The 55,706-nt window shown below is 36.4% G+C and overlaps 1 protein-coding gene and 1 non-coding gene across 2 annotated transcripts; both read left to right on the top strand.

Moving 5' to 3' along the window:
* The first annotated feature begins 19,604 nt into the window (after positions 1–19,604).
* On the top strand, positions 19,605–19,711 carry LOC141709276 (small nucleolar RNA R71). The gene has a single exon (XR_012569862.1). It is a non-coding gene; the product is annotated as a small nucleolar RNA R71 (small nucleolar RNA).
* An 8,708-nt stretch (positions 19,712–28,419) lies between these two features.
* On the top strand, positions 28,420–31,451 carry LOC141706129 (gibberellin 2-beta-dioxygenase 2-like). Its single transcript, XM_074508949.1, has 3 exons — positions 28,420–28,987; positions 30,287–30,686; positions 30,788–31,451. Exons 1-3 carry the CDS (start codon positions 28,602–28,604, stop codon positions 31,061–31,063), a joined length of 1,062 nt encoding a protein of 353 aa, XP_074365050.1. The 5' UTR covers positions 28,420–28,601; the 3' UTR covers positions 31,064–31,451.
* Positions 31,452–55,706: the final 24,255 nt, after the last annotated feature.

The raw sequence follows: 55,706 nt of genomic DNA, 5'->3' as shown, positions 1-55,706 counted from the left end.
TATATTGTATAAGAAATATTCTAAGGCAAGAAAATCACCTTGTGGTCGCCAGTCACAAGTCATAAAAGTTTCTATGGCAAGAAACTTACCTTGTGGTCGCCATTCACAAGTTAGAAAAGTTTCTAAGGCAAGAAACTGACCTTGTGGTCGTCAGTCACAAGTCAGGAAAGTTTCTAAGGCAAGTGATTTCCCTAGTGGTCGTCACTCTTGATTCAAGAAATATTCTAAGGCAAGTAATTTTCCTAGTGGTCGCCAGTCACAAGTCAGAAAAGTTTCTAAGGCAAGAAACTTACCTTGTGGTCGCCATTCACAAGTCAGAAAAGTTTACTAAGGCAAGAAACTTACCTTGTGGTCGCCAGTCACAAGTTAGAAAAGTTTCTAAGGCAATAAACTTACCTTGTGGTCGCCAGTCACAAGTTAGAAAAGTTTCTAAGGCAAGAAACTTACCTTGTGCTTTCCAGTCACAAGTCATGAAGGTTTCTAAGGCAAGTGATTTCCCTAGTGGTCGCCACTCATGATTCAAGAAAGTTTCTAAGGCATGACTAGTGGTCACAAATCATGAACTTAGAATTAATTCTAAGTGCCAAAAGCTCCCTGTGGTCACCAGTCACTCCTCAACAACAATTTACTGTACAATCAATTAATTATGTGGTTCATTCTAAGCCACATATTTAAATTGAATATAAGTCTACACTACAGAAGCAGATCAATTAATCACTAGAGTTGTATTGTTCTGAGTTTTATCTTCTTCTCCGACGAGAGGAGATAAAACAAGCAGCAAAGAAAATATAGAGAAGCTCCGGGCATATTGTAAATCCATTATTCTTCTCACCGGAGTAGCGTTATAATGCCCGATTTAATTCTTGTATATTCATAGGGGCATTATAATCGTTACCTGGTAATTAAATACTTGGACAAACTCAAAGCTAGATCATTGTATAGGATTTAATTTGTTGATCTTTGTAGAAGCTAGGAACTTTGTTGTTCTTAGATTGCAGCCGATTAATTTATTTACCGGATTGTAGCAACACCCCTCACGGATTTATATATGAATATATATTTCCCCGAATATCTTGTGTTCCTCGTTTTACTATTTCAAACACTATTCACCTCAAGAACATGGAACCACTAACCGAGCACTAAATTATTTATCCGCAAAAGATTCGAAAGAATTTTTTAATTTAGTGAGTATCGTACTCAACCGCCCCTTCTTCGATACTTCGGGACCTAACAATTGGAATCAAAGCTTGTTGATCGATATACAGATCAGATCTGATGTGTCAGCCCAAATAGTCAAGTTCTCATATTTTTAAATTTTTTAATTTTCAAGAATTATCAACAATTGAGATTTTTGAATTTTAAATAATTTGGACTTAATCCTGAAATATTTCTAACTCTCAAAAAGTTCAAAATTTATGGAGTTTAAAATATTTCAAGCCAAAGGTTTCGAAAGGATTGGTAGACTCAAGATTCCTCCGAGCGTTAAAGATGATTTTAATCTTTTGAAGAAAACGAAGACCATGTGCTATTCAGACGAAAAATTCCCGAATAAGGAAATTGAAGATAATGGTTTTCTTATTCCAATGAAGCTGATTTCAAGACCTATAGAAGAAAATTATGGAATTTCCTCAAAGGATTACTCCATAGGATACCACTGGATTTTCAGATGCAGGAAATGAATGAAATTTCTACAAGTATAATTTTTCTCGAAGATTTTAAGACAACTCTAACGATTCTGAATTACACAGTCACACGGTGATTTGTATTTATGCAACATTTATCTGGGAATCAATGAGATCATAAAGAAAGGAATCGAGGAGGTTTGAGAATAACAGGGACATACAAATATCTCAGTTACATGTAGTAAAGTTGGAACCTCGGGACAAAATGTAAGCGTTATTGATAGTTGAATCAAAGGAAGCTCAGGTAGAAGTACTTGAGGGACTGGACGTCAGGGCAGTGTTTCACATGTCAGGGAAGCTTGGTCACATTGGATTCAGATAGAATACAGAAGCTATATCCAAGGATCAAGCCTATCTATTCTGAAGCAGAGACTTTTACAGATTCAGTTTAAGAGGTGATTACAAGACTGAGATTGGGACAGATTCAAGATTTGATAGTTACATTTCTGACAAGAAATATATTTCAAGTAACTATCAGGGGTTTTGCTACAACAGAACAAGAAGCTTGACAAACAGGGATGAGTAGGGATTCAGTTGAAGAGTTGTGACAAAGGTGGAATGTTTTCTTAGGGAAGCAGCCAATCAAAACTTATATTGCACGGGAAAGAGTTGGGATGGATCAGATAACGAGAAGAAAGATCATGAATATCCTGCTTTCATAGCAATCTCAGAAGATGGTCCAACTCACATATCTCAGGTTTCAAATTCTTGAACCACTGTAATATTTTGCTCTCAATATTCAATGCATGATAAGATCATAGTGTTTAAATGTTTAATACCCACACAAGCATAATAGCATAATACATAGATAATGTTGAACTAGTACACTAGATTATTATTATGGTAACTAGGATTGATGTTTAACTTGTGCATGTTACTTTAGATGATCTTAAATATGTGTTTGAATATTTGTTGAACATGATTAATTGCTTTAGTGAGATATATGTTTTCCAGCACTTAAGACCTTTGTTTATGCTTATCTCCTGGATCCTATTACATTGTAATTTATTCATTTAATATGAATTGTTTGTTAAGATGTATTAGTTTATTATTGGATTGAGATAGCTAGATGAGATTCTACAACGGGATTGGACTAGATAGAATTAGTGATTTATGTGTTAATTCCGTTTGTTCCATATCATGCCTATATTGCTTAATTATTATGTGTAATGTTTCTGAATGAATGCCATTTATTCTTAATACAATGCTTGCTTATTTTTATGCCATGAATGCATCTATTAGTACTTGCATTAATTGTAAAAAAAGCTTGATTAGGATTACAATAGGGCAAAGACTGCTAGTCCTCCTTATGTAAGGTTGGAACCATTTTTCCCCTAGCCTAGAGACAAATATGTCAAGGGTATTATTATGGAGAAATTGGTCAGTCAAAGACAAGAATTAGCATGATAAGGTTGCAGCTGTTGTGAACTCTGTTTATAGTAATATCTCTAATCCATCTGGACCCAAACTGATAAGTTGGGTACCAAGAACTGTTAATCCATTTGTGAGTGCAGGACATAACAGGTCAACTGATTCATACGTATTCTTGGTAATTGATACTCAAGGCATATGATCAAAGAAAGAGCCTCACAATCAAATGTGATCAACAAAAGCTATTCCGTCAATAATCTTTGGAGATGACAGCAAAGGTATTCATCACGGGATAAGCTATACAGAAAAAGAAATGTCATCATGGATTCAACAAATGCTATAACTGATAACAACTAATCATTAGAGTCACTGATAACAATTGAAGCATCTTTCTTGCTGGAGTATTAAGACACAAATCCTCTTATCAGACGGTTCTGCATCAAAGGACAAAATATCAATTCAATGAAGATTAACGTCTCATCTGTAGCAGGAAGGTTGAGAAGCTTACTCTTCTTAGAGTAAGGAAAAGAAATGCTCGTGGCTAGACTGGAATCTCAGGAAATGTGAAGTCAATGGTTTCTACTGTAAAGCTTCATCTAATAAAAGTTTAGCTATGACATTAGAAGTTCTCACCCTTGAACATCAACACAAGGAACTCTATTGTAAAAAAGGATTAGTGAGAGGACTGCCTCATCTGGAATTCAGAAGGATGATAAATATGAGGCATGTCAAAAAGAGAAGTCAAAGACAACATCACATCAAAGCAAAGATATGCATTAGTGATGATTGATGGCTACTCTTAACACAAAGTTGTTGTTTGTGGATTCTCAAGACAAGACATCATAGATGGTGATTAAACATATCAAAAGATCAAGCTGGAAGCAACTGTAAAAGAAATGATCTTGTTGTCAGATAATGGGATTAAATTCAAGAAGCAGTTCTGATTAATATCTATAGCAGAATATTTTGAGACATATTTAGCACTGAAAGCTTCGTGTCAAGATGGAGTGGTACAAGGGAAGAACTGAAACTTGATTAAAGCAACAAGGACAATGTCAATCTAATCAAGACTTTCCAAATACCAAAGGGCTGGAGCAGTCAAAATAGTTTGCAACAAGTAAGATCAAGCCTTGATCAGGATGTATACATGAAGACCACTAATGAGTTAATGGCCAACAGAAGCAAACACTGGATAACCTCAAAGTGTTTGGAGAGAATGTTCTACAGAAGCAAACAATGAAATGTTTTAAGTTGTTTGAAGATCTTGGCATTTACAGCTAAGACTAGTTATGATATTTTCCATGACTACTCAGTGGAGTATACAATCTACAGGGCATTCCTGGTTGATCAACAAAAGATGATTGAAAGTCTAAATGCATAATTTAACAACTTCATGATCCAAGCTGTTACAGGAGAAATTAATGGTATTGATGATTCATATCCAAGCAGTGGAATGACAGTGTATAACACAACTCATTATTTCAATGAAGCTAGTCAGCAAGGGTAAAGATTTTCAGGAAATCCCAGCAACAGCTTAGGGGGAGAAAAAAGAAGGATCAACTAGTCAAACACAACACCACATTATAAATTAAGAGGACACTAAAGAACATATTTTCTGAGACAAAGGGTTTGATGTCAAAACCATTCCCAGAGTATAGTTCTTAAGTGATTCATACGGTGGAGTAATGATTAGCAGGGCTTATGAGTATGAATGATTACTTCTCTAGTTTTCTATCTAAAGAAGAAACTAAGAAAGTTACAGAAGCTCTGATAGATTCAGATTGGTTGGGTGATTGCAAAGTAAGATGAGCTCAATCAGTCAGCAAGCAGATTGTAGAGAAGCTGGTATCCAAACCAAATGACATTATTGTAATTGGTACAAGGATAACCAGAAGTAAAACTGGATGACAATGGCATTCTTACGAGGGGCAAGACCAAACTGGATGCTAGGTTATTATCTGGAAGCAGTATCTAACAGAAAGCACCAGTGATGAGACTTGGGGATATTATGACATATCAGGCACCTGTTGCACATTCTACCTGGAATTGGACTCTAGTAAATGTGAACAAGTGTACCCCTGGTTGGTGAGTGAAAGGAAGTAGTCAATGCACAACAGTTCATGGACTTTGCAGTTGCAGATCTATTGGACTTTGTCTATCTCTTCTTCACAAGCTCACGTCAGGGTGGTATGAACTAGTATACTACTCAAGTAATCGTCAAGGACATGGTATGGCACTCTAACTGAAGTTACAGTTAAATATGAACTAGTAGAGTCGTCATATTAATAACTCTCTTAACACTAGGCACAAATATAGTGTTATATATGTATAGTGATATGATGTTCTCAAGATGCCAAATTGCAAAGGTTCCAAGTGGATCCTAGAGAATCCAATCTTATAGCTATTAACTAGATCATTAGATATCTTAAGGGACTATCAACTCTTGGAGCAGATTACCCTAAAGATATTGTGCTTAACATGTTTGGCTATATAGATATAGATTACGCAGGTTGTAAGAAAGACAGGAGAAGCATCTCTGAAGCTGTCAACTTAAGTGACAGGAGAAGCATCTCGAGAAGCTATCAACTTCATGGAAGAAGATTGATTTCTTGTTATGATGAGAAACAACCTCAAATCCAACAACACTGTGGAACACTCTATGACAAAACACCTTGACACCAGGTATCATTTATTTCGAGAGCATGTCTTTTAGTCAATGAGTCATTTGCAGAAACACTTATTAAATCACTTATTAAAGTTATTTTTTCAAGAATGGTTTGTAAGTGTGGGATACCATTCATTGCATATTAGTTGGAAATTCCATTTGTAAGGAATTCTTAATATAAGTTCACAAGTATTAAATCTTCAATATTGAAAGGACTTGTGAATTTATCAGTAATCCAGTACCTCATACTTAGTGCTACTATCTTGATTATCATGATTACAATGTCAATAAACATTTGTTGTAGTTAAGTATTATAGCATTAAGTTTGAATTTTATTTTAATTGATTTAAATTATGACTGTAGACAATTTGATTCAATATCAGTCTCATAATTTAAATTATATTAAAATAATGTGCATCATAGTTATTTGTATCTTGTATGAATAATTATGATACTTTTAGTATTAGTGATATTATTTAGAATTTTTGTTCTAAGTAATCGATGCTTATTTCTAAAATCACTAATATTGAAAGTTGAAGTATTTTTTAAGTTATGTGTATAAAACTCTCAATATTTTATATGCTTAGAAAGTATTTCTAAAATCACTAATTATCCAGAGAGTGATTGCCATGTATATAAGTCATATATCCTATTGGTGATTATTCAAGGATAATTATAAAAATATTTAAGTGCTAGTATCTAACTCATAGATATTTAGTATTTATTTTGAGTAGTTTGGATTATGAAAATTGAAGCAATTCAATGATTTTATTTGCTCCATAATTCAAACTAACTTGAAATAAATAAGCAGCATGATTGATTATAACTAAATCTGTCAACAATTGATATCTAATATATTGATTGTAACTTATGTGTTATAAGTTAATTGCGAGATTTTTATTTTAGTGAATTTAGCAATGTTTACATCTCAAGAATTCACTGAAATCAGAATCATGATTGTAGCATGATTAGTTGTATGCTAATTCCTGACTTATACCAGTTAATGATATTTAGTTAAGAGTTTAACTATGAACTAATTGTGAAATATTTGTATTTGTGACATTACTTAGAACTCCTCTAAGTAATCAATGTTTATCCTCAGTCACTTATACTAATATATAAAGCGTAAAATCTTTCTTAAGTACAACTATGGTCAATGTGGATAATGCTTTATTAAAAGTAACCATATGTTGTCCACTTTGAATAATTTTTATACTTACATGCAAATTCCTAAATGCTTTGATATATATGCAATACTCAATGGATCAAAGTATATGGAACTTAGAATATCTTTCTAAAATTACAAACAAGACAGTGTTGGTTAATGTTGCCTTATTTATCGAACCAATATTGTCTTTGTTGGGAGTTAACAATTGTATAATATATGAAATTGAATGCTAATATCTATTTAATAGATAGTTGGTATTTAATTCACTGATATCTTATTATAATATATATGAATTGTGATGTTAGACAATTCCCTGTCAAATCAGTTTCATGATTTAAATTATATTAAAGTAGGGTGCAACATAATTATTAGTATCTCAAATACTTGACAAGTATCAGTCAATGATATATTGTTAATATTTTGTTGCAGATAATTGTGAGATTTTAAGTTCTAGTGAATTTATATGCTTTGCTATATCTGACAGATTCACTACAATTTGAAATCAGTAGCATAGTCATTCTTATTAAGATTATTTATCAATACACATTGTTGTTGATTATAATTTTATTATGATAGATTATGGAGCTTTTGACATGAATGAGAATTGCTTAGACTTTACCCTAAGTGATCAATGCTTTTACAAAAACTCATTCATATTAAAAGACAAAATCATTCTTTCTCTTCTTAATACTGTTAGGTCATGAGTCTGTGTCTTTTTTATATTAAAAGACATGATTATTTATCTTTTTATGCATAAAAACAGACTTGTGCACTCAAACAATTTTAAGAGAAAAATCAAACTTCTTTTGACAGCGGTGATTGCTTATTTCATTAAAATCTTTTGAAATCACTATTGTACATCATTTCTCTCAAAGATTAAATGCATGATTTTTCATTCTATATAGATCTTAAGTGCATTTTATCTCTATATTGCCATATGTTCAGTGATGCAGGTTAAGCCTCCAATGACCTTCTTTCATTGATAGTCATGAGGTTGAAAACCCACAACTTCTATCTCAGACTGTAAAGACAAACATAGAAACAGAACCAACCAACACTCTCTTCCCATTAAAATGAAGTATGAATATGCGTGAGGGAGAAAGTGCCTTAGTACACCACATAAGGAAGGTTCTGAAGTCAACCCAGCAGCTCTGTCTCCTATAAAGTTGAGATATATCAAAACTGAGATAACATCTAGCTTCCATACATCTTCTCAAAAAGATATAATGGCTGAAAAGGCACAAAAATAGTTACTAGATTCATCCTCTCAACATGGTGCGTCTATTGAAATTAACCTGTCGGCCAGGGTATCCGATGTAGTGTCACCACCTCAAACATAAACAATTTTTGATGCACAAGGATAGGTTACACATACAAAGGAAGAGTTGACGGAAACAAGAGTTTTGACCATTTTATAGTCAAATTTGATTGTTCAAGGTTCTTTAATGGTTCAATTGACTTTACAGGTGTTAGGAGAGGATACTGATCCAATAGCCATATGTCAGTGGTCAGTGTCTACCTCCCCAGGATTAAATCCCTTGGATGCATCTGCGGATAATGGATCTGATATAGGTGCAGATCGAAAACTTGTTGACAATGATTCAGATATTACCTGATGAGTCACAAGGAAATGTCTTCACAGACATTAGAAGGGAACTTTGATCTTTATGCTAAATTCTTTGGATCATTGCTTATCTTCCCATAGTTCAAATCTGGAACCCTAAAAGGGAAACTAGCAACTTGTAGATTATGACGCAGATTCATCTGACAAGTCTAACAAGGATGGGGATTTGTGAACTCCCATTGCACCACCTATGACCTCCTTCAGGATGGCTAAGATGATTTTCCTTGCAGGTACAGCTGGGTTTTGGAGCTATGAGAGGAGTGATACACTTGTGCAAATGAGTGTAAACATGAGTGGAGAGAAGAGTGAAACACTTGTGAGTTGCACAAAACAGAATCACACACTCATAGTGAGGAAGAAAGAGAAACACCATATCCCATTCCCTATCCCTAAACATGGTTCTTGATACTTCGGGTCTCAAATCTGTTTATGATTGGAACCTAACTCTTAGGGACCTACATTTACAGATTGGATTAGAATACTTCGGGACCTAACAATTTTGGAGCTAACAATTGGTAACAATTGGTGATCTCACATTTGGAAGGTATAAGGAGTTGGGAAGTTTGGTGAACATGATGATCAACAGTGAAGTCATTCTTGCAGCATTTAAAGGGACATGGTTGATCAAACTATGACTTGTTATTTATTTTCCAACCAAGACAAATATGAGAACTCCTTCAGACAACAACATACATTCCTTCTCTAAGGGGGAGATAAAAGCTTAAATAATAGTTTGAGGATTCCTCAACTAAGGGGGAGAAATAGCAAGCAGGTGGAAAAAGGTAAAACATATAACCACAACACCATTGTTGTTTGTAATTACATATCCTGCTGTACGGGAGAGGTGGTAAACACGAAGGTGATTTTTTAGTGATCAGAAGAAGTGGTTTGGTTCATCACTAGTCTCCATAAGGGGATTAGCTATTTTCCAAAAGGGGAGTACCATTGGTTTTTATCTGCGGATCCTATTGTATGGGAGAGGTGGTAAACGAAGGTGATCTCCTTTAAGCATTCGACTCTCATAGGGAGAGAAAAAAGAGAGATATGCGCTTCTCAACAAGAAATGTGGTTGTACAAAAGAAGCTACTGATGATTACTTTAAGACTGAGAAGTATTATCTGGCATAGATTTAAGAAACAAGGAAAAGAAGATAAAACTAGTTGCAGATCAGTTCAGTGCTAGAGGAACAAGCATCTTTCATTTCAGTTACTCAAGAAATCTGGAAATGTAGAATTTTAATCCAGAAAACCAGTATCATTATTTACAAATCCCGATACTTTACTATTTCAAGTTGTTAGTTGAGTTATCCTCTATATTTATTTTGTTTGTTAGGTTTAACAATCAACTAGGGGGAGATTATTGGTGAGACTGCGTAGCTGTATGAACAGTTACGTGATAAATCAACACGATAACAACACTTGAACATGACAGGTTAATAATACTACGACTACATAAGAAATCAGAAGAATGAAGATAAGGCAAATATAATGAATCAAAAGATTAGAAGAAAGCTTGAAGTCTGTTTACAAATCACTGAAATAAGTTCATTAATATGATCATGCCTCATTGAAGAATAAAGGTTAAAGACTTAGAGGGTTTCAAAAATGATGAAGATTCAGTGTATAAGTGCTACCAAAAGATTTTAGTGTATCGGCATTGATTGAAGACAGAAAGTGTTCGAAGCATAGGAATTTGAAGAATTGAAGACATGGTATAGAAAGAGGTTAAAGAAGACAACTGCAGTCTCGAAGCTATACTTACAGACAGGAGTTCATTTATAAATTCAAGCGTCGGTGAAGAACAATGAATGAAGTATTCAAGATTGTAGTAGCAATGAAGACGTTGTCTACAGTACCAGAAATGATTCCAGTGAAAGTACATTTATTTATTGATAGTCACTGTTCAAAGCGATAAAGTTGTTGCAAGCTTAACAATGTAATCAAGGCTATAATACGAAGACATGAATCGGAGTTAGTCGTTCGTCAACCAGACCAGTTGCATTAGGCGTTAGTGTTTCATGAAAGGAATATGATTATTATCATTAAGAAGATTGTTAAGTGTTAGGGCGGAAACACGCGCTAATAATACACGCAAGTATACGCGTTCACAAGTAATAAAGTATACTTTCTAGTTCGTTCCCATAGACTCAGACTAATTATGTTCAATTAAGCTCACTCGCCAATGTATGATTATTTCTCAATGTTAAGACAATAACACTTAGATTTGAGTAACTAATTATTAACTACAATTAACTACTAAAATTAACCACTTAATTAACACTTCAAATTAATAATATTAAAACACTCATAAGATCACAACTTCATTACTACTTCCTTAAATAGTCATTGTTATTACCCTTAGCATGCAACAGTGATGATATTAATCGAATAACACGAAACTGATAAAAGCCAACTTTCATTGTACTAATATCATTCTACCAAACATCCAGAATTAAGATAGAAGTTGAATAGGCATCAATTATGTTGAGTCCCTATATTTCTACAGAAATTGATAACATAATGATTTAAGAACAAGTTATTCCTTTTGATTACACAGGGCGAATAAAACGGTTAGAGTTACCCACTAATCATGCAACATGGTACATGAACCTATGCTAGCATGGCAAGTTCTAAATCTCAAGATCCACCGTCGCTTCACAAGAGATTAACACCCTATTTATATGTTCGCGATGCACATAAGACGAATACGCACAACCAATACTAGATATCATACAATCATCACATACTAAGGTATTAAACAACTAACTAAAGAATTCAATAGTAAATCCGTCACGACCCCATGATCACGATTAACCCATGTTAGCACTCATCGTCATCATGGGTTCATATGAAAACATTATAAATAAACAAAAAAGAATAATAAATAAACTAAATATATTAAACCAGAGTATGTCACAAGAGTAAATAGGTTCAAAGCAAAGAAAACTAGCATCCAACGTTACAACGAAACAAAGAATCACAAGAAAATATGCTTCCTCTTCGTTGCGGTGTGCTAAAACGGTCTTCTTCCTTATCTCCTTCGCTCCTTGCTTAATACAACGATCCAACACACGTGAAACGTCTCTGAAATCTACTTATATAGGAGTCCCATAAAACTCAGATTACATAGAAGTTGGAAGCCAAACGGAATTAGAAGTCTAAAATAAATATTTTCAATTCTCGACCCTGCGCGGCCGCTCAGCTAGGGCGCTCAGCTTCCTACGCGGCCGCTCAGCATAGCTGAGTGGGCGCTCAGACCCTTTCTGGAATTTTTGTCTGTTTGCTCCGTTTCTTCGCTATAATCAGCTCCTCTCTTCCCACTTGCAATGCTGAACACATGCCAAGGCTTATTATTGATGATTTCTCCCTCGAAATGCAACTAATACCCTAAAATGCATAAACACTAGAAAAACGCATCAAATACACAAAATACTTGATTTCAAGACACCAATTTAAGCTATTATAAGACGTTCTAAGTGGTATAAAATACAACTTAACACACCCCCAAACTTAAATCGATGCTTATCCTTAAGCGTCACAGACTAAAAAAAAAATAAAAACATGCATGAATGCAATCTATATGAAATGCAGCGATCCCCCTTACTACGACCAAACCAACCAACTTACAACATCTCAACAAATGAAATTAGGCGACTAAAGATCAATTACAGCATGCAAACTAACATACAGCCAGAAACGTGGTGTGTGTAGATGCTTAACAGATATGCTTCGGAACTAGATCAATTATCATGACTCAACTATCATCAAGGCAATCACATGATTATACAAAGAATAAAAATTCTAGGCACAAAGTGACTTATAACACTACAAGAATCATGGAGCTTATTACAGAATCATGCTTTTTATTCATAACAATAATGCTTATTTGACCGTGCAATGAGTAAGGTCCACAAAAGACTTATACAATGGTATCCATGTAGCGAGCGTTAGGTTAGCGAATCCCAGACTCTAAAAGTCTTAGGTCACTAGGCACAAAGTCCCCTAAGAACTTAATAACTTGAATACCAAAGAGCCCACTCGTGATTAATTATGCATTAACTCATACTTTTTTTTCTTTCTGTTTTTTTTCTTATTTTCTTTTTTTTTCAAAATTTCTGAGCAAGTGCGTTTCGCTCCATCTTGCTCAACCCTAGACTACTCGCATAAACATATGAGCCGGCTACTAGCCATTTGACGCCTAGCCACAATTAGCAACGAATTCTATTTTTTTCTTTTCATGCCTTTTATCACTAAGAACCTATTATAAAATTCTAAGCATAATAAATAGATTAACCTCGAAAACAATCAGACCATAACAACCACCTAGCCCTTAAGCATTCTCTAAGACATAGTGAAAATATAAGTGTTTCTAGCATGCATATCAACCTACACGACTCAACATCACTTTAATGTCATCACTACACTCGCATCGACATCACAAATTAGTTGGCAAATCGTCGCAAAAGGGATCATGGTATATGCATGAGCTACATGACATGATAAACAAATAAAGCTATAAATAAATAGAAAAAACTATATGGAAAAAATTATGCAATTATATGAACTAAACTATCATGAATATGCAACTATATGACACACACACAAAATATTCCTTAACTACCACCCCCGAACTTAAAATCTTCACTTGTCCCCAGTGAAGGTAGTAGAAAGGAACACAGGGTACCTACTCGGAGTCATCATCATCATCACCCTCAGTGGGTGGTGTATCAGGAGGCGGATATGCAGAGTCCTCACCAAAAATTGGCCACTGGATGTCAGCTCCAAGGCCTCGAAAAGCGGTTCCTAGCGCAAGGGTGAGCTCCTGAGCAAACCTGCTCTGCGTCTCGTACATAGCATCCATCCTCCGTGACAGCCTCCTATACTGGGTATCAGCCATCCCAGCACCCTCCTGAGCTCTAGAAGAACCAGCCTCATCACGCCTCGGCCTCGCCATAGTAGCACCTCGTGCTGGACGCCCTCCTGGAAGACGATAACCCAGCCCATGCTCCTCGGGCTCACCACCGGTCCACTCCTACATCGCATTCAGAGTCCCGGAATCAATAGGAGCGACTGGCAACTGCAACTGCTCATGAGACGGCCACTGAACTCCCACCGCTCGGCAAAGCTTAGTAACTGTGGATGCATAGGGGATGTTCATGTGCTTAGCTCCCCTAAAAAACTTCAGAATTCCTTGGTAGATGAACTCACCATGATCCACATAGTACTCCTCATTCAAAATTCCCCACAACAACTGTGCTCTCTTAACTGTGATCTCATGTGCATGCGAAGAAGGCAGAATATTAGCACAAATAAACGAATTCCATGCACGGGCATACCTGTTCATCGCGATCTCCGGAAAGTGACGATACTCATTAGTTCCAGTCTTGAAAGTCCATACTGTGCCCGGCCTACAGAGAGTAGCACAAATCAAATCCTAGTCAAAATCCTCAGCAGTCTTCTCGTTCCAGTTCTCCTCCGTGGGCTTCCTCTGTCTCTGCCCAATCACACGGCGAATCGCCGCTGGGTGATAATCAACCGTCATCCCCCGGACCACAGAAAACCCATTCTTCTCGGCCTTCGCGTCCGCATAGAACTCGCGAACCACGCTCATAGGCACTACTTCAGGTGACTCACAAAAAGCTATCCACCCCTTCTCAGCAATCATAGGCAGCAACTCACCATCCCTCTCCGATGGTAAAATTCCCCTCTCCTTCATAATCGGCTTCCCCAGAAGCCTAGTGTACTCCTCCTCAGCAGCCCTATCATTCAAACGAGGCCTCGCAGCAATACCCCTCGAAGAATCAGCAGTAGGGACTGTGCTGCTGCTATCAATAGTCCTTGCTCTCTTGGGTGCCATCGAATCTGAATAAAAGTGCTTAAGAATTGTGATTTTGTGTTTGGGAGAGAGTTGAAGTGTAGAAAGTGTATGGGAGATATATGGGATAGGTGTATGTATATATAGGGTATAGATTAGGGTAGAATTTGATTAGGAGTGGGTTTAAGGTGTAAAATCATGGGATAATGGGGAATAGGTCGTGGGTTTTATGGGCTGTAATTTGTTTTTTTATTTTCTGATTTTTTTTGGATTTTTTATGGACTAAATTTTTTTTCTCCCAGCCGACCCCTGAGCGGTCGCTCAGCAAAGCTGAGCGGGCGCTCAGCTTGCTAAGCGGTCGCTCAACAGAGCTGAGCGGGCGCTCAGGGGGCTACTGGAAAAAATTTATTCTGGTCCCGTTTTTCTGATTTTTTTTTGGTTTTGGATAAGTTATTAACTTCTAAGGGTTCCTGTAATAACAAATCATGGGTTGCCTCCCACGCAGCGCTTCTTTTTCGTCATTAGCTTGACATTGCGTACCTTCCTCAAGTTGACAATAAAACGGCACTAACCACTTCTCGGTTTGCCGTGTCTCCATAGTAGTGCTTCAAACACTGACCATTAACCTTGAATGCTTGGTCCGGATCATTCTCAAAAGTCTCCACCGCTCCGTGTGGAAACACATTTTTGACAATAAAAGGTCCAGACCACCTTGATTTCAACTTCCCAGGAAAAAGTCGGAGACGAGAGTTGAATAAGAGAACTTGTTGCCCCGACACGAATAACTTAGGATGTAGCTTCCTATCGTGCCACCTTTTCACCCTTTCCTAGTACATTTTGTTGTTCCCATACGCTTGGAGTCAAAATTCATCAAGTTCATTAAGTTGAAGCATTCGCTTCTTACCAGCTGCATCTAGATCCAGGTTCAACTTTTTCAACGCCCAATAGGCCTTATGCTCAAGCTTCGCCGGTAAATGACATCCCTTATCATACACCTGTTGAAACGGGGACATACCAAGTGGAGTTTTGTATGCTGTTCTGTAAGCCCAAACAGCTTCATCGAGCTTTAAAGACCAATCCTTCCTTGACGGACAAACAACCTTCTCTAGAATGCGCTTGATCTCTCTGTTAGACACTTCTGCTTGACCATTTGTTTGCGGATGATAGGCAGTAGCAACTCGATGATTCACATTATAACGCTGCATCATAGAAGTGAACTTACGGTTGCAGAAATGCGACCCTTCATCACTTATGATTACTCGTGGCGTTCCAAACCTTGTGAAAATCTGCTTATGGAGAAAATTCAACACTTCCTTTGCATCATTTCTCGGTAGAGCTTTGACTTCTACCCATTTTGAGACATAATCGACTGCCAGCAAGATGTACTGATTGTTGCAGGATGAGACAAAAGGCCCCATGAAATCGATTCCCCAAACATCAAAGACCTCGACTTTAAGCATCACGTTTAACGGAATCTCATCCTTTTTCGTCAAATTTCCCACTCTTTGGCAATGATCACACCTTAAAACAAACTGATGAGCATCCTTAAACAAAGTAGGCCAGAAAAAACTTGCTTGCAGGATACGAGCTACCGTCTTCTCACCACCATAGTGTCCACCATAAACTGTGGAGTGGCAGTCTCGTAATATCCCCTCCGTCTCACAGAATGGGATACATCTCCTGATGATCTGGTCAGCTCCCTGTCTAATCAAATACGGCTCATCCCACATATACCACTTCACCTCATGCAGAAACTTCTTCTTTTGAGCTGTGGTAAAATTAGGAGGCATTATATTGCTGACAAGATAATTCACAATATCTGCGAACCATGGCTCTTCCTCCTGTACTGCGAACAACTGCTCATCCGGAAAAGATTCGTTGATCAATGTCTCATCATGTGAAGTAGACTCGGGATTCTCCAATCTAGAGAGATGGTCAGCTACTTGATTCTCAGTACCTTTTCGATCCTTGATCTCTAACTCAAATTCCTGTAGTAAGAGCACCCAACGTATGAGTCTCGGCTTCGAATCCTTCTTGGAAACCAAATAGCGAATGGCCGCATGATCAGTGAATACTGTAACTTTTGTCCCAAGCAGATAAGATCGAAATTTCTCGAAACCAAAGACTATAGCTAAGAGCTCCTTCTCAGTAGTGGTGTAGTTCATTTGGGCCCCATTTAAGGTCTTACTAGCATAGTAGACCACATGAAAGAGATTATTCTTGCACTTCCCAAGAACTGCGCCTACCGCATAATCACTTGCATCACACATCATCTCAAAAGGCTCTGTCCAATCCGGTGCTATAATAACAGGTGCAGTGATCAAACTTTTCTTAAGAGTCTCGAATTCCGTCAAACATTCAGCATCAAATTTGAAAGGCACATCCTTCTCAAGCAAGTTGCACAGTGGTTTAGATATCTTCGAAAAGTCCTTGATGAAATGCCGATAAAAACCCGCATGACCAAGAAAACTACGGATTCCTTTCACAGAAATAGGTGGTGGAAGATTTTCAATGACTCCCACCTTGGCTTTGTCCACCTCAAGACCCTTGCTAGAGACCTTATGCCCAAGAATAATGCCTTCATGCACCATAAAATGACATTTTTCCCAATTAAGCACCAAATTAGTTTCCACACACCTTTTGAGCACGGCACGAAGATTATTCAAACATTCATCATACGAATGTCCAAAGACGGAGAAGTCGTCCATGAACACCTCGACATTATTTCCAATCATGTCAGAGAATATAGCCATCATACATCTCTGAAAAGTGGCCAGTGCGCCACATAACCCAAACGAAACTCTGCGAAAAGCAAACGTGCCAAATGGACAAGTGAAGGTAGTCTTTTCTTGATCCTCTGGTGCAATACAAATCTGATTATACCCCGGGCAGCCATCCAGAAGATAATAATACTCATGATCAGCCAACCTGTCAAGCATCTGATCAATAAATGGAAGAGGGAAGGGATCCTTCCTCGTGGCCTTGTTCAACTTTCGGTAATCCATGCATACTCTCCATCATGTGACTGTTCGAGTGGGGATGAGCTCGTTCTTCTCATTCGCTACCACAGTGATACCTCCTTTCTTAGGAACATATTGCACGGGGCTCACCCAAGAACTGTCAGAAATAGGATAAATGATGCCTGCATCCAGCCATTTCAGAATTTCTTTCTTCACCACCTCCTTCATGATAAGATTAAGTCTGCGTTGTTGCTCAACAGTTGGCTTACTACCCTCCTCTAGCAGAATCTTATGCATGCAATATGAAGGGCTGATCCCCTTGATGTTTGCTACGGTCCATCAAATAGCTGATTTGAATTCTCTCAAAATCTTTAAGAGTTTGTCCTCCTCACTACCTGAAAGGTCAGATGCAATAATAACAGGTAATGTAGATGCATCACCTAAAAAAGCATACCTCAAGTGTTCAGGCAATAGCTTAAGCTCCAAGGTGGGTGCTTTCTCAATTGATGGTTTGAGCTTTCCTTCAGCATTTTTGAGGTCAGAAGTACCAAGAGATTCAAACGGCATGTCCAGCTTTCGCCTCCAGGGAGAAGCATTAAGATATTGTAATTGCTCGTTGCCATCTTCATCGTCACTGTCAAAATCCCCCATTAAGGCCTTTTCTAATGCATCTGAAATTAGCATATGATCGAGTTCTGAAGTAACCGCAGAATCAATCACATCCACTTTTAAGCACTCCTCATCTTCTGTAGGGAATTTCATTGCTTTGAATACATTGAAGGTCACATCCTGATCCTGCACCCGCATTGTAAGTTCATATTTCGGCACATCTATCAAGGTACGGCCAGTGGCCAAGAAAGGTCTTCCCAAGATTATGGGAATCTTCTTATCTTCCTCGAAATCCATAATAACAAAGTCTGCGAGAAAGAAGAGCTTATCCACCTTGACAGGCACATCCTCCACTATGCCTCTTGGGTAAGTAATAGAACGATCAGCCAATTGTAGAGACATGTAGGTGGGCTTTGGATCAAGTAAATCCAACTTTTTAAAGATCGACAACGGCATCAGATTGATGCTTGCTCCCAAATCACAAAGGCACTTGTCAAAAGACAACTTGCCAATGGTGCAAGGAATGGTGAAGCTACCTGGATCTTTAAGCTTTGGAGGTAACTTTTGTTGCAGCACAGCACTGCATTCTTCCATTAGAGCAACAGTCTCAAGGTCATCCAATTTCACCTTCCTTGAAAGAATACTCTTCATAAACTTCGCATAACTAGGCATTTGCTCCAGAGCCTCATCGAAAGGTATATTGATGTGAAGTTTCTTGAACACCTCCAGAAACTTACCGAACTGCTTATCCAGCTTTTGTTGTTGCAATCTCTTAGGGAAATGTGGTGGAGGATAGAGTTGTTTCTCCCCTGTATTACCCTCAGGCAGAATGTGTTCAACAGTAGTCTTCCTTGGTTCCGCCGCTTTCTCCTTTTGCTTAGCTTCTTCATCTCCAACTTCAGCTTCTCCTTCTTTTGCCTTTTCAGCATGAGCAACTTTCCCAGACCTTAAGGTAATAGCCTTGACCTGCTCTTTAGCTTCCTTCCTGCCTGGCACTTCCGTGTCACTGGGAAGCGTGCCAGGTTGAATATTGAGCACTGCATTGGCTATTTGACCGATTTGATTTTCCAAGGTCTTGATCGACACCGCCTGACTCTTGCACAACAACTTAAGTTCCTCAAAATCAGCACTAGTGGGTACAGCTGCACCTCCTTGTTGAGGATATGATTGCCTTTGAGCATACTGCTATGGTTGCTGGAATCCCGGTGGGTTGAACTGTTTACTCACACCTTGCTGATATGGTGGCTGAATAGCATTCTGATTATTACCCCAGCTGAAATTTGGATGACGTTTGTTGTTAGGATGATAAGTAGCTAGCACAGGCTATTTTTGTCGCTGATAATTGTTCACATACTGAACAGATTTGTTAACAAGAGAACACTGATCCGTAGTATGAGAACCTGCACAAAGCTCACAGACCATAGCTATTTTATTGAATCCATAGGTAGCTAGAGAATCGACCTTCACAAACAGCGCTTGGAGCTGCGCTGCAATAGCGGTGGCTGCAACGACTTCCAGAATACCTGCTACCTTCCCATGCATCATCCTTTGAGTTGGGTTTTGATGCTAATTTGCAGCCATAGTCTCAATAAGATTATAAGCCTCAGTATAGCTTTTGGCCCACAAGGCACCTCTAGCTGCTGCATCGAGCATGGGCCGAGATTGGGCCCCCAAACCATTATAGAAACCAGTGATCACCATCCAATTGGGCATTCCATGATGTGGACACTTTCTCAACATTTCCTTGTAGCGCTCCCAAGCTTCGCACATAGATTCTGTAGGTTGCTGCGCAAACTGAGTAAGAGCACTCCTCATAGCAGCAGTCTTTGCCATTGGATAAAACTTCACCAGAAACTTTTGTGCAAGATCTTGCCAAGTAGTGATGGACCCAACTGGTTCAGAATGTAACCAGTCCTTAGCTTTATCCCTCAGTGAGAATGGGAAAAACCTCAGCTTGATAGCCTCATCAGTTACACCATTATATTTGAAAGTACTGCAGATCTCGACAAAATTCCTTATGTGTATGTTGGGGTCTTCAGTCGCAGCTCCTCCGAAAGAGACAGAGTTCTGTACCATCTGAATAGTGCCCGGCTTGATCTCAAAGGTGTTAGCTTGAATAGCCGGATGAAAAATGCTTGACTGAATATCATCAATTTTAGGCCGAGAAAAGTCCATAAGAGCTGGATCTGCCGGAACAATACGATCACCCATGATTACTGGCTCTTTCTGCTCACTTCCAGAATCCGAATCTTCAAAATCTATCTTTTCCGGAATATCAAGAACTTCGTCTGTCTCCTCAGCTGTATCTAAAGTCCTCTTGCGAGTACGAGAATGAGTTTTCATAAACGCTCGCTAAAGTACCTGAAACACAACCGAAAACAATAAGTAACACGTCTTAATCACTGAGTCCTAACGACCAATGATACATAAACTAAACAAATACGCCGAGTCCCTGGCAGCGGCCCCAAAAACTTGTTAGGGCGGAAATATGAGCTAATAATATACGTAAGTATACGGGTTCACAAGTAATATAGAATACTTTCTAGTTCGTTCCCACAGAGACTCAGACTAATTATGTTCAATTAAGCTCACTCACCAATGTATGATTATTTCTCAATGTTAAGACAATAACACTTAGATTTGAGTAACTAATTATTAACTACAATTAACTACTAAAATTAACCACTTAATTTACACTTCGAATTAACAATATTAAAACACTCATGAGATCACAACTTCATTACTACTTCCTTCAATAGTCATTGTTATCACCCTTAGCATGCAACAGTGATGATATTAATCGAATAACACGAAACTGATAAAAGCCAACTTTCATTGTACTAATACCATTCTACCAAACATCCACAATTAAGATAGAAGTTGAATAGGCATCAATTATGTTGAGTCCCTATATGTCTACAGAAATTGACAATATAATGATTTAAGAACAAGTTATTCCTTTTGATTACACATGGCGAATAAAACAGTTAGAGTTACCCACTAATCATGCAACATCATACATGAACCTATGCTGGCATGGCAAGTTCTAAATCTCAAGATCCACCGTCACTTCACAAGAGATTAACACCCTATCTTATATGATCGCGACGCACATAAGACAAATACGCACAACCAATACTAGATATCATACAATCATCACATACTAAGGTATTAAACAACTAACTAAAGAATTCCATAGTAAATCCATCACGACCCCATGATCACGATTAGCCCATGTTAGCATTCATCGTCATCATGGGTTCATATGAAAATATGATAAATAAACACAAAAGAATAATAAATAAACTAATTATATTAAACCAGAGTATGTCACAAGAGTAAATAGGTTCAAAGCAAAGAAAACTAGCATCCAACGTTACAACGAAACAAAGAATCACAAGAAAATATGCTTCCTCTTTGTTGCGGTGTGCTAAAACGGTCTTCTTCCTTATCTCCTTCGCTCCTTGCTTAATACAACGATCCAACACACGTGAAACGTCTCTGAAATCTACTTATATAGGAGTCCCATAAAACTCAGATTACATAGAAGTTGGAAGCCAAACGGAATTAGAAGTCTAAAATAAATATTTTTAATTCTCGAATTTTTGTCTGTTTGCTCCGTTTCTTCGCTGTAATCTGCTCCTCTCTTCCCACTTGCAATGCTGAACACATGCCAAGGCTTATTATTGATGATTTCTCCCCCGAAATGCAACTAATACCCTGAAATGCACAAACACTAGAAAAACGCATCAAATACACAAATCATTTGATTTCAAGACACCAATTTAAGCTATTATAAGACGTTCTAAGTGGTACAAAATGCCACTTATCATTAAGTGAGGATTCGTATTCAGGATTGCAAGTTATATGGTATAAGAAATATTCTAAGGCAAGAAACTCACCTTGTGGTCACCATTCACAAGTCATAAAAGTTTCTAAGGAAAGAAACTTACCTTGTGGTCGCCAGTCACAAGTTAGAAAAGTTTCTAAGGCAAGAAACTTACCTTGTGGTCGCTAGACACAAGTCAAGAAAGTTTCTAAGGCAAGTGATTTCCCTAGTGGTCGCCACTCATGATTCAAGAAATATTCTAAGGCAAGTAATTTGCCTAGTGGTCGCCAGTCATAAGTCAGAAAAGTTTCTAAGGAAAGAAACTCACCTTCTAGTCGCCAGTCACAGTTCGAAAAGTTTTTAAGGCAATAAACTTACCTTGTGGTCGCCAGTCACAAGTTAGAAAAGTTTCTAAGGCAAGAAACTTACCTTGTGGTCTCCAGTCACAAGTCAGGAAAGTTTCTAAGGCAAGTGATTTCCCTAGTGGTCGCCACTCATGATTCAAGAAAGTTTCTAAGGCATGGAAATTCAGTAGTGGTCACCAGTCATGAACTTAGAATTAATTCTAAGTGCCAAAAGCTCCCTGTGGTCGCCAGTCACTCATTGGCAACAATGTATTGTACAATAAATTAATTATGTGGTTCGTTCTAAGCCACACATTTGAATTGAATATAAGTCTACACTACAGAAGCAGATCAATTAATCAATAGAGTTGTATTGTTCTGAGTTTTATCTTCTTGTCCGATGAGAGGAGATAAAACAAGCAGCAAAGAAAATACAGAGAAGCTCCGAGCACATTGTAAATCCGTTATTCTTCTCACCGGAGTAACGTTATAACGCCCGATTTAATTCTTGTATATTCATAGGGGCATTATAATCGTTATCCGGTAATTAAATACTTGGACAAACTCAAAGCTAGATCATTGTATAGGATTTAATTTGTTGATCTTTATAGAAGCTAGGAACTTTATTGTTCTTAGATTGTGGCGATTAATTTATTTACCAGGGTGTAGCAACACCTCGTCAAAATATTTTTTGAATATATATTTTCCCGAATATCTTGTGTTCCTCGTTTTACTGTTCCAAATACTATTCACCTCAAGAACACATAACCACTAACCGAGCACTAAATTATTAATCCGCAAAAGATTCGAAAGAATTTTTTAATTTACTGAGTATCGTATTCAACCGCCCCTTCCTTCTACTATACTTCGGGACCTAACACATATCCTTAACATCTTCACTGTTGTCTGAAACCAAAGGTAATTTCTTCCTTGGCACTTTGTATGCTAGCTTGTCAACATGTTTCTCAAGTGCCTTTTCTGCAGGTCTAGGCCTCCTAAACATCAACTTCTATCTCCTTAATTTTTTTTATCCTATTTTGAGATTCCCCAACAATATTACTAGGCTTCCTTGACACTGAAGTTGATGATTGTTGTGTCTCTTCAATGAGATGTGCCTCCTTTCTTAAAGCTTCATCTCTAACAGGTGGTTCCATGACTGGTTCTTCCCTCAAAGGGGGTTCCACGACTGGCTCTTCAAAAACATGGTCTGTTTCTTCACTCAAAGGAGGTTCCATAACAAGTGGTTGAGATTTAGTGGGACATTTGTTCTTTCTATGCCCTTCACTACCACATATACTACAATGCATTACCCTCTTGTTACTAAATCTCTGAACGCCCCCCTATATTTTGACTTGCTTGACTTCTGGAACCCCCTTCCCAAGATTCTCTCCTCCTTATTTTTTTGGGCCTTCCTCTGAGCTTCTTGGGAATGTTTGGAGGAAGTACCTCCTCACATGATTGCATTTTCCAGAATTCTTCCCCTTTCATTGCTTGCATGGAGTAATTGTAACTAGCAAGGTATTTTTCTCTTTCGTAATAATCAAAGACATAATCAGGATTATATCTTCTATCATGTATGCTAGCAATTGCATGTGCACATGGAATACCTGTGAGGTCATATACTCTGCAATCGCAAGACCTCTTATCCAAATCCACAGTCACTACTCTGGTCCCCTGTTTGACTTGGTATTTCTTATATCCATCACATGATGCTGTCCACCCTCTTGACTCAATGACTAGTTTATCCAATTTTCTTTTAATAACTGGGCATACCTGGACATCACTATTTCTCATATCATCCCTCTTAACTCTAAGTCATGTCATTAGCTTGAAATGCAATTCTTGCAGCATAGTAAGAACTGGTTGATACCTAGATGTAGTATGACAGTAATGTGTTATAATGGATAATATCAAGTGCATAAAAGAATAAGAAATTTATGATAAAGAGTACCTCTCATTAATGATCCAAGCATTAAAGCATTCACTCATATTATTGTCAACATTATCAGCTTGTGAATGTGTCGAGAAGAAAGCCTTTGTCCAGACTTTTGAATCCAATTTGCTAATAAATTCATGAGCATATTTTGAAAGTCTCTCAATAGACTTCACTGCCCTCATATGCGCCACAGGGTGGGTAGCACATGCTGCAGTCCAAAATAGCCTCTTCAACATATCAGTACTGTGCCTACACAAGTAAGACATGACACTAGTGATTCACCAAGTACACAAACATAAATATATATACTATTAGAAAAGAAATATAGAGTAATCTACCTCTTTCTGAAATTACTGTAAAGATGGAGAAAATAAAATCTATGTTCCACTCTCGAAAACAGCAATTTTAGTGCATTTTCCAAACCATTATGGTCACTTATGATTGTGATTTCATAGCCATTTCCAAGATCAAGGTCATCCTTTAATAATTATGTGAACCATGTCCACCTCTCCGTGTTTTCACTCTCCACTATGGCATATGCAATTGGGAACATTTGATTGTTCCCATCACGGCCAACAGCTGATAAAAGTTGGCCTCCACAGACTGTTTTCAAGAAACAACCATATAGCCCTATGACTGGTCTGCATCCTGCTTTCCATCATGCCTTGAGTGCATGGTAGCATATATAAATCCTTCTGAATTTAGGTGGATCTGTTTCATTTAGCCTTGTAGTTGAGATCTTTATTGTATTCCTAGGATTATTTTGTAACAATTCATGTCCAAAGTCCCTCAACCCAGAATACTATGCTTTCAAAGCATCATGAACTCCTTCTAATGCCATTCTCCTCACTCTGATTATTTTAATTCTGGATACATCTATTTCCAAATCCTTTTTTATGGTCTTAACCATCTCTTTTATCCTCCACTGTGGGTTCTGCCTCACTCTATCTTCATATATTTCATAGGGCTTCTTGACTGAAGCTAATTTGTTAGTGTAATATTTAGTACAAAGGTGCAGGGGATTAAGGGTCTTCAAGGTGCAATTCTCAGAATCTTTGTCCTTACTACACCACATGTAGAAAGGATATTCATCCTAACACGAAATTTGACACCTGAGTTTATCACTTGTTACAAATTATATACCCCTCCTCTGTGTCAGCCCATACTGCCTAACCAAGTCCCTGAACTCTTGAACGTTCACAAATTTCTGTCCAACTTCCCAGTGGAATCCCTCTTCAGAAATGTTATGTGTGGTTTTAGGTCTTTTTTTATTTTCTTGGGAATAGGAGGGCCAACATAGCCACTCCTACAGTTTACATTCTCACTACTAGAATCTTCAGACCTAAGTGAATCAGAATTAAAATCTGATTCATCACTGTTAATTATTGGAAGTTTAACCAGATTATTCAAGTTCTTCTTAAAGACCTTCTTCTTAACCCTCATGATTTTCAGTTCTTCATCTTCATCACTATCAAGATTTGAACTTCAATTATCTGACTCATCGTTATAAGATTCACTTTCAGTTTCAACATCATATTCAGGATCATCCTCATCCTCACTAGATCCATTACCCTCATTTTCCAAATTACTCTCAGCTTGTTTGTTATTAAATTGTGTAGGGGTTGTAGGCATGTCAACCAGATTATCAAGCTCAAAATGGTCTACAAACAATGAGATTTTACCATATGGTTTGTGTAAATCTACCATTTCCTCACAGTATCATCATCTTATAATAGACTAACACCATTCCTAAAACTAGACCCATCAGACTTAAAATAAAATAATGCGGAAGGATTGTAATCATATTTCACGACAAAATCATCCAAATCACGAAACGAAAATACATCAGTATCAACATTATTGAGGGTTTCTACTTTTCACCATATATATCTAACATTAGGAGGAGATGTCAAATCTCCATGGTGATACAGATAAATAGTCAAGAAAGAAGACATACTGAAAACACAAATCACAACAAAACAAGTATACCAAATTCAATTAAATAGCACAAAACATTTATGTTGAATCAAAATGAAATTAAAGTTCAATTAAACGTATTCATGTACAATATCATCGAAATGAAATTAGGGTTTCATACCTCACAGTCGTTAATGCTTCGTTTACATCATTCGATGTCCAGATTAAACCTTCAAGAACCTACTCAGTCGATAGCCGATTCAAGAAATTAGGGTTTTTCGCCCCTTCACCTCTTCTCTCCTCAGTCGTGTACAAATGAGGGCTTTGACCCATTATTTTCATATATATTGTATACATCTATTCAACAAATACAGCTTCTGTACATGTAGATCCATGTGTGTCCACATGTGTCCACGTCTGTCCACGTATGCTTCCACGACACAAATGTTACATTTTCCGTTAAGTCAACAGGTCAACTCTGACGGTGTGTCATTACTCTCCACTCTAGTGGTACAAGTGATACCCCGATTTCTAGAGTGAACCTTTTGATACATGCCTCTCAGTTTAGTGACCAAAGTGATACTTAACCCATATGTTTCTATCATCAAGCACATACTACCTATTGGGTTTAACCCCAAAAATCCTCCCCTACAACCCAATACGATTTCATGCACAACTGAATTAACAGTAACCATCAAGCCATCGACGTTGATCCGCCAATACCTCCCCTCGAACAATAACCCCTCATTCTAGTACAAAAAGATTTCTCTTATCTTTTCGACCTTTGAGTATCTCTAAATCTCCTTTAGTGACTTCCAACATACTGTTCTTCATCATAACAGTATATGCCATATCAACTAATTTACCCAATGAAAATAGATTTCGATTTAACTCCGGTATGTATCTTACTTGAGTTAACTTCTGAACACGACCATTCTGACGTTTCATTGTTACCTCACCAATGCCAGCAACCTTTACCATTTTACCGTTCGGTAACATTACCATCGTTCCCTCACACTTTTTGTAGGGCGAGAACCACTTCCTCCTACCACATATGTGATGAGAACATCCCGAGTCAAGCTCCCATTCTTCTTTTGATCCCTTTCCTTCTTCAACCAAAAGAACATATTCATCAGCTTCTAAAGGCGAAACACTACTCCCTCCTCGATTTTTCTTCGACTTTCTCAAGTCTTCTCTTGCCTTTGGACACATAAATTGTATATGACCCAATTTCTCACAATAAAAACACCTGAAATTAGGGTTATGTTTCTTAACATACTTCTTTTCCGTGTCACGCGCACGTACCACGAATGCACTTCCATCAGATGTATCACTTGATTCTTGTTTCATCAATCTTTTGGCCTCCAAAAGAACAACAATAGTCTCATCCAAATCTAACTCCATTTTCCCGACCAATAAAGAAGTCATCACAGTATTATACTTCTTTAGTAGAGGCACTAGTAGTAGAACAACTTTTTTCTCATCCTTCAATTTTTCATCCAAATTATTCAGCTGGTTGATTAAGCCATTAAAACGATTCAGATGATCTCTTAAATCTCCGTCTTCGTCCATCTTGATCCCGAACAAATCTTTCTTGAGAAACAGCTTGTTGGCCAAAGAATTTGAGTGATATGTCTTCGTTAACTTCTCCCACAAATTTTTGGGATTGTCCTCTTCAAGAACATCATACTTGATTTCCGGTGCAAGGGTCAATCAAATCGTTGATGGTAAACGTAACTTCATGTCTCCCCACTTTATATCATCAACTTCAGTAGGCTTTTTCACTCCGAGAATCACATATAACCCTCGTTGAATTAACAGATGTTTCACCGTGTTTTGCCACAAGGTAAAATATTTCTTCCATTAAACAATTCAATCTCAAATCCCCCAACTTTCTCCATCATGAATCTTGGTTCTTGATACCACTTGTTAGGGGGAATACACATAAATATACAACCAAACAAACAATGCAAAATACACACAATATATGACGCGGGAAAACCCACATCCCAACTTGTATTATTAATCCAGACAATTGTCAATAATACAATCAATCTCTCCAAACGGTACTCACTCGATATTTAAATCAAACAATACTCAAGCATACATCAAAATAATAACATGACTATGTATACATAGTAATCACAAACTTGACCACCAAACCTAATAACCTAATCCCGTTATAATAATAATTGTATATCCAATATATATATAATTATTATTCAACTCAATTATGATAATAATTATTTACCCATATAATTATTACTCAATTCAAATATATTTTCTATCACCAAGCCAATACTACATACTGGATACTGGGTTTAACCCTAAGATGATATTGCCTTTCTACATGTTTGGATAATAACCGAAGCCGGTATCAGGGACCATGGTGTGTATATAATTGGTGGCCGGTACTTAAAAGTCTTCCACACCATAAACCTTATTTTACTAGTTAAAATAACTAAATATTCTCTCTCTTCTCTCTGCAGTCTGCCCCCTGTATAAATAGCTGACCACCACAAGCAACTTTCCCTCAAATTATTTTCCTCCAAAAGTCTTAAACCTTTTTCTTCTGCTAAGTAGCAACTTCGGTTCGCTTTCACCCAGCCTAGTGATAGAAGCGTGTCTCGAAATCGAAAAAAATTACATCAGTTTGATTTTAGGAAACAAAAATCAATAAACATGGGTGTGCAATCTCCAAACCTTATGCGCAACAAGAAGACATGTAGAGCTGTAGGAATCCCAACCATTGATCTTTCAATGGACAGAAGTTTAGTTTCCCAACTTATTATCAGAGCTTGTGAAGAACATGGTTTCTTCAAGCTCACTAACCATGGTGTTTCTACTGAAATCATTTCAAGAATTGAACAAAAAAGTTGCGATTTTTTCGCCAAGCCAGCTTCTGTAAAACAACAAGCTGGACCTCTTACTCCCTTTGGTTATGGTTGCAAAAGTATTGGATTCCACGGAGATAAGGGTGAACTTGAATATCTCTTGCTTGATGCCAATCCTACTTCTTCCATCCCTCAAAGAACCAAAGCTATCTCCAATGACCCCGAAAAATTCAGGTAACTTGCAATGATTGAAAAATTAATTCTTAGAGTTGTACTTATTCATGGCATGCAACATTGTTCTCAAGTTATTTTTGGTTAGTATAATTTCGGCATAAATTGAAATACCACAAGTTCATGCAATCACTGAAACTCGAACCCTCGATCTCCCCGTTTAGCTTGATTACCAGAAGGAGAAGATGGTATTTGGTAGAGGTCATGGTTCTGAAGTTTTCAATTTATCTGTTCTGAATTTAGAAATGTATCTGTGTCACCTTTCTTTTCTTGGACATACAAGTAAATAGTCAACATTTCACAAATAATCCCCAGAAATTGTTGCCTTGCGTGCTTAGCAATACTCACATAATTGATCACTTTTATGTGCATATAATATTATGGAGTCAGCAATGTGATTATCCGCCCATCCTGCAAAGGGACAGTAGACCGGCCATATATTATTAATTAATTAAACACATAGTTTCTTCACAATCTTTTGGTCAGATTCCCAGTTAATTAAGTATAATATAATGTATAATCTAAAAAACTACAAATAGTTAAGTACTGACTGTATGTACTGCAACATCTTTCACAGTAGAGATAACTAGTATGAATCAGTTCTTGCTCAATGTTTCCAATGAAAACGATATAAGATTCTAGTCAAAAGTGTCACACGTGCATAGACAGCATATAACGCGGAGTCTACTAACTATTTTGAAGTAATTGCAACATGTAATTAAAATATTTCGCGAGCAGCGTGATGGGATAACTTAGTGGTAAAACTTATTCTCTGTCGATTTCAGGGTTTTTTCCCCTTGATAATTCTATATATTTCACTTAATTTGTTGTTCTAAGACGTATATGATCTGTTGGTAGAACCTGCCGAATATGTATATTTAAACCCCACCAAACATTGGCCCAACTAACAAGAAAATGTGACATATATTAGGCAGGCAGACACAGCTATGTAGAAACAGGTATCTGTATTTAAACCAAAAAATTGATCAGCAATGTGATATGTCAACTTTCTCCGTTTGTTTATTTATGTCAACTTGGGAATGCCCCCTTGTATCTGCAGATGTCAAGATTGCAACTTGTTTCACTCATTCTTAATTTACTAGCTGTAAAGCATCTTTTGCATTTTTTTTTATTATGCAGACATATATATTTTTTGATAATTTTTCTAAGTCAAATATATCTGGTATGCCAATTTGGGAAGTACACTTAAATAATTAATTAAGGCTAGCTAGGATTAAATGTAATTACAACAGAACAATAGTAATATGTTTTACTCACAAATTTTCTCCTGTCATATTGCAGTTGTGCTGTTGATGATTATGTACAAGCTGTAAGAGAGCTCACATGTGACATTCTTGATCTTGTGGCCGAAGGCTTAGGGCTCGTAGACAAATCTACATTTAGTAGGCTCATCGACGATGTTGAAAGTGATTCTGTTTTTCGTGTCAATCATTATCCTCCAATGGATCAGAATCTAAAGGTTTTAAATCCGATTTCCAAGTTTCAAATGTTCGATACTAATAATGCAAACAATGGTACTCCTTCTCGAGTCGGATTTGGAGAACATTCTGACCCTCAAATCTTGACAATTTTGCGATCCAATGATGTCGGGGGACTTCAAATTTGTTCAAGTGACGGACTTTGGATCTCTGTTCCTCCGAACCCTAGCGAGTTTTGTGTACTTGTTGGTGATACATTTCAGGTAATTACTCTAGAAATGAAGTTACACAATTAGTATATATATACTGAAACATGTTTGATAAATTAAATTGCCTTTGCTGACATTGTGTTTTTGTAATGTAGGCTTTGACAAATGATAGGTTCAAGGGTGTGAGACATAGAGTAATGGCAAACTCCAACAAGCCAAGACTGTCTATGATGTATTTCGGTGCACCATCTCTCAATGCAGTGGTCTCTCCTTTACCACAGATGGTATCATCCAACAGTCCAACTGTCTACAAGCCCTTCACTTGGGGTGAATTCAAAAAAGCCGCATTCTCTCTACGTTTGGCTGGTCGACGCCTTGATCAGTTCAAGTATAGTTACAATTACAATGACGATAAAATGACAGAATGTTGATAAATATCTTTGGATACACTCGCATACAACGTTTTGTCACTGGTAGATTAAAAAATTTCATTGGATCCCTTGGTATTGGCCAGTCCAAGACTCAGTGGAGGCAGTAGTGTGTAAAAGGGATGGAGGTTGATTAGGCGTACATGAGTTTGTGCAAATAGGGCAGGCCAGGGAGGGTGATTTTGTAATACGTGAATGAAAATGAGTGATTTTTTTAGGATGTTGATGGGGGAGTTTGATGAAATTTGTATTTTGATGTATCTTGGTCTAATAAATTGATATTAGTGGTCGAATTGCTCGATTAGAAAATGAAATCTTCATTTTTAGTTTTATACATTGTAAGGTACGGTACATACATGGATGAATCTCAGAATTCTAAGAAAACCAGTGGGTACTCCTATCAATAGTAATGCTAGAGAAAGTTCCAATTACTGGGTATTAAATTCTTAGCCTAGTGAACCCCACTGAAACATTATCTTAAGATTGATTGCGGAATGCCGATGGAAATGACAATGGCTTATCCCATTTGATAGAAATTTCCAAAGAAACATGTTTATGGGACTTGACTAAGATACAGAACAAACAGACAAGAATTATTTGGGAGGGCATAGGGAATTTTTACTGATAAACCTCAGCCTAATCTGATTTCGCATAAGTTATGTATTCCAAGATACGCTTTCATTAGTGGAATAAAATGTCATGCTCAACTCCCTACCAGGGCCAGAATGCACACTCCAAAATTATATTCAAACAAGACAACTTACCAATTCCATTCAACTCAAGAAATTCTGTTTGAAGTTTTGAAGTTGATTTTCAAGTTACATAAGGTCTGTTGAAGAAAACTTAGACGCAAAAACTTGGTAAATTTTTAGTATCCAAGACAGAGAAGAAGTGAGATGGACTCAAACAAGTCATACAGAAAACAACTCAGTAGTTACATGGACAATTCCTATTAAAAGTTCAAGCCTTCAAGGACACATAATGCAAAGCCTTCACTATTTGTTCTTTGTTTGACACATCACAAGCTTCATCATCTAGTACAGCAAATAATTCATCACCAAATGCATACAACATCACATGCATTGGCAATTGACTTTTGGATTGAGGGTGCTACAAGTTTTTATTTTCAAGAGCATTTTAAACACCCATTTAATTGTGTCATTCTGGTCTTAAAAATATCTTAGATGTTCCAGAAAATTTCCCATGTTTTTGGAAGTTTCTAACTCATGGTGGCAACAAAATGCTAAACCCTGAATTATAAAAAACCTGATGCAATCGATGGAAGCACTAAATTGTACCAATAATCATTTTTAACTTTATCTGACTGCAAACAAAATAACATTATTAATATGTTGTTTCCGGTTTATCAAATTTTGACAAGCTTTTTTACTTTGATAGTAAATGCTACCATCCCGCAGTGGCGGATGCCGGATTTCGGGAATGGTGTCATATTATAAAGTGATGTTATCCTTGGTTCAAGAATATATAATCGGATTATTTCATCGGCTTTAGAAAATTTAGGGCGATCCTTTTTTAGTAAATTTTTTTAATATACACTATATTTGATATTTTTTTATATACATGACACACTTATTGACATTATGTATCACAAAAAATATTTTTTTAATAATATTTATCAATGACACTTTCTAAATACACCTTGTAAATTCACTCTTAATATTTTCATTGTCAAATTGGAGGATGGTTAAATCTATAAATTTGAATTCAAATTAGAAACGAAAATGGTTAGATGGAGAATGGAGATGGAGAATATTTTAATAAGACAGAGGCTGATTTCCATATGTAAAAAAAAATTAATAGTGTGTCATTTGACACACCATGCATACATATAGATCCGTCACTGCTATCATCAATACTTGCTGAAAATCTGATGGATTTTTCCGGTTTTGAAAAAAGTTGCCTATAAATGCATCATTGTTTTCTTGAGCAAGTTGGTAAGATGCCAAATCAACAAGTTCTCATAGATATTTTTAACAAACATCTTGTAAGAGCTTAAATAATAAGAGTCGAAAGACCTTAATATTAATATGTTGAATGATAGATCCCAATCAAAGCCATAATGAAGATAAGTATTCTCAGGGTGATAATGAACCTCAAACTATGAACCTCAAATTTTTGTTGTATTCAACTACCTGCCTCAATGAAGATAAATATTCTCTGAGGGTGAGAGTGAACCTTAAATTTTTGTTGTATTCAGATTACCTGAACTCTTACATAGCAATTCAATTTATAAACAAAGTACAGACCAGACAACTGCTTCTAATTTTCAGGCCAGTAACTAAGCAAGTCCTAATTACTAACTGAAATCTAAACAACTGCACTCCTAATTCTAAGCAAGTCTACACAAAATAACTAAATACATTCCCACTCCTTTATCTCATCACTTACAACTAAAAGTGACACGATAACTAAGATGCAGGTCTATCAATACCTCACCTTTTTTTAGAACCTTGTCCTCAAGGTTCAACTCTAGATTTTGATCAGGGACTGTTAAGTGAGGAATGAAGTTTCGAGGTTAAATCCAGACTCCTCTTTTATCTGCTCTTTGCCTTCCAGTATTAAGATTTGTGGTTTATGATATTTGTTACCAACACTAAACTTTGTGTCACAGTTAAAACAAAGTCCTTGAACTCTTCTCCTTTGCATCTCATCCCAACTCAGTCGTTTCATTGAAGATGCTTGATTTGTCGACGAAGATGCAGAGCTACCTTTTGGTTTCTTATAAAGCTGGTCATCTTTTATCCTAGCTAAACTGATAGCTTTCTTTAACAATTTCGGTTTGAACATTCGAATACCGTCAGCTAATTCGGGTCTGAGACCACCCATAAATTAGTTACGCCATAGATGATTTAAAACTTTTAGTGGAGCTTTTATTTCCACAACTTCACCCAAACCTTTCTTTATTGATTGGATTTTTGTTAGATATTGAATGCAAAGAAATGTAACACAGGGGGTGAATGTGTTTCTTTGATTTTATTTGACTTTTAAAACAGGTTGGATTATTGGTGAACGAAGCAGTTTAGAATTGTAGAGATAAAATGCTTGACAGTAAAACACACAAGACATAATATCATAAACTCACTTAATTGTATTAATTAAGTTTGTCTTGCTACAAATTCTTTTTCTTGAAAATAAGAACTCAGTTTCCATCTTGAGAGAATACAAGTTCTTCTAGATCTGTTTGTTACATCTACACTAAGGACTCATGCATGTTTAATAGACTAGCAACACGAGTTTAAAAAACTTGCATTAAAATCTTTTAAACCAATTTTTTATAGCAACCTTGTCTATTTCCTTTTCTGGTGTTAGCAAATCTGTGCAGAATGTTACAGGTCTGCGACCATCCTTTGTCCAGTGAATCTTGGCCCTTGATCGTGTATTCTTCAAGATGCTTTTGTAGAATTTCCAATTCAGTGAATGAATTGTTTGTTGACTGATAATCTTGAATCTTGAACTTGTCTGTATTCTGAATTTGAGATAGTATGCCGAGATCTCTATTTGTTCTATAGAGAAGTGACATATCGATACATGTAAAGACTTATCAATATCTTGAGTTCTCTATAGGTATATCTAACTTGTCGAGGTGTCTGAGATCTCTACATAGAGAATTTGACTTGTCGATATCTCTAAAGAATTTGACTTGTCGATATCTCTGATGTGGCGCCTGATAAGTGGCATTTTATACCACTTAGAACGTCTTATAATAGTTTAAATTGGTGTCTTGAAATCAAGTATTTTGTGTATTTGATGCCTTTTTCTAGTGTTTGTGCGTTTTAGGGTATTAGTTGCATTTCGAGGGAGAAATCATCAATAATAAGCCTTGGCATGTGTTCAGCATTGCAAATGGGAAGAGAGGAGCAGATACAGCGAAGAAACGGAGCAAACAGACAAAAATTCCAGAAAGGGTCTGAGCGCCCGCTCAGCTATGCTGAGCGGCCGCGCAGGGTCGAGAATTCAGAATATTTATTTTAGACTTCTATTTCTGTTTGGCTTCCAACTTCTGAGTAATCTGAGTTTTATGGGACTCCTATATAAGTAGATTTCAGAGACGTTTCACGTGTGTTGGATCGTTGTATTAATCAAGGAGCAAAGGAGATAAGGAAGAAGACCGTTTTAGCACACCGCAACGAAGAGGAAGCATATTTTCTTGTGATTCTTTATTTTGTTGTAACGTTGGATGCTAGTTTTCTTGCTTTGAACCTATTACTCTTGTGACGTACTCTGGTTTAATATAATTAGTTTAGTTATTATTCTTTTGTGTTTATTTATCGTATTTTCATATGAACCCATGATGACGATGAGTGCTAACATGGGCTAATCGTGATCATGGGGTCGTAACGGATTTACTATGGAATTCTTTAGTTAGTTGTTTAATACCTTAGTGTGTGATGATTGTATGATATCTAGTATTGGTTGTGCGTATTTGTCTTATGTGCGTCGCGAACATATAAGATAGGGTGTTAATCTCTTGTGAAGCGACGGTGGATCTCGAGATTTAGAACTTGCCATGCTAGCATAAGTTCATGTATGTGTCTACATGATTAGTGGGTAACTCTAACCGTTTTATTCGCCCTATGTAATCAAAAGGAATAACTTGTTCTTAAATTATTATGTTGTCAATTTCTGTAGACATACAGGGACTCAACATAATTGATGTCTATTCAACTTCTATCTTAATTGTGGATGTTTGGTAGAATGGTATTAGTACAATGAAAGTTGGCTTTTATCAGTTTCGTGTTATTCGATTAATATCATCATTGTTGCATGCTAAGGGTAATAACAATGACTATTGAAGAAAGTAGTAATGAAGTTGTGATCTCATGAGTGTTTTAATATTGTTAATTTGAAGTGTTAATTAAGTGGTTAATTTTAGTAGTTAATTGTAGTTAATAATTAGTTACTTAAATCTAAGTGTTATTGTCTTAACATTGAGAAGTAATCATACATTGGTGAGTGAGTTTAATTGAACATAATTAGTCTGAGTCTCTGTGGGAATGAACTAGAAAGTATTCTATATTACTTGCGAACGCGTATACTTGCGTGAATATTAGCGCGTGTTTTCGCCCTAACAAGTTTTTGGCGCCGCTGCCGGGGAACGAACCCGGGTCACCCGCGTGACAGGCGGGAATACTTACTACTCGTAAGAGGACTTTAGATACAGCTGAGGAGACAGACGAAGTTCTTGATATTCCGGAGAAGATAGATTTTGAAGATTCGGATTCAGGAAGTGAGCAGAAGGAGCCATTAATCATGGGTGATCGTATTGTTCCGGCAGATCCAGCTCTTATGGATTTTTCTCGGCCTAAAATTGATGACATTCAGTCTAGCATCATGCACCCGGCTATTGAGGCCAATAACTTTGAAATCAAGCCGGGCACTATTCAGATGGTGCATGTAATAACCCCAATTTTTGGAATTTTTGAAACCCTTATGAATAGTGATTTTGCTGATTATGCTGAATAAGAAAACTTTTCATGCCACACTTTGTAGGAGTTCTTTTATTGTTATTCTGAGATCTTATTAGTACTCTATATGGTATATAAGTGTATGTAAAGATCGTCAGAATCCAAATTCGAACACTTTGATTTTTCCCGAAAATCCACCAGATACCGAAAGAATTGAGTATAAGGTAACAGGATAAAAAGGATTTAAATTCAAGGATTATAAGAGAGGATCATAAAAGGAAGATAATGTATTGAAAAAGGTTAATGGGACCCAAATAATAAGATCCCGGGTATGATCCCTCAAACGATAAACGAAAACGAAAGTTAAGCGAACCGTATAACAGATCAGCGATCATTAGCCAAGTAATTAGGAGTTAATCAAAGAGGTTAGTGGATGATGATGTCATCACACCAACAAGAGAAGGACAAGTGTAACAAGATGACATAGAAGGATGACATAAGCATGACCAAAAAGGGAAGGAATTGTTGGTTGATTTTAAGCCATTCATTTTTTACCATGGTTAAAAGGTAATTAATCAAAACAAAAGGAAACAACCAAGCAAAACAAATCAAAAACACAAAACACAAAGTTGACCTTCATTTCCAACAAGAAGCTCTCGGCCTTTGTCCATTTCAAAGGAAGAAAAAATTCAAATTCAAGTTCCAAGCCTTGTTAATTAGGGAGGTAATTATCTAAGGTTCCTTGTACATATATATAGATATCCTATGAATCTAAGATTCAAATTCTTTCACAATCTCTTCCAATAATTCATGGAAGAAGAGAGTCAATAGTGTTTTTCAAGAATTTGAAATTTTGATCTTGTGTTTTTGTTTAGATAAAGCTTTAGTAAGGATTTTCCAAGGTTGTTTCAAGCTCATTAGTTACTCCTACTCACAAGGAAGGTATAATCTCTTAACCTAGCATTGTTATTTAATGTGAAGAGCTTATTATGAGTAGTATAGTTCATGAGAGGCATGATTATTGAATATTTAGAGATCGGTTAGTTTTGTAATATTTTTGGAGTTGTAAATCTTGATGATTAGTTAATGAACTTAAGAAAGCTCTTAGTTCATGATTGAGAAGTAGTATAAATTGGAAATATTGAGTTGTTGGGGCTGTTGTAGTAAAGAATGGATGAAGTTTGGTTTTAGTGGTGATTGTGGGTTGAATTGTGAATTGATTGGAATGGTTTAAATTTGGTAATCGCGTAAACATAGCCGTCGTAATGCCCGATTTACTTTAGACTGTTTATGTTCTTAACATCAGGACCCGAGAACTCACTGTTAGGTTTTAACCATTACCATGATTAGATAGTTCATGTTACGAGCTTTGTTTTGATATATGGTTCGCTTGAATCCGATGTACGGTTTAGGAGAAACGACCATTTTAAGTAACGGCGTTTCGCGACCGAACCATTACCCCTCGCCTTACTTTAAAACCTTGGTTAAGGCCCTTAAATGACTAATTGGAGTATAAAAAATTATGTAAAGTGTATTAGGCAGTTCGAAGGGTACTCGCGAAAGAATCGCCTTAAAACTCTTAATGGTTAATTTATTAAAAATGGTGGAGCCGAGGGTACTCGAGCGACTTAAGTGAATCGTTAAGCGCAAAAACGAACGTTAGGGTCTAATTGGTTAAAGTATAGATTCTTAAGCGACTTTGGTTTAATTCCAACTTATATGTTGTTTATAGGTTACCAGACTCATCCCAAGCCTTTTATCACCCCCAGCCGCTCACGCAAGTTTTCTACCCGTTATACTATTGTTGTGATGTATATATGTATATGCATTATCTTGTGATAGATGCATGATGGTTATTAGCAAATCTTGCGATATATTGGAGCATGTGATATGGTATATATGAATGTCTGTTTCGTAATCTTGATATCTAATTGTTGATTCAATTGCTTATAAGTTGCATAATACATATGCTAGAGATACGCAGTAGTTGCGTATACCCTTAGTATAGGGGACCCAAAGGAGAACATTTTCTAAACCGGGAGTCGATGTTCCCGAGTATAATATATATATATATATATATATATATATTAATATATATATATATATATATATATGTATATATATTGATATAGTTTTCGAAACTATTAATCGAATAAGGTTTATTCGATAACTTTATTTTATTTAATGAATATTATTTTGAATATTCATTCGAGGACTTATGACTCCTCTTACTTTATTTAATGAATATTATTTTTGAATATTCATTCGAGGACTTATGACTCCGTTTATTTTATTTAATGAATATTATTTTTGAATATTCATTCGATTATTCAAATAAAGATCGTACTTTCGTATAAGTATATCTTTGGTTATTTATTATTCATTTCAAGTATGAGTTTTAAAACTTCTACCTCAATTATTTTTATAAGGATTATCCTTATGGGAATATTGTTTAAATAATAATATTCAGATATTTTCTAACATATCGGGACTGATTTATTTTATTAAATCAGCATTACTCCAAACATTCTTAAAAATGTTTTCGAGTCTTCAAAATGATTTTAAAAGTTAGAGTGGATCCCAAAACTCATTTTTATATTTAAGATCTTCCTTTCAAAGGGGATTTAAATATTCGCTCAAAACCTGAGGGATCCGGCTCTGTGGTGTATTTAATATTCGCAACGAGGTTGCTGTTTTGATAAAAGAATTGATTACTTACCCAACGTTCGGGAAGTAAGTCCATCTATTGAGTCGGCATAAGCAACATGGGCTCAGTGGGCGTCCATGAAAGTGTAAGTGGCTCAGTGGGAGTCCATCAAATACGTAAGTGGCTGAGTGGCAGTCCAACATAAGGTCCTATTGCGGCCAGGGTGATGACCAGTGGGGAATTCGTCCATCTACTAGTAGAAAAGGTTACTTATTGGTATCTTTGCCTGATCAGCAAGATATTAGGTTTATGCCAAGGTTTTCTCCTTTCCAAATTCATTGGATATTGCAACTCTGTTTATAATTTTCATAACAGAGGTTTTCAAGGAGTGTATGAAATGTATATATATATAGGTGTATATATATCGGGACTTAATGAAGTATCTCGTAACTTCATTTCTTTCAAATGATATTTCAAAGATTGAATCTATTCAAGTCTTATCTTGTAGTCTCATCAGTGTGATGAACTTTTGAAACTGATTATAACTTGAACGGTGGTAGTTCAAGTAGTATTTGGAAAAGATATAAGTATATTGGAGTATCTTGTAACTTCATATTTTAAACTTATATCTAGTAAATGATTATCTTATGCATGTTAAAGATTTTCAGAAAAACGTTGAGACAAGGTTAGATATATGAGATCACCTTGCAACAATATTTTTATACAGTTATAAACTGGAACTCTGTGTATATTATACATGTCAGAGGATTTCAAAGATTGTGAAAAGTATATATATGTATATATATACTGAATATTTTGCGACTTGGTCGCGTTAAGATAACAAAATTGGTTCATTTCTTTTTGACCAAGACTTTCATGAGTACTATGAGAATGCTCATATATTGTTAATTATTATACATATTATTTCGGTGGGCTTGTTGCTCACCCTTGCTTTCTTCTTTCATCACACAATAACAGATAGACAAGATGAACAAGATCAAGCTCCCAATTCGTGAGCGGTTAGGAAACGTTCCGCAGTTTCCTGTAGGCGTTGATGTCATTGTAGCTGAGGTAGGAGCTACCAGTAGGCTAGGCTTTCAACTTTTGTTGTTCCAGACTTATGTATATTTACGAATTGTAATAATGGCAAAGAATATGTAAATTATTCAGAAACCCTTTTTATGGTGAAATGGTTTATAATTGTGGAATAAAATGACTTGTATTATTTTTGGTATTCATCTCTGAGACTATAACTTGTTGTGTGTGTGTGTATATTGTGGGGTCACAATACGCAGTAGTTGGTTGACTGTTAAGATTAAGTATTAATAATTGAAATGGAACTCGTGACAACCCGAATCCCCGACCCCGGATTTGGGGGTGTTACAGAAATGGTATCAGAGCTAAGCGTTATAAACCTCAGAGATGATATGACGTTAAAATAATAAGTTCACTAAGATGATAAGAACTCTTGCCAAGTTCATAGTCAGACTACCTAACGTAGTACTGACAGTTAAAACCCTTATGGGAACCCTTATAAATATCGTGATAGAAGCATAGTTCGTTATCGTATATGGTAGCGGGACTCCGAACCCTGAGGTTGAGGAGCAACAACGTGATGATGTTTTATTACTTATTGGAGATCAGATTTTGGATCTGATAGAGCGTCCTAACGCGGGACCGGATGATGTTCATATTGAGGATGTAGCGGTTGAGGATGTTGTCCTAGAAGGGATTGTTGCTGAGGAGGATCCTAACAAGAATGAATAAAGGACCACTGAGGAATTGATGACCATGGTTAGGGAAACTACCAGAGGTAGGATTGGCCGGTCACTACCGTAGGTTCGTTCAAGTTTGTAAAGATAGTAGCCCCTTTAAAGTGGATTACTCGTAAGACTGAGATGTTTGAATGGACAGAGAAATACGAGAAAAGCTTTTAAAACCTAAAGAAAAGGTTGGTGGCGACCCCTATGTTGGCGTTGCCGGATGAAAAAGGAGATTTTGTGAATTGTAGTGACGCTTCACATAAGGAATTAGGGTGCTTTTTATACAGCACAACAAGGTAATCACGTACGCGTCAAGACAATTATGGGAATATAAAATTCGATATCCCACCCATGAGCTTGGTCTCGTGGCCATAGTTTTGCCCTAAAGATTGGAGGCACTACTTGTATGGAGAGAAGTGCGAGATTGACACAAGCCATAAGTGCTCTAGTATATTTTTACGCAGAAAGAGCTCAACATGTGCCAGAGAAGATGGTTAGACTAATCAAGGATTTTGATTATGAGATTATTTATCAGCCAGGTAAAGCCAACGTGGTGGCTGATGACCTTGGTAGAGAGGAGATTGTCAAGATGATAATGTCTTCGGGAGAGTAGATAAAAGATTTCGAGAAAATGGAAATAGGACTGAAGGTAACTGGAGCCAGAACTGAAAAGTTGTTTGAGATTGTAATGTAGCCCGAATTATTGGAAAAGATCATATTGTGCCAAGAAGAAGTGATAAAGGAAGGCAGGGAGCCAATGAATAGAGGAGAGATTAACACCAAGAAAGAAGGAACCCATAACATAATGAAATGGAAAATAAGGATTTTAACGTATAAGATGACCCCGATTATGGGGAGTAGGATGAAATATTTCATATTGAGAAAACAGGAGTCGAGCAAGTTAGGGAGAACCAGGATGGTACTCCTATGGGGAAATTCATGGACCTGCCTCAACAAAACTTATACTTTTACCCCCAACCACCACCCTGAGGAATCAATGCGGTGGAAAATTCTTTCATGACCTTTAAGTCGCTAAGCTCATAGAGTTCCAAGGAACAGGGTGACCCAGTCGAGGCAAGAGCCTTGATAAAGGAAATATAGGAATCATTTTAGATTCTAAATGATTGACGAGTCACAAAAGACTGTTTTGTCACTTACCCTCTTAAGAGAGAGGCCACCCGCTGGTAGAAGACCAAAAAAGGCACGGAGCCAGAGGTTAGAATAAACTGATTAAAGTTTAGTCAATTGTTTTCGGGAAAGTAATTCCCAAGGTTATGGAGATAGTGTAAAAGCTTTAGAGCCAGAACAAAGGCGGACGAGTATAATGAGTTATGAAGCTAAGTTGTAAAAGTTGTCAAGATTCGTTTTGATGACAAGAATCCCAGAACGACGTGATGTTTGAAGTCAATGAGTAGTGGGTTCATGAAATGATTGTAATAGAAAAGAAAATAAAAAGAAACTGAAGTGGAAAGGAAAATAAAGACAATAGAGTTTGAGGAATGATAAGGGAGTTGGGTATGAGGAAACCCTAAAGACTCATAGCAATAGAAATAGAAAAGTATGTATTCGTTAGGATGAGGGTGATTCACCATAAGTTAAAGTTGATGGTTGAAGGCGTGAGAGATACATATATTTTTTCCCCTGTAAGTTGGGAGGATTCGAGGAAACCTTGAGATAGTTCGAAGGATAAATAATGAGACACGGATAGACTGAGGAGACAAGAAAGTAAGAAATTGGGAAAATTGGATGAAGGAAGTGACCTTCAAGAATGTGAAGTGTAAGACCGGTGGCATGATACCCAGAAAGGGAAACGCCAGGTATGAAAGATATCCCAACATTGAGATGTCTGTTGAGATAAACAACAAAAGTAAATGAGGAATTATTAAGAAGAAGTTCACGTTGAACACGACCAATATCTTCCAGAACATCCCTGTTGTCATTACCAAATTAGGAAAGAAAAGTGGGTAACCATTGTTATCTTTTGAAGGCCATATGGGTTGACCCCATTTTGAATACAGATGTTAATTTGAAATTAGGCATATACTATCGAGGTGGGAATGATTGAATAAGACACCCTTATCATGGATATATGACTTGATTTATCCGTAGAAGGATGCATGTACCTTTTTAAAGGTGGAATTAAGGATAGAACATCTGTAACTTAAAATGAATCCTAGGGGAATGCATAAAGGTTGGCATTTCACCTTGAATATGGATAGTATGAGTTTTGACAGTATGAATTGGAAATGATTAAGGTAACAACAACCTTTAAAGATCAGTAGAGAAATTTTTCAAAAGTACATAGACAATGGTTCTAGTATTAGTAAATGGTATTTTGATATGCCCTGTCTCTAGGGAATATAGGAGGAACGATTCAAGAATAACCTTAGAGGTTTTACAAGGAGAAAGGTAATATTCAAAGTTCTCAAGAATATAAATTTTGATAAAAAATATAACGTAATAATAATAATGCCAAGTGGGGCACATGTTAAACCATGAGAAGGTATAGATTGAACCCAATGAAGGTCAAGAATGGTGAAAACAAGGACCCAAGATATGAGACGTCCTAAGTATGATCGAGAGTCAGTCGTGACAATGTTAATGTAACACCCCCAAATCCGGGGTCGAGGATCCGGGTTGTCACGAGTTCCATTTCCCTTAACTATACTTAATCTTAACAGTCAACCAACTACTGCGTACTGTGACCCCACAATATACACACACCACAAGTTATAGTCTCAGAGATGAATACCAAAAATAACACAAGTCATTTTATTCCACAATTATAAGTCATTACACCTCAAAAGGGTTTCTGAATAAATTTACATATTCTTTGCCATTATTACAATTCATAATATACATAAGTCTGGTACATCAATAGTTGAAAACCTAGCCTATTGGTAGTCCCTACCTCAGCTACGGCGACATCAACGCCTACAGGAAACTGCGGAACGTTTCCTATCCGCTCGCGAATTGGGAGCTTGATCATGTTCATCTTGTCTATCTGTTGTTGTGTGATGAAAGAAGAAAACAAGGGTGAGCAACAAGCCCACCGAAATAATATGTATAATAATTAACAATATATGAGCATTCTCATAGTACTCAAGAAAGTCTTGGTTAAGAAGAAATGAACCAAGTTGATATCTTAACACGATCAAGTCGCAAAATATTCAGTATATACATACATATATACTTTTCACAATCTTTGAAATCCTCTGACATGTATAATATACACAGAGTTCCAGTTTATAACTGTATAAAAATATCGTTGCAAGGTGATCTCATATATCTAACCTTGTCTCAATGTTTTTCTGAAAATCTTTGATATGCATAAGATAATCATTTACTAGATATAAGTTTAAAAGATGAAGTTACAAGATACTCCAATATACTTATATATTTTCCGAATACTACTTGAACTACCACCGTTCAAGTTATAATTAGTTTCAAAAGTTCATCACACTGATGACAAGATAAGACTTGAATAGATTCAATCTTTGAAATATCATTATAAATAATGAAGTTACGAGATACTTCATTAAGTCATGATATATATATACACACCTATATATATATATATTTCATACACTCCTTGAAAACCTCTGTTATGAAAATTATAAACAGAGTTGTAATATCCAATGAATTTGGAAAGGAGAAAACCTTGGCATAAACCTGATATCTTGTTGATCAGGCAAAGATACCAATAAGTAACCTTTTCTACTAGTAGATGGACGAATTCCCCACTGGTTATCACCCTGGCCGCAATAGGACCTTATGCTGGACTGCCACTCAGCCACTTACGCATTTGATGGACTCCCACTGAGCCACTTACACTTTCATGGACGCCCACTGAGCCCATGTTGCTTATGCCGACTCAAATAGATGAACTTACTTCCCGAATGTTGGGTAAGTAATCAATTCATTTATCAAAATAGCAACCTTGTTGCGAATATAAATACACCACAGAGCCGGATCCCTCAGGTTTTGAGCGAGTATTTAAATCCCCTTTGAAAGAAAGGTCTTAAATATAAAAATGAGTTTTGGGATCCGCTCTAACTTTTAAAATCATTTTGAAGACTCGCAAACATTTTTAAGAATGTTTGGAATAATGCTGATTTAATGAAATAAATCAGTCCCGATATATTAGAAAATATCTGAATATTATTATTTAAATAATATTGCCATAAGGATAATCTCTATATAAATAATTTGAAGTAGAAGTTTTAAAACTCATACTTGATATAAATATTAAATAACCAAAGATATACTTATACGAAATTACTATCGTTATTTGAATAATCGAAACATTATTCTTTAATAAAATAAAGAATATTATTTAGTAAATAATCAGAGTCATAAGTCCTCGAATGAATATTCAAATAATATTTATTAAATAATATAAATTGAGTCATAAGTCCTCGAATGAATATTCAAGTAATATTCATTAAATAATATAAACTGAGTCATAAGTCCTCGAATGAATATTTAAGTAATATTCATTAAATAATATAAACTGAGTCATAAGTCCTCGAATGAATATTCAAAATAATATTCATTAAGTGAAATAAAGTTATCGAATAAACCTTATTCGAATAATAGTTTTGAAAACTATTTATATATATATAAATATATATATATAATATACTCGGGAACATCGTCTCCCGGTTTAGAAAATACGTTCACCTTTGGGTCCCCTATACTAAGGGTATACGCAACTACTGCTTATCTCTAGCATAGGTATTATGCAACTATAAGCATTGAAATCAACAGATAGATAACCAGATTACGAAACAGACATGCATATAAACCATATCAGCATGCTCCAATATATTGCAAGATTTGCTAATAACAATCATGCATCTATCACAAGATAATGCATATACATATATACATCACAACAACAGTATAACGGGTAGAAAACTTGCTTGAGTGCTCCCGGATAGACTTAAGCTTAGAGTGGGTCCGATAACCTATGAACAACAACATAAGTTGGAATTAAACCCGGTCGCTTAAGAAACTAGACTTTAACCAATTGAACCCTAACGTTCGCTTATGGTCACTCCTACGCTTAACGAATCACCTAAGTCGTTCGAGTACCCTCGGCTCCACAATTTTTAATAAATTAACCATTAAGAGTTTTAAGGTGATTCTTTCGCGAGTACCTTACCAACTGCCTAATACACTTAAAATAATTGTTTCATATCCCAATTAGTCATTTAAAGTCCTTAACCAAGGTTTCAAAGTAAGGCGAGGGGTAATGGTTCGTTCGCGAAACGCCGTTACTTAAAACGGTCGTTTCTCCTAAACCGTACATCGGATTCAAATGAACCACATATCAAAATGAAGCTCGTAACATGAACTATCTAATCCTGGCAATGGTCAAAACCTAGCAGTGAGTCCTTGGGTCCTGATGTTAAGAACAAAAACAGTCTAAAGTAAATCGGACATTACGACGGCTATGTTTACGCGATTACCAAATTTTATCCTACTCCAAATCAACCACAATTCAATCACAATTCAACCATACAACCAAACTCCATCCATACATTACTAAAAAATCCCCAAAACCTCAAGTTCTCTAATTTATATTATTCTCAAACATGAACTAAAACCATTCTTAAATTCATTAACTAATAACCAAGATTTAAAACTCCAAAAACATCACAAAACCAACTAATCTCTACATATTCAATCACCATGCTTCTCATAAACTATACTACTCATAATAAGCTCTTAATATTCAATAACAATGCTAGGTTAAGAGATTATATCTTCCTTGGTGAGTGAGAGTAACTAAGGAGCTTGGAATCACCCTTGAAAGTCCTTATCAAAGCTCAATCTAAACAAAAACTCAAGAACAAAATTTCAAGTTCTTGAAAAACACTATTCACCAAGAACTTTGATGAATTGATTAGCTATGTTAAACATGGAATCTTGAGCTTAAACTTATGGCTCATCTAAGTTATAAATTATGGAAGCTAAAGAAACAAACCTCTTAAATTATGAAGGTGTGTAGCTTGATTTTTGAAAATTTTCCTTTGCTTTTCATGGAAAAGCCGAGAGCAATAGATGGGGGAAGAAGAGAAATGAGTTTGTTTTGGTTGCTTTTGATTTTGGTGTTTGTGAAATGAATACTTGGTTGAGATTGCTTTGATAAAGTGATGACATCACATGTCTTTACCTTAAGGTTTGATGATGTCACCTTCTCTTTTAACCACTTGTTTTAGCTTTTCTTGGAAGCTTCCTTCCAATTCTACTTGTATGTGCTTGTCCCTTGGTCGTTTATTTGTTTTACGGTTCGCTTAACTCTGTTCTCTTTCGTTGTTTGAGGGATCACATCCGGGATCTTATTACTTGGGTTCCCTTAAATCTTTCTCAATATCTTATAATTTTTTAATGATCCTCTCTTATAATTCTTGAATTTAAATCCCTTTAACCATGTTACCTTATACTCAATTCTTTCGGTATCTGGTGGATTTTCAGGAAAAATCAAAGTGTTCGGATTTGGATTATGACGATCTTTACATACACTTATATACCACATAGTGTACTAATAATATCTCAGAAGATCAATAAAAGAACCCCTACATAGTGTGGTATGAAAAGTTTTCTTATTCAGCATAATCGGCAAAATCACTATTCATAAGGGTTTCAAAAATTCCAAAAATTGGGGTTATTACAGTCTCCCCTCCTTAAAAGGATTCCGTCCCGGAATCGGATAGAAAATGAATAGGGATGCTCTCTTAGCATTGCACTTTCTAACTCTCAAGTAAATTTTCCCTCATTGTGGTTCTACCATTAAACTCTGACTGGTTTGATAGCCCTTCTCCTAAGCACTTGTTCTATTTCAATCTATAACCCTTCCTGGTTGCTCCATATAGGTTACGTCTGGTTGCATGCCTATGCGCTCATATGCCCTTATTTGTCTGGCATCCGGATTACACTTTCTTAACATTGATATGTGGAACATGTTATGAACTTGCTACATGTTCGGGGGTAGGGCTAGCTCATATGCTAACTTCCCAATACGTTTTAATACCTCAAAGGGTCCAACCATTCGTGGGCTTAGCTTTCCTTTCTTTCCGAACCTCATCTATCCTTTCCAAGGGAATACCTATAACAGCACTAGGTCCCCTACTTCCTATTCCTTGTCCTTTCGTGTCAAATCAACATACTTCATGTTCTCATCTTGGGCTACTACCAGCCGTCCTCTGATTAAATCTATTATATCCTTGGTCCTTTGGACCACTGCTGGTCTAAGCATCTTGCGCTCTGCAACATCATCATATTATAAGGGAGATCAACATTGTCTTCCCTCAAGGATCTCATAAGGCGAAATCTCGATAATGACATATGATCTATTGTCGTAAGAAAACTCAATCTGTGTTAAGTGATCATTCCAATTTCTTTCAAGTCTATTGCACAGACCCTCATCATAGCATCTAGAATTATAGCTTTTGCTTCTCAATACCCACTCTTTTCCAGTTCGTAATCGCTACTATCTTCCATTCCTAATATTATACTGGTTACCTTTGCTCGTTAGCATTCTATAACCTTTTAATACACGCGTCAACCTTAGTATCACGAATGTGTTAGAATCAGAATACCACCGTACTGATACTACTTCCTTTCTAGCTGCTTCTATCTTCGGAAGTTTGATCCATCATATAGAAGTAAAGGAATTTGTTGAGAGATCACTATGATCATGAACACTTGTTATATCGCATAGTTAGTACAGAAGGTGGCCAGCCTTTAGTACTTGACAAGCAATTTAAACAATAGATGGTATCCTACTAGGCTTCTATCACACAGATAGATAGTCATTTGGCAATACCTCCCCTTATGGAAGGGTTGTTCTTCTCAGCTTACATGAAATGAAAAGGAGAGAAAAGAACGAATTGAAGAGAATTGTATATATATTAAAATATATACTGCCACAAAATATCTGGCTTGAAATCTACCTCTGAACTATAGAGGTTTATCATAGGAGAACAAAACATATATGTATATAAATCAATATTAAGCATTATAGCATCGTATTTCACATGCCTAATTATTTTTGCTATTCCGTCCATCATTCTATGGACCCATGCTCTTTCTCGAGCTTATACACAATCACCTTTGAAACTCCCTTGACATCGAAAATTGAATCTAGGATCTCATTCTAGACATCATCGTTACTAGAATTCTATGCTTGCTTCGCAACCTTCCTCATATAGTAATACGACTCTCTATTGATAAAAGGGAATAAGTATTCAATAGGTAGATAATCTACTTAATTAGTCTATCAATGATAACTTATACACCACCACGACCCGATTAGTGGTACTCAATCTCAACGTCCATTCCAATACAACTCTCACGGTTGTAAGTAATCGGCTCATTACTCGTAGAATCATTCCTGCATTACTATGGTCCACCGTTGACCTACTGTAGTCATTTGTTTTCCATGAAGTCTTAATAGCTAACCATATGGAGTCCATACATATCGTATCGAATTCTTCTAAGGAGGTAACATGATCACCGTTCATGATTCATGAAGAACACTCCTGAACTTGACGTACATATGACATGAAGCAGATAAATTTGCAGAAGAGTTTCAATGATAGAAACGATAGCAGCTTAATACCATTCTTAATCATATGCCTTTAATAGAAGACTTAACTCAAAGGTTTGTTTAGTCCTTTTGAAACATGGTCCTGGATTATGCTCAAGATAGTACCTTCTAAGATAGATAGCCCGCTCATGGCGATTACACGAATTAAACCTTTACCAAACTACTATTACAGTTGGGTATTGCACAGTCATCAGAAGGAATGTCAATCTTCCAAACCATAATACAACCTTCATGGCTTCAACCATTATCACTGTATTCTTCTGGCACGAGCGCCTATAATTCCTCTCTTACACTCAAAGTGTCGGCCACCTCATTTGCCTTTCCTAATAGTAATAGTTCCTTATAATCAATGTCATTTTAACCACCTTCAACTAAATTTTCTACCCCATTTCAAAATACTGCTTGTGTGAAAATGCTCTTCCTTAAGCTTTGGTGAGAAAAAAAATATATCATAATTTTCCCATAATTTATTTCCTCGGTCTTTGAATGTGAACATTGTCACGACTGACTCTCGATCATACTTTGGACGTCTCTTATCTTCGGTACTTCTCGTTGTCACCAATCTCGACCCTCATTGGGTCGATCTATATTTTCTTATGGTTCATACGTGCCCACCTGGCATTATTATAATTACGTCATATTTCTTTTATCAAAATTTCTATTCTTCAGAACTTCGAATATTACCTTCCTCCTTATAAAACCTCTAAGGTTATCCTTAAATCGTTCCTCCTGTATTCCCTAGATACAGGGCATATCAAAATACCATTTACTAATACTAGAACCATTGTCTATGTACTTCTAAAAATTTTCTCTACTGATCTTTAAAGGTTGTTTTTACCATAATCCTTTTTAATTTATACTGCCAAAACTCATGATATCCCTATTAAGGGCGAAATGCCAACCTTTATGCATTCCCCTAGGATTCATTTTAAGTTACCGATGTTCTATCCTTAATTCCACCTTTAGAAAAAGTACATGCATCCTTCCATGGATAAATCAAGTCATATATCCCTGATGAGGGTGTCTTATTTAATCATTCCCACCTCGATAGTATATGCCTAATTTTACAATAACATCTGTATTCAAAATGAGGTCAATCAATATGGCCTCCAAAAGATAACAACGGTTATCCGCTTTTCTTTCCTAATTTGGTAATGACAACAAGGATGTCCTGGAAGATATTGGTCGTGTTCAACGTGAACTTCTTCTTAATAATTCCTTATTTACTCTTGTTGTTTATCTCAACAGTCATCTCAATGTTGGGATATCTCTCATACCCGGCGTCTCCCTTTCTGGGTATCATGCCACCGGTCTTACACTTCACATTCTTGAAGGTCACTTCCTTCATCTAGTTTTCCTAATTTCTTACTTTCTTGTCTCTTCAGTCTATCCGCGTCTCATTATTTATCCTTCGAACTATCCAAAGGTTTCCCCGAATCCTCCCAACTTAAAGGGGATAAAATATATGTATCTCTTATGCCTTCAACCGTCAACTTTAACTCATGGTGAATCACCCTCATCCTGACGATCATATACTTTTCTATTTCTATTACTATGAGTCTTTAGGGTTTTGTCACACCCCCAACTTAAACATCAAATTAAATATAACTATTACAACATTTTAAAAGAAGAATACACAACCAACTCCAAGATCTTACAGTTTAGGGTTTGGAATAGCCCAACACTACCAACTATTACATCTGATTAAAAGTACCGAGTCCTCACACAAACTATTATTACTTATTCTACCTGAGCTCGAACATAAGCATCAGCATCACAGGTCTTACGGGCAGTCTGCTTGAATCTAACCATAGCTGCTAGCTGTAATATCATGGTAAAGCAAGGAGTGAGCCAAATGCTCAACAAGTGCTAACAGTACGATAAAAATATAAATTGAGATATACATTAAAGAATGACAATGGAAAGACATAACCAATGATAACGAGAGATAAAACTATGTGAGATGGCATCATTTTGCTTGTATCAAAACAATTTTAAAATCATGTCTTAATCAAAATCATTTTATGACGCTACGGATTACAGCCAGTGATCAGCCGCGAAGTAATCCCGAACCTCGCTGGGTTCTAAAACATTAATGGGAATCCCTAGGCAACTTTTAAGCCTAATATAAGTGTGGAAAGGACTCGCGTCTCAGTCCAGATCCACTATTCAAGGAAAACATTTATCCCCCTTTGGGACCGAAAACCCTTATTTTATTTATTTCAAAAAAACTGATGCCGAATTATAACAAAATCTCTTTTAATAGTAAACATTTTTATTAAGGGATTATAGATCAACTCGAAACACGGGAAATATGGTACTAAATCTCAGGGCCATGATTTACAAAATTTTACTCTATTAGGGTAACCAAAAGGTTTTCATATGTCAGAACTTGGACAGGAAAATTTAGTGAGACTAATGGATAATATAAAGGGGTAATGCCAAACTGGGCTTAAAGCAATGGCTTTCGTCAAGGTACAGGTGTTGGATCATCAAGAAGATAAGCTTCATGAACACTATGGGTGTTAAGGTATGAAGAAATGATTCTTTAGCAAAGGATATATCAGAGTTGTCAAGCTTTAGGATAAGAAAGAGGGGTATCAATCAATGAGGGATCACTTTGATAAGTTTCTGACTTTCAGGGTTCAAGGTAAGGTTCTATAGGGATTCAAGTATCAGGATGAGATATCAATACTTAGGAATCATCAGCATGTTAATCAAGAGGATCAATCAAGTAATATATCAACTCTTCATTTTATCATGGCATTTAACTATCATGAAAAGGCTTTTGAACTACTTGCAATACATACTCGAGGGTTCATGGCATTTTTATATAATTCAAAGATAAACGAAAGATACGCTTGATTTAAAACATATCAAATGACTCAGGATAATTGCATCAATATATATATGAACTGCTTATAGTAAATACGAAGGTCAAGTTGAATCACTTGCCTTGAGAAAGGCTGGTCTGGTCTGACTGGTAGGAGCAAATGGAGCTTCACTCGACCTTTATGGAAAGTTTTCCCTCGTCTCGACATCCTACATAATAATAATAATCCTCATTATAATATATTCTTACCATCTTAACCTATTTACAACTTGAAATTAAACACGGATGGCACTTAGGCCTATACGCACTTAATTTTATATTCACTTTTAAATTACAAAAGTACACACATAGCCACATATTCACATATCATATATTAACACCAAATAACACCATATATACCATAATGGAACACTAGGCTTGGATGATCTCGACTCACATCTTAAGTCACTTGGTCGCTAAACTAGACAAGGTCTTCTAATTTTGGCTTCCTAACTCGATGTGCCTTTCCTAAATTATCCAAAACCTATTGACCCTCACTTGTGCCTTTAGCTCTACTGACCTTATACCATCTTACAACTATGGTGGTCGACCTAATACTCACTTCTAAGTGTTCTAAAACTATGTGATAAGTGAAAGCGCTCACTGGTGCAAATTTCAGAATGACAACTATAGTTTCTTGAGTGCATTAGGCACTCTTAAACTACAAGTTTTCCTTCAAAACTTTTACACAAGACTCTCCTGACCTAAGGGCATCTCACAAACTTGATGTGGCTCAAGGGCCTGGCTTGGGCCTAAGCTAAAAGTCCAAGGTTCCCCTGCTTTTCTGGGCAGAAAACGCCCTGACTTGAATTAACTTGTGACACATGGTTCTAACTCATATACTATGAACTATGGTTGGAAAAACTTCTCTAACACTCTCTCTAACTAAGGCCCAATAGGGCCTAATGAGGGCCTACCCATGACATGGTCAAATCTTCCTATTTATAAGTTGCAACAAAACTGTCCCCTGCTGGACATATTTTGTTATTCTACTTGTGCACCTAACCAAAAGACATGCAAACCTCCAACTAACTCCTAAAACCTTTTATATACTCCCAATACTAACTTCTGGTGGCTTGGTCCTCAAAGTTCACATCAATGACATGGTCAAAACTCACTCTAAATCTCAGGGTACTAAACTGATTTTCTGCAGAAACTATAACTCTCATTACTCCAAGGTTTTGACTTGACAAACTCAACTACCAACATCCCAATACTTAAACCAAGACTTATACATGGTAATCTACTGAACTAACTCCCTTATTCTTAAAATAACCTTGGGTGAGATCATCCTTTCCTAAGGTACAATTATGGCAAAACAAAAGAGATCACATTTCTCAACTCACCAATCATTAAGTTTTTGAAACCACAAGATATGCATTTTATAAAAGATAACCACGAATTATTACCATGCAACAAGAATCATAAATCAATATTAACACATTATTCCTACTGAAATTAAGGCTCACTAATAAAATCTTTCCAAATGATCAAAATCTTACAACATTCTAAGAGAAATCCACATGCATGCATGTCCTCGGGTTTTGCAAACCAAAACAACATATTTTCTACATATATTCTACCATAAAATTGACATACAAGCCTAGCATGAGCTATACCTAGATGATCACTTAGCATGCAAGGAGTTTTATCAAATTTTCACCACAAAATTCAAGTCATTATCACATAAACATGCAAAATTTGAGCAAAACAACAAGAATGATCTCAAGGACCATTCATTCGGCTCCCATATGGTCATAGCCAAATGAAATGGATGGGAAGGGCCATTTAATCATCAAGAGTTTCCTTCTCAAGACTTGGCACTTATCCATTCCTTGTAGTCCTCTCAAAAACAACCCTAAACTCACAAGAATCAAGGTTGTATTTTGAGTTTCACTAAAACCTTTACATGCAACCTTTAAACTTAAACTTTCTACTCAAAACTCTTTGAAATATGAGTGATCATGGTATGGGAAGTAACATTTACTTGTGTAAAGAGTAGAAGCTTGGTTGAGGAATGAAGAAAAAAAAATGGGGAGGGGGGTTTCGGCTAAAAGCCGAGAGTGAGGGAGGGAGGAGGGAGGGAGGAGAAAGTGTGGTGGTGAGTGAAGTGAAATGATCATGTATTTGCTTGTTTTATGGTTTTTGTATTGGCAAAAGTGAGTGGAATTAGGAATTGACATGATTAGCCTTCCACTTGAACTTGGTTCAATTTGCATGCAAGGGTAAAGAAGGAAATTGGCTAGAAAAATAAGAGTTAGTGGGGTTGGAATTGTCCTCTTTGTCCTTGAAAAGAATAAGAGGGTGGTTTGCATGTAAGGGCTTTCTTGTAATTTGCTAAATATGACAACTAAAATTTATAATGATTTATTTTTATAAAATAAAATACAGGTTCAAAAATTATAAAATTTATACCATAAAATAACTTGGATTTTTAGAGACTTTATAAAATCATTTTCAAAATTTGTGAACAAAATACCTTTTAAAAGAAAAAATTTCCAAGGCTTAGAATATTCCTTATAAATCAAAAATAAAGAAATTAAATAAACTCTTGCTTTGAAAAATTATATACTACATAAAGCAAATTTATAATGCAGAAATTTGCACTCACACAAACATACAATCATTGAATATATTTTAATTCGGCTTTAATATTATACCAAATCCACAAATAATATTACACGAAGATACCGGTCGTAACATCCTCTCCCCCTTAAGGGATTCTGTCCCCAGAATCTAAGAGAACATATGAGGATACCGGGAACGCATATCAGACTCTAACTCCCAAGTCGATTCTTCGACCTTAGGGTTCCTCCAAAGCACTTTCACTATCTTTACCGACTTATTCCCAAGACTCTTTACTTGCCAGTCGAGTATTTTAACCGGTTGCTCCACAAATGACAGGTCTGCCTGAATTTCTACAGGTTCATATTCTATCACATGGCTAGCGTCAGGATTGTACTTCTTATGCAACGACACATGGAACACATTATGCACATGCTGATACTGAGGTGGTAAGGCCAACTCGTAGGCCACCTTTCCTACTTGACTCAAAATCTCAAAAGGACCTATATATCTAGGTGCTAACTTCCCTTTCTTGCCAAATCTCATCAACCCTTTTCTAGGTGACACCTTCAGCAACACAGCTTCGCCAATTTGGAATTGAACATCCTTACGCACTGGATCCGCATTCTTCATCTGTCTATCTTGAGCAGCAAGCAACCTTTTCTGAATTAACTTGACTGTGTCATGCAACTGTTGTACCAATTCCGAGCCGAGAATTCTTCGTTCCCCTACTTTATCCCAATTTGTTGGTGATCT

This window comes from Apium graveolens, chromosome 2 (genome assembly GCF_009905375.1).
Source record: "Apium graveolens cultivar Ventura chromosome 2, ASM990537v1, whole genome shotgun sequence".
Classification (NCBI taxonomy): domain Eukaryota; kingdom Viridiplantae; phylum Streptophyta; class Magnoliopsida; order Apiales; family Apiaceae; genus Apium; species Apium graveolens.
Note: the sequence above shows the minus strand (reverse complement) of the source record. Positions and strands in the feature narration are given on the sequence as shown.

What these genes read in the sequence shown, in the direction of transcription:
- LOC141706129 (XM_074508949.1), top strand. Translation starts at nt 28,602, where the DNA reads ATGGGTGTGCAATCTCCAAACCTTATGCGCAACAAGAAGACATGTAGA. An exon ending in AATGACCCCGAAAAATTCAG is followed by an intron (nt 28,988 to 30,286) that starts GTAACTTGCAAT and finishes GTCATATTGCAG; the next exon opens with TTGTGCTGTTGATGATTATG. An exon ending in TTGTTGGTGATACATTTCAG is followed by an intron (nt 30,687 to 30,787) that starts GTAATTACTCTA and finishes TTTGTAATGTAG; the next exon opens with GCTTTGACAAATGATAGGTT.